This window comes from Cheilinus undulatus, linkage group 11 (genome assembly GCF_018320785.1).
Source record: "Cheilinus undulatus linkage group 11, ASM1832078v1, whole genome shotgun sequence".
In the NCBI taxonomy this organism is placed as follows: Eukaryota; Metazoa; Chordata; class Actinopteri; order Labriformes; family Labridae; genus Cheilinus; species Cheilinus undulatus.
In genome coordinates, this window is record NC_054875.1 from 16,834,413 (window position 1) to 16,906,501 (window position 72,089).

The following is a 72,089-nucleotide window of genomic DNA, read 5'->3' on the forward strand; positions in this document are numbered from 1 at the left end:
TAGAAAAACATAAATAATTAAAGTTTTGTTACATAACAGTTTTGCATAAGAAAGATAACCGACCTCAAAGTGTATACTGAACTTAGAGTATGCCTTCTTCCCAGCTGTTCTTGCTTCCTGGCACGCCAGACAGACTGTATGATATCCACTGCATGGATATACTTACCATTCATCTAGAAAATCTCCCATACAAAGCATTTGGGAAGGGCAGGACTTTTTGAAATGTTGTCAGAAGGTGATTGGATGAGCGTTCCGACTGTCACATTCAAGATCCAAGCAGCAACGAGAGGAAGTTGACATGCAGCACTAACTTGAGTTGTATACCCTATTGCTGCCAAAGTTCATGAACAGTGGTGCTTGTCAGTGGCTAAAATTCAAGCTGAAGCCAATTGAGAGATGTGCAAAAACATTTTCTCTGTCAAGAGAAGCTGTCGGTGTGGCCCTTTGCTCTCATTTAATAAAGAAATGTGGTCAAGGTCTGACTAAACTGCTGCTTTTCTACAGCTACAGCTGTGCTAAATGCTACACCAGTGGCAGCCATTGCTATCAGCTTTGCGTACAATTTCTCCTCAAATGATGCTGATTAGTCAGAACTGTTTTAGGGTCTGGTAAAAACATTGTAGATTGTGTGTGTTGAAATGTGTTGATACTGACTCTGATCGCCCTCGCTCCTCTCAGCCTGGGGTTGTTAAACATCAGGACCTGTGAAGAACTGTTAGCGCTCTACATACCTAAAACTTCTGCACAGCACTGTATATATATTGAATAAAAAAATTTTTTTTTTTTATTTTGAATAAATTGGAGCTTATGAACTCACCAGGAAGCTGCCATTTTTTGGTCCGAACAGGTAGTGTGACGCCATTTGGCCAGAGCACACAGCCGCAGTAACCAGCTGTGTCAGACTGACAGCATGTTTTGCTGCTTGCAGCTGCTGTGCATATCTGCTCCAACACACCGTCAAAGCTTTCATAATCATACCAAGCACAAGTTTGCTGCATGTTGGCTGTGTCTCCCTGCTGTCAAAGCCCTGTGGTTCCTCATAAGTTTTACCATCATAAACCTCCCTACAAGTGACTTGATTCAGTGTACAGTGGAGCTGTGCTGGGATCTTTTCAACATTTTTTAAATCTAAATTTTATTTTATTGCACATATTGAACAAAGAAAAGGAAAAAATAATACAGAATAAAACAAGAAACACAATACATGCAGAGCATGATAAGTCAGATAGTGAATAAATGTGCAGGAGAAGCCAAAGAAACCTGAGTGGCCTTATTGAGTGGCTCTCCTAAATGAAAAAATGAAAAGCATTATGTACAAATGAAGGGAGTTTCTCCAAAGAAACACTAAAGTGGGCTTTTACTTTCTCCGGAGGTGTTTCTGTACTGTGTCTATCTTTACCTGTGGGGTTATGTACGGTGTGGAAACAGAAAGCTTCACAAATAGCACAAGTCTAGATAACCACTTTATTAAACAGATGCATTTTACCTACGTAGATGTACTTGTTTGCTACAACAAGGTAAATATGGCTCTGTATTTATCATTTTCCTGTCTGATAACTGCTCACGGTATGCTGAATAAATAAAACAGAACTCAAAACTTTAAATTCTCTGTGCGTTAGACGTGTGAGATGCAGTCTCACTATGAAACATCCGATTAAATCGAGCACAGTGAAGAGCGCTCTGGCCAAGTGACGTCACACTACCAGTGCATACTAAAACATGGTGGCTGCCTGGTGAGTTTATCAGATTGAATTTACTCAAAATGCAAATATCTAGTTAAGTTTTTTTGTTCAGTACGTTGAATTTGTCTGATCATACAGGGTTCCTTTTCAGGCTTTCATGTCGAATACACAGCAACACAAACATTAATGCCATACGGACAAATTAAAATGTTGGTGGTGTGGACATGAGGCTTCTATCTGCAGTGGAGAAAAAGATTCAACACAGACCTGAACTTTTCTCCTCCTGCTTTAACGCTCCTCTCTGATCATGGCACATTCAAGCATCAATGCTGCCTGTATGGAAATACCGTCTATCTCTCTCTTTGTATCCCAATAGTTGGTTGCAGATTGTTAGTATATAATTTAATTACGATTCCCTGGATATATATTTTATCACCAAATTGATTAAACCTATGAGCTCAATATTAAAACATTAAAACATTTGATAGGTGTCACATTGCAGGTCATATTAAAGATTTACTGAATATTGATCATTTACAGATCATACACATCATAAAAACTCTTAAATCCTGTTAACTGATCATCAGGAGTGAGAAACTGGGGCACAGGAGTCAATAAATTGAGAACTTCTACAGGAGTTAAAAGACCTCAGCTGAAGAGAGTAAAAGTGTAACCTTATCTGTTCTTTTTATTTTATTCAGTAATGAGAGTTAAAACAGCTGAAGGAATCTTTCCCAAATGTTAACTTAAAGCAGCACATTCCTCTAATCTATATTTTAACAAACAATTAAAAATTAGTAATTTAACATTAAATTGATTTCCATCTTTCCTTTTTGATTTCAAAATATGGTGCTTTAAAGAAAGAAAGTGGTAAAAAAAAAGATCTGGAAATCAAACAGGAAGGAGTTGGATCCCCTGTTTCAGACCAAAAACAAGAACATTAAAACTCTGACATCTCTAACAGTAAAGTGTTATTTTTCTGTAATGTGCTGTTTGATTTGTGCAGGGAGATGTCCTTTAGGACACCTTATTGTGATCAGATTGATTAAATAAAGAATGTGTTTCCTATCAACGTGGATGTTCTAGATTTCTTTTTATATGCAAAGCAAAATGTGTCAGTTTGTGTTTTCTCCTGGTGGATGTTTGAAAGTTGGAATTATTTTAACCTCATCCATTTCATAGCATGCCAGAAATGACTTGAACTAGCTTTACTGAGAATGGCTTGTAATTTTCAAAAACCACTGTCCACTGAGGAATCAGTGGTTTGTTTTTTGTTCTAAATCGTAAAACATCAATGATCCAGTTCATTCTTTTCATAGGGCGGCCTCCAAAATGTCAGCAGCCCCAGGGTCCTAAGTGACAACTATGCCCACCTTATATTGTTGCTTGACAAACTGGATCGTGACTTGATCTCATCTTTTTTCCCCACTTTGTGAACTGTGTCCACCTCCTACTCCATCTTTGTTGCCCACATTGGAGCAATCTTTCTGAGCAGGTTAATCACCTCTTGTATTTTCATTTATCTTTCTTTCATGCCTTTAACTTTCAGGTTCCACTGCCTGCTGTACCTTTCCCTGTACCCTGCTCTTTCTTTTGGGAAAGTATTTCCTTTTTCCAGTCTCACAACCTCTTCTTCCAGCTCAGACACTCTACCCTTGCATTTTTTAACTGCTGCTGCATTGAAGTCCAGCTGCTGTAGCCAGGCTGCAAATTATGGTGTTGGTTCTTGTCTTGGTTCTATGTCTTCAAGCTTTCTTTCTTGTCATATCTGATGGCTAGAGTTTGTACAGCGACATTATGGATTCAAAAAAAGATTCCTTTAGGTCTTTCCCACTTCCTCACATGACGACCTTTTGTTGGAGTGTTAAAGGAGAATCATCAAGTTCTTCAATGTTTTGTTTGTCGATCCGGTGCTAGTGAATTCCATGGCATAGTCGTGTCGAACAAATTTTCAGATGCAGCTTCTTTACTAGTTGCTCTTAGCTTTGTTATTTGTCAGCATTTTTGGCTATTTTTAAGTTGTATTTTATCAATTTTATTACTTCACAAAACAAATAAAAGGGAAAAACAAACCTTAAATAGGACTTTTGAGAAACTTAGTGTGCAATCTGAAAAGTCTATTCACTCAGTCCATCATCTTACCCCCACTCAGGAAAATTAAGTGCTGGTTATTTACCAAATCAAGTGTACAGAATAAGGTTGTAATAGATCTGAATGTTTTTTATTGGTTTATTTTATTTTTAATTTATTTTAAATTAATTTTGTACTGCTGGTTTTCTTAGCTTAGTGATACTTTTATTTTGCAAAAATACTTCATCTGAGTTTTTACTGGTATAAATGTTAGTTGTAGTTTTCTTTATTATAGGATACTTGTTAGCAGCAAAACCCAAAAAGGCAAGAAAAAGCAAACAACACACCATTTCAAAAATATATTCAAATAGACTACTCTTCTCTTTTTATTTAATTTATTCAAATTTGATATTGGATACAACGCATGGCCTAAAATTACCATATTGTGAAGCCTTCTCAGGTCAAATCAGGTCATTTTACACTCCCCAGGCGTAGGTGTATGTCAGCCAGTATGATGCTGTCAGAAACTATAACTAAAGATATTTTAACTCCACAGACACAATAGCGTTTTAGTTTTCATGTTTATGCAAAGCCTCATTTTAATTTTAATTTCAGTTAAATAAAAATATTTTTTTTAAATTTTAGGTTTAATTCTTTTTTTTTTACTTTTAGTTAACTAGAGCAGTTATCACACGGTGTGGCAAGATTATATGTGCTATGGGAAATTGCAAAAACAACATGTTGATACAAAAAAATATACAACCAGAGATTAGGAATGCACAGTATAATTTGCATATTGTCAGTGTTGGCGGATATTAGCTTAAAAAGCAACTTATCAATAAAAGCAGATATAAAAAATTGTATTCACAACGGATGTATCGTCTGTCAATATCAGCCAATATTTGTGGTTTATATTGGCCTATATCTTATAAAAATATCAGCCAACATCAGCTTTAAATTCTGGCCTATATTGACTGTTAGTATAGTGCAATATCAACTGAAAATAATAGAATAAAAAGGGGTATAAATATTGGCCCATATTGGCTGTCAAAATTGGCCAATTTTAGCCATAAATGTCAGCTTATATTATCCTTGAATATCAGCCTATATCAGCAGTAAAAAATGTTTTATTGGCTGTAAATATCAGCCTATATCAGTTATCAATATTGGCCTATAATGGCTTAACTATTGGCCTACAACTGCTTAAAATATTGTTTTTTTCTTGGTCCAAGTAAGTGAAATTTCATTCAGGACCAACAGACCTACATCAGCCGAAGTAGGGGGACAGAAGCTTTACATCTTAACTATATATATTATATTGGTATTGGCTAAAATGAATCTTTAAGATATTGGCATATTGGATATCGGCAAAAATCATATATCGTGCATCCCTAATAAAGATACAGTGACACATATTGAAGTGGCTGTTTTGCTTGTATATGAATATGGTGGGTCATGAGATTTTGGCTTGATCTTAGGTGTGCCTTGGAAAAAACAGTTTAAAAATCACTAGAGTAACCTTGGCACAGAAAACTCTCTATTCACTCCATGATTCAAGTAGAAAAAAGTTTGCATTTACAGCTGGGTGATGTGGTTGGACAAGGCCTTGATTGGTTAAAAGGTCCGCTCTCGTGTTGTTCTCTCAGTACCTATTGGCCAACAGGAGCTGACTCTTTGGCCATGCTGTCAAAATGCATAAAGAAATGCTAAAAGCTGTAATCGGCAATTTAAGGGGCACTGTCAGATGACCATAAGTGAAATGTGTACTATGCACTATGAGTTCTTCTGTCATCTGTAAATGGATTGCAAATATATATATATATATATATATATATATATATATAAAGGGAGAAAAAATATAGAGTGAAAATTATCACTATTGAATACCATTATTACATAATGAAAAACCTGACATCCATAATGTCTATGCCCATAATAAAAATAAAAGTAAATCATATTTTTGTGTTTTTGACAGAGTTCATAGAAATCAAGATATGGCGACGAAAAAGTCATAATTTGGAAAAAATACTGAATTAAAAATGTGTTCCTTCACACAACTGCTAGTTAAAATTACTGTAGTAAATCAAAGGTGCAAAGCCATATCAGAAACACATTGGGTCCCTTTTTCTATGCGTGTGTGTGGGCGCATGTGTATGTGCGACACTAAGCAGATCTATTATGGATTAGGTGTAAATGAACTGTATATCAAAAAGTACTATGTCAACAAGACTTGAAGAAAATACACAACACAGAAATCTTTTTATATGGTGCAAAAGGTGTAAACCTAAACACCTCTCCTCCACTAACTAAACTGATGAGCCCTTTGATTGGACAAAACAAGGATCTTGACCTGACAACAGTATTCTGATTAAAATGAAAAGTATTCCAATAAAAGCAGTTGAGTTACTACAGCTGGCAGTGATTCTGTATTTGGCAGCGATAAACAGTGGTTTGGCCAAATGTGACACACAGCGGGTGAGACTTTTTTCAAATCTGTGAGTAGATTGATGTTTTACCCCCTCACAGAAAGCAGCTGCTTTTGACAACATGGGCACTCAAACAGATATTGCAATTGAAGAGGAAATCCAACACATAACAAGCAACAGCTAATACCTAGAATTTAATTTCAAAAATACTAAATGACGATCAAAATGATCAACTAAATATTATCACGAATAAAAAAGCACATTTTTCCTTTATGCTTTTTTTATTGTACCAGTGTAGCAAAAATCATTAAACAATGCTATGGTGTGTGAGAAATAGTTCTTATTGTTAACTGCTGAGCTCATTAAACATGTAAAATTTGAGGTTCAGTCCTCAGAACCAAATTAATTTAAAGTTAAGCTGCTGAGGAAGTTATGGCTTGAATGAATCGTAAAATAAAAAGTTGAGACAGAAAAATCTTGCCTGAAGACTGTTTTGCCATGATGCAGGAATCTCAATGATAAGGAACTGAATAAAACATTGGGGTCTATATAGAAGAACGTTCTAAATGTGAACACTTTTGTGTTATTGTCTTAACCTGACATACAGCAGTTTACAACAGGGCTTAGTAGAATTAATAATTTCATATTTTAAGTGTTTTTGTTTTTTTTTTATTTCAGTAAAAAATGGCTTCTAAAGTTCCAATGATTTTGATGACAAAATCAAAATTGTTAAAGGCTTGTGATATTGTAGAATCCCATTCCATTTTCCATATTCTATAAATATATTTTTTGAGGAAAATATATTCCTAACAGTTAGTGAGGACCCATTCTCTGTTTGTTGGTCAAAGAAAGAAATACACAGTGTTTTCTATGTAACACAGCATTGTCCATGTGAAACAATGATATGACTTAGAAAAAAGTTTTATTTATTGATATGTTATTTCCTTCTAAGTCAAGTAATATAGCAGGCAGTGTTTAAACCTGAAACCCTGGACTGTGATCCCAGAGCAGCTCCTGCATTCATACTTTACCTGCCTCTTTAGATGGCTTTTTAATCAGCATGTATGTTAGTAAGCGCTGAGTACAGCTGAAATGCATAAAAATACTTCATATAGTCTTTTTCTATCACATTACTAGTATTATCTGAGTCAGGGTGACCAAAATATAATGTTATTGACCTGGACCTGTGACAGATCAGAACTAAGGCTGTTTCCAAGGTTCATAGAATATAAAAATTACACTCATAGTCTGTCACCAGTGTTTCCTTCTAACAGTCACACTTGGCTTTGTAATGCTGTAAACCACTCTTTATAATATAATATAAAATAGCAAAAAAAGTTAATCCCTGCTGAATGACAGACAGGCTGGCAGGTAGACTGATTCCTTCTGGTATTCCTAACCATCATATTAGTCCATCTTATATTAATCCCTCTTTCCACACTGTGAAAACAAGGCACTTAGTTCTATTCTCCATCCAAGTTTAACATTTTGTCTTTTGCAGGATGCACTTGAGCAGTGACATTATCTCATTCTCAAAAAGTTATAAAAATCCAACTGGAAAAACCCCTAAAAAAACGGACATGTAACTGCCTTTAAAGTGATGTGATACATATCATCTCATCAGTTAGGTCCTCCTCATATTTCACAGCTGTGCACTGCTCTTCATCACTGTATTCACAGATACTTCTGTCTTTAAGACAAGCGATAGCTGTGTCTGAGGTCACATTCTCTTTTCCTCCATTGCTGCCATTTCCCATATTGCTATTCAAAAGGTTACTGGCGGCACTGTCCATCTCATCAATGGTCATCTTACAGGCATCTGCAATTTCATGTTTGGTCACTGAAACAAACTTGGGGTCCCGGGCATATTTTCCAAGACCTTCAGAGATCAGCACCTAGGAATGAAAACAAGTGAAAATATCAGGCAATGCATGTTTGCATTAAAATCACAACAAATGGCAAGTGCTGAAAGCTAAAACACAGCTGTGCTCTTTGAAACCTATTATGTTTTAAATTTCAATCTATGGTTTATAGAATTTAAGTGTTATAGCAGGTGTATTGATTGCATTTTACACTGTATACTTCGAGGCCCAAGTGGGGACAAGCGTTGGATCTTAGCAAGAGCTCTAAACTCTCATATAGCACAGCACATAATATACTGAAACTATACTTACATTAAATCTATCCATTCAACTCTAATGGAAACAATAGCTTCCATATGTTAGATGAATTTTTGGTGTTGGCATATTGGCAATGGTGACCGCTTTCAACATTTACAGATAAGATCAATTGATCAAAACAAGTATAGGGGGGAATTTGAGATTAAAAACAACTCTTGCTCTCCTCAAAAACATTTAAAACTCTTTTGTGACTCACAGAGAATTCTGGGTAGTCTCCATGGACATATCAGTTGAATTTTTGAATAAACTTAGCACAAAAAGAAAATATATCAGTGTTTGGTAGATGATTTCTTTGTTGTAACAATGCTTCTTGTCAATAAATGTTATATTGTTGGAAGCCAGTTTATTTCCCTCTTAAATAGTGCCACATTTGTGAAGAACATGCAAATAGGGGGATGAACAGCAGAGTATGTGGGTTGCACCCATTAAAAATTTTCCAGATCTTCTCTGCCAATACCAAACAGATAATTTTGCTGTTGCTACTAATGTGAAGGCACTCACTCTTGCTGCTCACTGAGGCTGGCCACACACGACAGGGTTTTGAGCCTGATTTGAGGAAAGATTTGCCTTCTCCGACTATCATGGACAATCAAGTGTCTACGCAAACGACAATTTGAATAATCCTGGTGTGTGGTGTCAAAACAATTATTTCACTGCTCCAGATCACGTCATAGCCTCCCAGATCCCAAATATCAAACATATTTGATATTTACAATTCTAGGTCGTAGTGCTTCTAACAGAATACCCACAACAACCAGTGAGAGTGTCACAAGCCGGATCAAACATACGTTCCTCAATTTTACTCAGTACTATTAAAAATGGGAGCTTTGGTTTGGGATTTCTCCCACTGTGTTTTAGTTTGTTTTCCTTTTCCAGTTGTTGTTCAATATTCTAATGGTTATCTCTTTGGGGGTAATTTTAAGACACCTAGGTCTGTGATTGCATACCACCTTACCCTTCCCTGACAACTGAGAACTGACTGACAACTTCTGTTTTGAGCTTCTGGTACCCCCAGGTGCTGACACTCAGGTGCCTGATTGGCAATTTCAATGCAGAGAGATATTGGAGATGAGATTCTGCAACTAGTGGTAAGCCCACACAATCCCCACAGTCTCCACAGTCTGGGACTGAACTCTATCCTCCAAGATGACAATGCTCAACCCAACAAGGGTTTATCAGAGACTACTTCCTGAATTTGGGAGTGCAGAGGATGGAATAGCTAGCCAGCAGTCCTGACCTCAACTCCATTGAACACTTGTGGGATCAGCTTGGGTGTGCTGTTCATGCAAGAGTGACCAACACAACCACGTTGGTTGACTTGCAACAAATGCTGGTTGAAGAATGGGATGCCATCTCACAGCAGTGTGTGACCAGGCTAGTGACCAGCATGAGGAGGAAGTGCCAGGCTGTTGTGGCTGTGTATGGTTCTTCCCCACGCTACTGAGGATCTGGTTTGTTACATGAATAAATAGTTAAATTGCCAATTGTCTTGTTTCCTCAGACTTAAATCATCTAATCCACCAAGCAAATGTCAAGGGCAGAAAAGTAGTTTGGCACTGGCAAAGAAGATTTGACAATTTTTTTTGTGGGTGCAACCCCCATAGTCATCTCTGCTGCTCATCCCACAAATGCATGTTCCTTACAAATGTGGCACCAAGAGAAATAAACAGGCTTTCCAACTAAATAAGATTTATTGACAAGAGGAATTGTTACAATAGAAGAAAAAAATCATCTACCAAACATTAACTTATTTTCTTTTTGTGCTACATTTATATAGACTGGGGTCCTAATGTTTTGGAGTTTTTGGACATTAAAAAATTGTTTATGTACTCACAGCCTCCACTAGACTGTCAGCGCTGCCCTTCTTCTGCAGGCACTGCAAGCAGCTCTTTGCAGGAAACTGGACACTTGATGGAGAGTGGCTGTGACTAGGAGAGCCATTCTGGCCATCCGTATACCACAAACTCCTCTTCACTGTTCCGGGGGTGCTGCCAATGCTGCCAGAACTGCGCCAGTCCACCTTGGCCCAAGCAAAAACATATACAAAGTTGCTTATTTTCAAACTCTTTTTAGCATCTTAATCAGTGACTTTTGACAAATCATACTTTGGTTGGATTGGCTCATTACTATCAGCTGTCAAATGATAAACAATACCATAAACAATACTATTACACACATAAATTTAATGGAATCAAATGAAATGGTCTGATGTGCCTTAAAATTTACTGACACAAGTCTTCTGGAATAAACAAGAGTTGTGCCCTTGTCCTAACAGACTTGGTAAGTTCTAACAAAACTATTTCACTTAACCTTAACCAGAAAAAAATCGCAGAGCAGTTTGATAAAGTTGGCACCTTGTAAAACATATGAGCCCTATTTATAGCATCACCTGGTGATGTCCAACCATGAAATTCCCTATTACAATAGGCCATACATGTTTTATTTTCAGTTGATCGAGACACATAACTGTTTCACACTCTAGCACTCTTCCTTTAAAATTACGTTTGTTTTCTGAAATTTTCATCCAAGGTATTAATCTTAAACAAACTGTGCTGCATGAGTTTTCTTTGTCTTAGTGAACCAAACCTGTATGAGAGGTGTGTAGCAGTGTGAGCAGTCAGTGCTGATGGGTGGGGCCGAAAGTGGGGCCCAGGAGTGCAGTGACCTTGCCGGGGACAGGTGGGGAATTCTTTTGGCATCAAAACCGGCCACTGCCTTTACCTGAGATTAAAGTTCAGAGTTTATGATGATGACTAGACACCATGTTTTTGAGGTAAGAAGCAGAAACAAAAAAGGGCCCTTACAGCCCCCATTCCTGGCTTTGAATATGTGTGTATAAGTGTATTTGCATGTGGGTGTTATAAATGAATACATAGTCATTACTTCACTTTGCTCATAAATGGATAAAGTTATTTTTGTACCTGCTGCTGTGCCAGGTGAAGTGGAAGAGCTGCACAGGATGGAGACTCATCCTGGCTGCTTAATCTGCGAAGACACTCAAAACTGAACGTTGGTCTGTTGGAGGCTGAAAGGACCCACAAAGATAAAAAATAGTCACTCCTTAGACTCCATTTCTGCTACATGTATTCAAAAACAAAGCTATTTTTCCCTATAATGATAGAATAACACAGAACTGGGACAGAATAATTTACCATAATGGGTATTCACTAGAAATTCAATAAAGCAAATCTAAAGACAGTAACTCAGTTTTGTTTGTTCCTTTCTGTATGGGTAAACCCAGTTTATTGATATGTTCAAAACATATTTGAAACAAAGTAGACCAGAAAGGAGCCCAAAAATGATTATCACAGAGTGATAATGCATTAATTATGACTGACTCTTACTTCATCTCAAAGACTCGACAAAATATCAAAAATAAATTGTAGTTTTAATGTTGCTGCATACTACCTTGAGGTGATGGTAAAAGCCACCTTCTAGATGAGCGTCTGCTACCTTGGAAGATTGGCTGCTTGTCATCATCATCATCATTCTGATGGTCACCACTAAAAACATCGTGGTCAGAGTCTCTTTCTATACTATGGGGGTCCGTGTAGGACAACCTGCATTACAGTAATAAAATAAAACATATTTGCAACAGCCTTTTTAGAAATTAAGTGACAAAGACAAGGGAATTCTTCTATAGAGTTTGTACTGATCAAAGTTGCTATGATCAAAATAAAAATTTCAAGGGGATAAATTTTGAGTTGGTACCGATACCTTGTGAAACTGTCCTCAGGAAACTCCTCCTCACTGAAGTACTCTCCTGATCCTTCATTACTTTCCCTGCCACCAGAATTGTCTTGGAGAGCTGTGGGACAGAGTCCAGTACCACTTTCTGATCTGGCATTGCTATGGAAATAAAGTCAAAACATGAAGAAACTGATCAATAAAGTATTTTTACAATAATAGAAACAAGAAATTATATGTCATAAATGTGTTTAATCATTTACAGTTCTTAGTTGCATTACCCTGACACAGCTTTTTAAAGGGTACAATATGTGACCTTTTTAACATTAACACAGCAGATGCAAATACATTCAAACTAATTATATCCATGAGTAAGGTCATTCTTTAAAAAGTGTCAAACCCACTGGGATTGCTGTTTTCAGCTTTGTGTTCCTGTGGAATGGCAGGGCCCTTCATTCAGCTTGTTAACAGTTCAATAAGGCTAAAAAAATCTTTCATTCCTGTACATTCCTCCTTGTACAACCATTATGGACCACTACATAGGGTAAGAAAAACCGCATTAAGGCACTGAGGGTTAGACCAGGCATAATGCCAGGGTTTCGTCACAACAGGAAAACCGTTCAAGGAGAACCATCAGTCATTCCAAACTAAAACAAAAAAACAAAAAAAGAACACAATAATAATAATAATAATAATAATAATTATATATATATATATATATATATATATTTTTTTTTTTTTAATAAAAATACTTCAAAGAAATAAGAAACTAATCTACTTTGGGCTGTATGAATGGAGGTCAAAAGCTGCTCTCAGTTGGAACATTAAGGGACAGCTTTATTTTAATCTGAGAAAGTAGTGGTTAAGTATATAATCTGCAGGACAATTATCATGAAAGTCAAATGTATCACTTTATCAATGTGTTAGTCCCACCTATTAAAGTCAAGCAGAACTTATTTGGACTTCAGGGTACAAGACACTAGGACTGGTCACATCTCTCTCAGCTAGTCTAATAACTCCAACCTCTGATTTGTTCAAAGCTCCTCTACGAGATAAGGTTGTAATTAACACAATTCCCCATGTCCAGAACCATCACTGACAAAAGTAAGCAAGCTAATGTTAACTGGTGCTAAGTCTACATTCCTCCAAATGCAGAACTAGTTAGCCATGTGGTAGCTGGTAGTGCCCACTGTCTAGCTCTAAGGACAGGGGTGGTGTTAGCAACTCACCTTGCAGAGCTGGAATTCCGAGGTTTGTCTTGCACACCTTTGTTGATGGTGATTACTGAAATCCCTTTTGTAGTTGACGACGGATGGCACTGCCTCCGTAAACACTCCTGCTGCCTTCCACTGGTCATGGAGAGAAGTGAGGGCAAGTTGGCATTGTTGAGGTTGGCATTAGAGGGTACTGGTGATTGTTGACAAAAGGAAATGCAATGCTCATGACTACACAGATGGGGACTATGACAATTATTATATTGGACTGGTGACAAATTAGTTGCTGTGTCTTCTCTGTCATTTTCATTGGCTCTCCTGTCTGCTTCATGGGAGGCACTGACTGAAAAGGGTAAAATCAGTAGTGGACGTTGAGTGACAGTGGTTGGGATAAAGTAGCTGGGATGATCCGCGCTGACACAGTTGACATGGTTTCCGAAAAGACCGCCATTACGCTGCAGAAAAAAACAGACAAATAAAAGCTGTCATGGAAAAATAAAATGAATTACCTGTTCTTAAATTTTTGTACAAGGAAATAAAGAAACCCATTATCAAACCCTATTCTATCATTCCCTTAAATATAACATGATAATTAATTTTGAAATATTTCATTTACAGGCATCTTCTCAGATAAACTTAAACTCCCCTTTCAGGGCTTAACTATGGACTGTTAGTATGTCTATTTTAGACATACTTACAATTTCATCCATACAAGTCATGGTGGTCGATGAGTTTTGGTTGCAAGGCATTTTCTTCTTTTACCTTTCCTTAAGGTTTCAACAAGTGTGCATTCTTGTTGCTACCACGTCAGCAGAGTATATGATGTCAAAAAAACAACCTAAGAATCTAGGTTTTCAAATCTGAGAATCTTCAAGGCATACCCTGTAGATTTCCTCCTCTTCCTCAGCATTTGGATCTACAAGCCCCTCCTCTTGCAGGTCGCATGATGTGGCTCGGCGGATCTCTGGTCCAATATCATGCAGCGTGCGCAGGCCAGCCTGTAAATGGAAATGACAATACTACAAACCAAACACATTTTTTTCTTCATTCTGATCTGTCTGGAAGATACTGGAATGCAGATATGTCTTAAAGTATTTAGACAGTAACACAATTTTTGTAATTTTGCTTAATTTCACCACCACAATGTATTCAAAATAAAACAGTCAAGGTGTGACTTGAGGCGAGACTTATCACTTTGATTTAAGGGGTTTCGCAAAAATATGGAATACCAATTAGGAATTACAGCCATTTAATTCAGACTACCTCGATTTTTAGGAATTGATAAGTATTTGAAAAAACAATTATAGATGAGAGTACTTTTTAAAACTTCAATGAATATGCTTTACAGTCAATGCCTGAAGTTTGGTGTCAAAGGACATCACCAAATTCTATGTCTCCTTCCTAAAGATGCTTTGCCATGCCTTTACTACAGCCGCCTTCAGTTGCTGCATGTTTGTGAATATTTCTTTCTTTAGTTTTTCTTTAATAACTAAAAAGCTTTCTCTTTGGGGCTGAGTTTAGGTGACTTAGTCAATTAAGACTATTCTATTTATTCACCTTTCGAAACATTTAGGTTGCTTTCACAGTATCTTTTGGGTCATTATTTTCTATAGTGTAAGGTGCCCTCCTGTCAGTTTTGCAGCAATTGGTTTAATGTGAGAAGAGAGTACAGCTCATTATGCTTCAAAATTAATTTATCCAACACTGTCATTAATAGGCATCGGTGAGCCCATCCCATTGGCAACCATACTGTATATGCCCATGCCATAACTCTGCCAAAGCATACCTTATTATCTGCTTGGAAGATCATGTGGTAGGCTTTGGATCATGAACTTCCACATATGTTTCTCTTCCCATCATTCTGGTATCAGATTATGTTGGATTTATCTGTTCAAAGAATCCGATTCTAGGCCTGGGGAAGTTTTTTTTTAGATGTTCCCTGGTAAATTTTGATCTGTTCATCCTGTTCTTAAATGCAGTTTGCACCGTGTTGTAAAGCCTTTGTATTTACGTTCATGAATACACCTCTTGACTATACACATTAGCAATGATATGGCAACTGCCTCCAAAGTGTTTTTGACTTGTCTAGATGCTGTGATAGGGTTTTTCTTCACCAAGAGAAGGATTCTGCAATCAGGCAGAGTAGTTATCTTCTGGCCTTCCAGGTCTTTCATTTCTCTGAGCCTACGTCACATTCTTTCTTTTCAAGAATGCACCAAAGTCTTAATTTGGCCACTCATGCTCTGTCTTTGATGAATGCATTTCATTTATTCAGAATTATTTTGGCCTCCTTCACTTGATACCTCTTTCGACTTAATTTCGGTAGCTACAAACAGCTACAAATTACCAAATCACTAAATCATCATCAGACCTTTAAATTTGCTTGATTTGGCTTGAAATGATGAGGTAACAGACCACACCTGACCATTTAACTGCTTTCCAGTTAATTGTCCAAATACTTGTCAACTAATGATAATGGAGCCACTCTGAATAAAATGTCTGTAATTCCTAAATAGTTAATGGTATATTTTTGTGAAACCCCTTACATTAAAAGTATATTTCAGTATTTTTTTAAGATGGATTGTATTAGGCACTTGAGAATAGTAGTGGCATTAGCCTAAGTAGCAGGACAGGTACAGTTGATTTGCTCCAAAAACAATACTGGCACAATTGTATGCTGTATTGAATATTTTTGAAGCGTTTTATTTTTCACCAAGGCCTCTGTGTTTTTGACCTATTTTGACCTGGCCATTGTGTTAAATCACAGGTCAGGATGCAGATCTAACGTGCAGCAGTTCCATGTGGTTCCTGATTTGACTTGGAAATAGTTAGTTAGCAGGTAGTGGGTTGGGCTGAATGCTTTTATTTTTAGGAGCATACCCTCTAAATTTACTTAAAAAACCCACTAAAGGTTGGTGCAGAGACCTTCTTGTCATGTCTTTGTTAAATCTGAACGACAAAGGGTTTCTTTTTTTTTGTTACTAAGCAAAATTTTACAGGGGACCTAAGAAAGGACTTGAAGACAAAACAGACAAAACAAAGACTTTATGCCGGCCTAACTCTTCCAGTAAACTGGATTTGATAAATTGAGTGTAGTAAATGTTAGGATGCCCATGAACACAAGCATAGTTTATAGTATATAACTGACCTGTAAAGCCATGGTGGTGTTCAGTCTCTCCCATGAGTGCCTTCCCAGAAGACCTAACTCTTTGCGCCTCTTGAACTTCCTGAAGTAGTCCTGTATCAGGAAGGTGGCATAGAACTTCCCCACTGTTACCTCGTCATCTAAGTGAACAGATTAGACACACAAAAGCCTCTAGGATAAATACCAAATGTCTACGAATTCTTTCCCAAGTTCTTTTTTAAAAAAGGCAACCTCTGACAAATCTTACAAACTTCTTACCCTCTGGAGAAGCTAGACATTTCACTACTCTCAGTTTAATTTTTTGTGTTTCCTATTTCTCTATTCAGCACTCTCATGTTTCTCACTTCCCTGTGTATTTTTTTACACTCAAACAATGTTTCATGTTACATTTTGCTTTCCTACAAACTTAAGTTTTGTTGTGTCCATCTTTGTCTTATTAGTCACACCTGTGTTTGATTGGCCTCTGTGTATTTTATGTCAGTGTGCCTTCTTATCCTTATCAGTTTGTTGTTCTCTGAGTTTCCAACAAGTAAAATCATTACAATTAAGTGAACAGATTTAAGTCAATTAACAGACATACAGTATAACTGGAGTTTCATGAAAGATGATACTCAGATGTGTCGATTAATGCTATGACTAACCTGGACATTTGGCACAATTTATCACAATTTAATGCATAAAATCTTTAGGAACTCTTGTAACAGAGCTTCATGTAATTTTCAAAGTATGTCAAATCTGTAAAATTGCAAATGTCTCAACAGAATGCATACTGAAACCCATGCAGTGTTTTTTTTTTTTTCAAACAGACAAAAAAGATTATATCTACACCTGCAGTTCTTATCTTGCTCCATTTCTGAAAACATGTGGTTAAGAAAAAAAAGTTTTCTCTCACACTGAAAGAAAGTATACACACAGTTGTTCATGTAAAATACTAAACCAATGACTTCTAATTATCACAGTAATTAACAACTGCATTAAACAGCCAGTTAATATTTCTATATTTTTAGATGAACCTATCCAGTTACTATATCACATAAATGCTAGATAATATTTATAATTAAAATAATTTAGATTCTATAATTTCAGAGATTTGGAGACAAGCAGAACTGTTTTTTATTTCTATATATTCCAGTCCTAGTATCCTAGGACAAAAACAAGACCCATAACATAAAGTAGGGAGGAGAAAGCACACGAAGGCAGTGAAGTAAGGCTTCAGAGGAGCAGAGTTGATCTGGTTGAGCGCTAACCTCTTGAGGATACTCACACACACTACATAAAGCCACATTTAGAAAGCTGTGACATATTGTCTGCCATGCAGGTATGCCATCGAAGCATAAGTTCGATCCAGTCAGCTACAAAGTTGCTTAAGTAGACAGGGGAAGGAGGCCTAATGTGAAAATGAAAGCTTATTTCCACTGAGTAGGAAATACAGGTTCCTTTGGTTGTGGCCTGCTTTTCTTAACAGAGGAACCCTGTATGATCAGAGAAGTTCATCTTGTTGGATAAATATTTTATTCTCTAAAATGCAAATTGAACTAAAAAAAAAACTCACAAGATATCCTAAATATCTGCATTTTGAGTAAGTTTGAGCTTATAAATTCACCAGGAGGCTGCCATGTTTTGGTCCACACTGGTAGTGTGATGTCACAATCTCATTTTCAGATTGTTTTCTTTGTTAAAGTCAAAACTTGCTTATCTTAATACTTTCATTAAAATACAGTGCTTTCAGAAAGTATTCAGACCCCCTTCACTTTTGTCAATTTTCAAATGTTGCAGCCTGATGCTACAATCATTTGAAATTATCTTTATTCTCATTAATCTACGCTCAGTACCCCATCATGTCAAAGTGAAACAAATTTTTAGAAATATGTGCAAATTTCAAACAGAAATATCCCAGTGGTATAACTATTCAGACCCTTTGCAAAACCACTTGAACTTAGCTCAGGTGCCTCCCATTTCTCTTGCCCATTGCTTATATGTTTCCACACCTTGACTGGAGTCTGTTCGTGGTAAATTCAATTGACTGGACATGATTTGGAAAGGCAAAAACCTCTGTATAGAAGGCCTCACAGCTGACAATGCATGTCAGAGTAAAATCCAAGCCATGAGGTCAAAGGAAATGCTTGAAGAGCTCAGAGACACAATTGTTACAAGGTAGTTAAAAATGTCTGGGGAAGGCTCCAAAAAGGCTACAAAAGTCTTCTGCTGCAATGAAGGTTCCCAAGAGCATAGTGGACTGATGTACTCTGGCCTGTTGAAAACAAGATTGAACTGTTTGGCATCAAATTTAAATGTTTCGTCTGCAGGAAACCAGACACTGCTCATCACCTACCATCCCAACAGTGAAACATGGTGGTGGCAGCATCATGGTGTGGGGGTGTTTTTCAGCAGCAGGGCTGGGAGACTGGTCAGGCTTAAAGAAAAGCTGAATGAAGAAAAAGTATAGAATATCCTAATTGAAAACCTGTTCTGCAGAGCTCAGGACCTCAGACTGGACCGAAGTTTCACTTTCCAACATGACAACGACCCTAAGCTCACAGCCAAGACAACACAAGAGTGCCTTAGGGAAAACTCTGTGAACGTCTTAGGGGCCCAGCCAAAGCCCTGACTTAAACCAAATTTAACATCTCTGGAGAGACCCGAAAATAGCTGTCCACCAATGGTCCCCATCCAATCTGACCTGAATGGCAAAAAAAAAAAAAAAAAAAAATCCAGGTGTTCAAAGCTTGACTCAATGCTGTAATCGCTGTCAACTAAATACTGAGTAAAGGGTCTGAATACTTACATTAATGTGATATTTCTGTTATGATATTTCTGTGTTTTATCTTTATAAATTTGCAAAATTTATCAAATTCTTTTTTCACATTGTCATTATTAGTGCTGAGATTATCGAGAGAAAAAATGAACTCAAATGATTGTAGCACCAGGTTGCAACATTTTAAAATTGACAAAAATGAAAGGGGTCTGAAAACTTTATGAATGCAATGCACATACTATGGAAAGAACATGAGACATTTTCATTCACTGAGTCTCTAATACAGATTTTTAAATGTAAACAAATGTGAAATAATTTTAAGCCTTTGAGTGTGTAGCATATCTTTCAAAACACCTTTTTCCCCTTTGGAGACCAATAAGGTATCCATCTGTTTTCTACACCGCTTATCCTATTTGGGGTTGCAAGGGGCTGGAGCATATCCAAGCTGTCATTGGGCGACAGGCAGGGTACACAGTGGACTGGTTGCCAGTGAGTAACAGGGCTGGTATGCGGAGACAAACAATCAGGCGCTCTCACACTCACACCTACAGCCTATTTAGAGTCACCAATTAACCTAACAAGCATGTTTTTGATGGGGGGAGGAAGCCGAAGTACCCAGAGAGAACCCACGCATGCATGGAGAGAACATGCGAACTCTGCACAGAAAGGCCCTGGGAGCAAACCAGGAACCTTCTTGCTGTGAGGCAACAGCGCTAAACCCTGCCATGGAGCCCCCCAATAAGGTACATACATTTTTAAATTTTAAATGTAAAGAAAACAAACATTTCACTAAACATATTAAAACATCATTCTCCCTCTTTCTTTTTAATGCATCATCCTGGCTTGGGTAGATCATTGTAAAATCAGTTTCTATAACTGTGGTAGATTCTCATGGCAGGTTTTAGGGAAGAGGTAACAGTAGTATCATGCCACCATACTAAAACAGAACTGCTGCAGAAAGCTTAGGAGAGCGGAAAGAGAAGGGAAGACAGCCAACAATAACTAATGATGCTACTGGATGCAGATGAAGCTCTGGAAGGAGAAGCTTGGTAGAAAAGATAAAAAAGAAGGGAGTTAGAAAACTAATATGCTAATACATGCAGTTGAATTACATTGGGAAAGTTGTTAAACATAGAAAGTTAAAGCACTAAAAACATAGAAGTGCACTGAAAAAATGAGATGGACACAGCAGAAGCTGTACACAGTGGGACAAGGGTATATTAAACATGGTCATTCAAACTCAATGACTCAGTCGTCCTTTGACACAAAATGCTTTACACTATACATGACATGGACCCACTGACACCACATTACACAGTGAGGCAGAGAGAGGAAGTAAACAGGTAAGAGTTAACATATTACAGTAAGAACTTGTGTGAAGAAGTGTGTTCCAAGACCTGGGAATGGTTTGGAAAGGGCTTGTTTACTTCATGATGACAGTTACATCAGAGAAACATAAAATAAAGTCTCCCTTTTACATTAAAATCTCATATTGGAAGGCATCGCTAAGTGAAAGGTTTCTGGGTTAGGTTTAGAATTAAGGAATGCATTTAATCAACTGACTTAAATATCAGTGATCAAATGAATAATTGCAGTTATTTGTCCAGTGTTTTTTTTAAGGGAGCAAGGGCAGAACTGTTGAGACGCTACCAATTATATTTTTTTCAAACATCAAAAATGAGATTCCAATAGTTTAAACCTTGCAATAATATTAATTAATTCAGAAAAGGATGAGTTTTACTTGATTAATGTGTGCTGTTATTGAAATATATTAATAATTAGACATTTTGCCCCTTGTAAAATGGATATTACTTTGGCACTTGTGATTCACTGTTCCCCATGAAGGCCTATGTGTGGGATAACCACTGACCGCCTGCAGGAGGTACCACTTGGTCAAGCAGTTTCATGCTAGTCCTCTTCCAGATCTTCTTTATCACAGCTCTAAGCTCCTCATTGGCTTGCTCCAGATTACCTTGGGGATAGCAGAGATGGTTACTTTAAAACCTAGTGACTAAAAGTATTATTTTGATCTTTTTCAATCTAACAGACACACAAAGACATATGGCTTTCATTTTCATTCTTTCCAGTGCTTCTACATAAAGTGCATGGGGTTGCATTATATATGCGCCTCTTTCAGCTGGGTATATAGACTTGGTTACTGTCTTGGGTTTTTGGCTTAAACAATAAACCCCCTGTCTAATTTTGTTACATTCAACTTTTCAAAGTTTTCAAGATCTGTAAACCTCTAAATTACCCCTCTACCTCTAATACCACAACCTATGACGACACCAAAAGTGGAAACCAACAAACTAGTGACAATCTGTACAAAAAAGACCAATACATTTGCAGATATTGATGCTGATAGTCAGACTCACCCTCAGTCTTAATCTTTAGAGCTGTGCGAACTAGAGCAAACAAGGTGGCATTAAACATGACTGTCCCATCACTGTTCAAGGGCATGTTCATTGCCACAAGACGCTGCAACAGATTTCAAGGTACACATTAACAAAACAACATTTAAAAAAAAGGGGTTGTGGATTTTTAATATGTTCTTAAGTCGTAGAAACATACCTTACAGGCCACCCTGTGAGGGCAGAGTTTACCAAAGCCCAGCGGTGGCTGGATCCTCCTCAGCAGAGTAACCACATCAAGGTGCTTTATCCTGCCCCTGACAATACAGTGCTTTTAAATAAAAACAACCCTACAACTGAGCAAAGTCTTCACAGCCACTAGAGTTCATGAAGAATACCAGATAATCAGTTGGATCACTGCCTTTGAAGACATGTCTCCTTTGAAGACATGTCTCTTTGGACGTGTCCCTACAGTCCCTCAAGTGTCCACTTGAGGCTAATGGCAGAAGTGGAGAAGACATTAGAATGCTGCTTTTCTGCAGATGATCATGCTAACAGCATGGTTTGAAAAGGATTTTGGTTGGAATAAGTCAAGTTGAATGAGCCTCCACTGTGTAAGGGGTATTTTTTTTCAAGAACGCATTCATTTTTAGTTCAGATAAAGATCTGAGTTATGCATAATTGGAGGAATGGCTAATATTTCTGCAAGCCAGCATGGTGTAGCTGCTTAATGAAAGTCTAAAGAACATCCTCAACTCCAATTTGTTGGAATAAAAAACATTCTATAATTGATTGAAAATGAAGGATTTATTAAAAAACAAAAGGCATAGCTAATTCTTTAATAATTATTTCACAAATAAAAGAGATATCATACGAAATTAAATGTTGACAATAAATGGTAAGTGCTCTGAGACATACAATATAGATAAAAACAAATACCAGTTTGCATTTCTAACACTAATGTCAAAGAAAAAGTAAAACTTCTCCTAGCATTGAAGGATGATCAACCTTTTGATTATGATAATCTAGATGCTGCCACTGCTGCTCACCCAGACTGTAGCAGAAAGACAGTGCCAAATTTTCAGTTTCAACTGTGTAAGTTTTCACGTAGCTGATTTAGCTAGTGAAATGCCAGAGAGGACTGCAATACACTGGGGAGATAATCTCATTATGTTGAATTTTGGAATTAAAGGGACAAGAACATCATCATAGGAAATGCAAGTTCAAATGATTTTATGGTATTATTTCCTTTGAAACATCTGCCAATGTGCTGTTTGCCTATGCCCAGTTTGTTGTCAGATTGTGAGCATATTGAGGAGCAGGAGAAGTTATTATGCCTGCTATTCCTGTTATCTGGCTGTAGAGAAGAGTATGGGCGGTAAACTAGGCTTTAGAAGAAGAACAGAGTGGTCACATTCAAAGACAGACATACAGAAGGCTAAGTGCCACATTAAAGTATCTCAAATAGAGAGGTATGCCAATGGAACGGCTGTAGTGAAGAAATTAAAATCTAAAACATTCTGTAGGTTTGAAGAAATTTCAAATAACAACATATATTACAGACACTGAATGTAAAACAAAGGGTTAATTTGTAACAAACTGTAAAACTATTGACTAGTGTAATGTATAAAATCCTGATATCTAATTTTAGGATTTTTTTGGTCATTTCATATTCTCTGGTGATATGAATACCTTGGCCTTTAACTATTTGAGTTTATTTTTGTATGGAGAGGGTAAAACTAGATCAGTTCTTTATTTCAGAAAGTGTGTCAAATTTTTTTCAGAGTCAGATTTGATATAAAATAATAATATTATTATAATCAATAATAATATTAATAATAATAATAATAATAATAATAATAATAATAATAATAATCTAAAGTTCCTTTGTAAGGTACTGAGTACTCACTTGGCTTCTGGATCATATTCAGACCAGATCCTTTTAAACTCATCCAGGTGGTGTGGTCCCAGAATGGACCAATCACGAGTCAGGTAGTCAAAGTTATCCATGATCACAGCTACAAATAAGTTGATGATCTGTAACCAGAGCATGCAACATTTTTAGTACCACCCATGATACATTAACAGGCTGCCCAAACATTAATGGTACTGAACAGTGAAATGTCTGAGAATTACCAGAAAAGCACATAGCATATAGAAGGTGATGAAGTAGATAATGGCAAAGCCACTACCACAGGTTCTTTCCTCTCCAGGGTTGTAGTCTGACTCTGAATCACACAACTTTCCTGGGAGACAGGCTAGCATGATCTCCTGCCAGGCCTCCCCAGTAGCACACCTAGCACAGGTACGAAAGAGTATTAATTAGAAACACTGAAGAGGGGATTTTTTTTCACATTTATGCATGTATGATTTATGATCGTTTTTCTTAACAGACAATCAAACACCTGAAGAGCAAAAGGACAGACTGGGGAAACGTTTGAAAGTTGTTGTTGCGGTTTATCTGTGTTCCATCCACCATGGCAATTTTTCCAAACACCTACAGGTACAAAAAGTAATGTGATTACTCAAATTAACAAATCATTCTTTAACTTTGGAAGTGACGTTTTAAAAAGGGATGAGTAATTGTTACAAAATAAATCTTATACCAACAGCATACAGATGCATCTTAAAGAATCTGAGTATCATGAAAAAGTTCATTTTTCCAAATTAATTCAAAAAGTTAAACTTTCAAGTATTCTAGATTTAGCAAATACAAAGTGAAATAATTCAAAGGGCGTTTTTGTTTCAATCTTGATGATTACAGCTCACAAAAACAATAAAAATATCCACTATCTCATAATTTATAATATTGTGGAAAGGTCACATTTTTTGTCAGTTATTTCAGTCCTGAAAAAAGCTTTAACAGCTAATTAACTCAAAACACCTGCAAATGTTTACTGGGCCTTTATTCTCTCACTGTGGTTCAATCTACACAACTATAGTCCTAGAAAAGGTTTCTGACATTAAAGTTGTCCAAGAGACAATCACTGACATAACAAGGAGGTTAAGTCATTGCTAAAAAGGAAGGCTGTTCTCAGAGTCCTGTATCAAAGGATCATGGAAAGGTGGTGGTGTGTGGGGGGTATTGATTAAATTTTGCATTTGATTTGGAAATCAAGGTCACACAGTCTGGAGGAAGATCTGAGAGGCCCAAAAGACATGGTTTTAAGCCCAATGTGAAGTTTCCACAGTGAAGGTTTGAGGTACCATGTCATCTGCTGTTGTTAGTCCAGTCTGTTTTATCAAGTCCAGGGTCTATGCAGCAGTCCATGAGATTTTGAAACACTACATGCTGCATTTGCTAAGAAGCTTTACAAAGATACTGTTTTTCTTATCCAGCAGGACCTGGACTTGGCACCTACCCACACTACCACAACTACCAAAAACTGCTTTGTTGACCATTTGCTGTGCTTGATTGACCAGCCAACTTGCTTGACCTGAACTGTAATTTATGAAACACTATGTCTTAGTTAGTCTCTTTCAGTTATGGGTTAGGGTTTTTTTTAAGTAAATACCACATTACCTGCATTCCAATTACAGCATAGATAAAGAACAGCATGGCTATCAGGAGTGCAACATAGGGAAGAGCCTGCATGTAAAAAGAGGTAGAAGCTTACTTAGAACACTTGGCAACCTAACAACAGAACACCCTGCCATCAGTCAGATCTTAAAAACACCAGTGGCATCCTAATCAAATTGTAGAGCAGGTCAACCTATTTCAAAATAACACTTTACATTTTTGTCATTTTATTCATCAGGCTGCAGAATCTATAAAGCTGTAAAGCCAAAACAGAGGGTACTGCTTTTTCAAACAAACATTTTTTTTTGTGATTTATACCAAAAAAAAAAACAAAACAGAAATATGTCTGCAGATCCTGGGAGGAAATTTATTTTAAACTTTCAGAATAAAACTTATTCTGAAAAAATTCTGAAAGATCTTAATTGGTTGCATAAGTTTCCACTCTCACCTGAAAAGATTTGATGAAGGTCCACAGTAAAGTCCTGATGCCCTCCCCCCTGCTCAGCAGTTTCACCAACCGCATCACTCTGAACAGGCGAAAAAAGGTGATTGAGATTCGAGCACTGTCCTCTGTATTCTAAAGTGGGAGATATGGAGGTGGTTTGGTGATTTAGAAGAAAGAAAGAAAGGAAAACAGAGAGTGAGTTATTTTCCTTGTTGTTGCTGAGTTAGTGGTAATGTCAGTACCAGTTTTTCTTTCATGCAGCCATACATGCATTCTTTATATCAATAAATTAGTTTAGTATTGAACAAGTGAAATAACAGTTTATGAAAGTTCTGTGAAATCTTCCCATTTGTGATTATTTTGTAACTTTGCATAATGACAGTTAATATGATTGCTGTGTATCTATGTTCTTACAAAACCATGAAAGACTGAGTTGACCTGAACAAACATGTTTGATTCTAGATAGCTGATTCAAAGCAGGCATCAGGCAAAATCCATACAGACAAAAAGCAAACGATAGATTAACTGTAATCTGGCTTTCAAAAATGTATATGATCATCAAGATGAAGGTGAAATGTCTTTTGTTTTAGTATAATCGAACAAGACTTTTCACAAAAAAAGCAAACTCGATACAGTGCAAGGACATCAAACACTTAAACAAGATAATTTAGATGGAAACAGATGATAAAGACTAATGCAGCCAACAAGACTTCTACTAAAATCTTGAAATTTACCAAGTAAGCGAGACAGGAAGCATTGCAATGTTTAACATTAGTTGTATTTATTAGTAGAAAAAACTGCCAAAAAATACATCTTGATATTTGACTTTCATAATCACAAATAGGAAGGGGACTTGTATTAGATAAAGAGGGGTTTCATCTTACCCCTGGCTCCACTACCACCTTGAAAACAGGAACAGTTTCCAACTTGAAAGCCAAAAGCCTAAGATTAATTTGAGTAAAAAAAATAGCTGTTGAGCTCCAAACCATTTACAAATATCACTCAGCCTTTAACTTTAGTTTCAAAAGGTAATTACAAACATAAACAGCTTTACTATCTTGGGAAACCATAGTCAATATAGTTTCAAATCTCCAAACTGATTCTCAGCAACCACACCAGAGGTGATATGCAAACATTCAATGGCAAACAAAATTTTCCCTACGAAAGTCTACAGTTGCAAGAAAAAGTATGTGAAACCTTTGGGATTTCTTGGATTTCTGCATAAATTGGTCATAAAATGTGTTCTGATCTTCATCTAAGTCACAACAATAGACAAACACAGTCTGCTTAAACTAATACTGCACAAAAATGATATGTTTTCATGTTTTTATTGAACAAAACATGTAAACATTCTCAGTGCAGGGTGGAAAAAGTATGTGAACCCCTAGGCTAATGACTGGTTGACCCTCCTTTGGCAGCAATAACCTCAACAAAACAAAACAAAACAAAAAAACTATATATATACAAACACACACACATACACACTGTATTTATCTAAAATTAGTTGTATTTATTCCCTTTTTTTCCAAGATTACAGAATATGCTATTTAAACTACCAGGGATGGGTTGCAGTGCTGAATGTTTTTGATTGGCGGCCTGTTCAGTGACCCTACCAGCAACTCTCAGTTGAACATCATTCTAATGGTTGACAAAGGCAGATAAAGACAACTTTTAGAGAAAAGCCCAAACATCCACAACAAACTCAATCAAGTCCAGTTGCTCTATTTGGATCAAGTTTAGGATAAACATTAGCTGGATGACTGAGCACCCACAGAGACAAGGTCATAGTTATATATTATAAATTAGAGAGACTGTATCTGTTCCCTGACTCAAACCCTTCTTAACAATATGTCAAAGTATAAGTAAAAAAAGTGTAGATCATAAAAACAATATCTTAATTTAAAAAAATGTTTAAATCCTTGACATCAACTCTTTCTTTGAAATAGTCTGATGTCATTTAATCATATCAATTACTTCCTGAAACCTGGCTGTGTCAGGATGCCTGATTTGTGGGATCATCCCAGGACTAAAGCCCCTGTGGAAACACAGAAAACAGTGGGCCACAGGGACCATTTATTTCCTTGAATGCAAGTTCCTGATATCATACGTGACAGGACAGGGACTCCGGTAAGAGTAGAAGGGGAAGACTGTACAGATAACAAGTGGTGCACCTACAGAAAGAGTCTTGAAAGATGGAAAAGAAAATATATCAGTAATATGCCACCCTTTTTAAATGAAGATTTGTGGTTTTTATTATCCCAGCAGTATAAATGTCTTCACATGCCAATGCTAACACAGCACTGGTCTACTTGATGACTGCCATCAGTCAACAGCTAAGTGCCCACCTACATGGGGGATTTGTGATTGCAGGAAATTTCAGCTGGCCAACCTGGAAGACTATTTTGCCAAAACTATTAGCATAAAGGTAAAAACACATTGAACAATGTTTATACCTACGTATGACATCAGCTTAAAGCAGGATCTCTCCCTCAACCATGCGATGCCTTCCAAAGCTTTAATTCCAGTGCCAGTGAGTTTAAAGGGATACTTCAACATTTTGGCAAATTCGCCCATTGCCATAATTCCTATAGTCTTAGTAATAGTTTTGTTACCTTCAGTTGTCGGTGCAAGCTATTTTTAGATCGGCGCTGCCAAGTTCGGACCTGCTGTGCCAACTCAATGTAAGCAGACGGTATTTCGGCTTTCCCTCATCAAACTCATCAAATACACAATCCAACAACTCCAAAACGCTCTCATGGACAAGTTGTGACCTGCACATTCACCACGCTATGAAATAATAACGTATAATTATGTAACATTACGACACATGAAGCAAATACTCAGAACTGTTTCTTGAGTAAACCACTGGGCAGAGTGATGCAGTGCAGCAGACATGTCTGGAGTGAAGTTCCTGCTCTGCATTTAGCTTTAAAACATCTCCGTCTCGTAATGTTCCATGATTATTTCATAGCGTGGTGAATGTGCAGGTCACAACTTGTCCACGAGAGTGTTTTGGAGTTGTTGGATTGTGTATTTGATGAGTTTGATGAGGGAAAGCCGGAATACCGTCTGCTTACATTGAGTTGGCACAGCAGGTCCGAACTCGGCAGCGCTGATCTAAAAATAGCTTGCACCGACAACTGAAGGTAACGAACCAATTGCTAAGACTATAGGAATTACGGCAATGGGTGAATTTGTCAAAATGATGAAGTATCCCTTTAAGGAGCTTTTTGGTTTATACACAATAGGCACCATTCTAACAAAGTCATCTGTACTACAGAGAGACCTCTCTGAGCATAGCAGTTGGATTTCCCCTGGTACTGAATCCTGTATCTTATCTTTCCTCAACATTACAACATTTAAGACAGTGTCAACAAAGAGGTTAACTGTACTGAACTTGAAAGCATTTTCCCTCTGGACAGCTAAGCATACTAGAAAAATACCAATCAGTATTCAAACACTGGCCACTGATTATCAAAGAAATTAAAGCACTACTGAACATGCTACCACCCTGTTAAAATCGTATTTCACTGTCCTTTATTTCTTAACAGTTAAATGATTATTTACACGGGAAAGGAGCATCAGCGTTTTTTTACATAGAGCTGTTAGACTCAAAATACATTTAAATCTTTGAGTCAAACTGTAAAAGTCAGCTAAATGTTACATAATATATCATGAAACTAGTTTTTTCAAGTTGTTGGAGAGAGCAATAATTATTAATGAAAAGGGGGGGTTCATATTTTGAATGCAATTTCTATGCTGAAATAAGGCCTTCTTACCGGGGAGAGTCGCATATATATATATGTGTGTGATACATGACTACTTACATTGATCTCAGTGATGGCAATGTCAACCACGCTACCCACAACAATTAAGGCATCAAATGTGTTCCATGCATCAGCAAAATAGTTCTGCAAGCACAGGCAACACAAAGACACAGGAAAAATAAAAACATAGGGACAACAGTACGAGAAAGGAAAGGAAGGAGGAAGAGGAATAAAAAAGAAGTGAACAGTGAAAGATTGAAAACAGGAAATATTAAAATGTCCGAGAGTAGTGACTCTTCCATTGTTGAAAAAAATCTTTGAAAATTATCTTCCATTTCTTAAGCCAATTTGAACCTTTTCTGATGCAGTGGTGGGATAATTTAGATGGGGACAATAAGTTTAGAACCAAATATTTTTGAAGGTCTTGGTTGAATGAGGCAGCAGCTTATTGTATTGTACAATATCATGTACCAATGTTTAGCTATAGCAGCAGGTATGCACATTTTTTCAGCCAATCAATCAACTGGTGTAACAATGGTGTATGATGCTCATTAACCATTAAGTCCTCAACCAATTCAACAGACTTTCTGCAAAAGCAGAAGTTATCTAAGGGCAAACTAAAATACTAAGGAAGACTTTGGAAGAGGGATGCAGAGTGAGGAAAGTTTTCAAGGAGGGAAAAAGTGTCAGGTGCAGCAGAAGAGCAGGAAGAGGAATGTAGAAGTTCCCACACAAACTTCTTTCTACCTGGCTTAGTAGGATGTCGACTACACTGCCAATCACCACTAGTGCATCGAAGACGTTCCAGGCGTCCCCAACATAGCCCTGAATATGGCAGCATGCACAGCCAGCACCGGGAGAGTAAAAGGCAGGTGATGAGGGGGATGCGGGATAGTACAAGAGGTACGGAGGTGGTATTGGCAGAGGAAGATAAGAAATAAATTGGAAAGGGGTCACAGCCAGGGAGCAAAAAACGGGAGTTGAGAGGGGCAGGAAGACTGTATTTGAGGGTGAAACTTAAAGGAAATGAACATGCTTTAAGATAACAAAATGAACTTTTTCAGGGATTGAAATTAAGGGGAAATCCAAATCAAGAAAAAATAACTCCAAACAAGATAATGTATTAAAAATGATTGTAGTTTTACATAATTGTGCAAATATTTAGAAGATGAAGAAAAACAGAGGGTAAGAAGGGAATTAACTTACTCTGGGTTTAAAGGCAATGAGTTTAAAGATCATTTCCACGGTGAAAACCCCAGTGAAGACCATATTAAGGATGTCCATGGCATAATTGAACAAATGAGACTGACCGTAATGCTGAAAAGAGACATTATGAGACAAATGTGTGGGTATTTTTAATTTTGATCATTTCTAACCTCTAGATATATGCTATGGTATTCAGAAACATAGTGACATTCATGTCTAGGCTAAGACCTATGCATAGTGAGGGTAAAGCTGACATATCCTTAAACATGTTAATGTAAATTTTACTCAAAATCATACCTGTATAGCCAAACAAAGGGTGTTGAGAATGATCAGGACAAACATGACGTACTCAAAGCCTGTAGAGTTGACAACAAACCAGAACTTGTACTGGTAAGGGTTTTTGGGGATGTAGCGCCTCACAGGACGAGCTTTCAGAGCATATTCCACACACTGACGCTGAACAGGTGATGTGAGCAGGTGGAGGAAAAGGAAGAAACAGACAAACACAATCACTATTAGGTATATTATGCTTTTTTTCTGCTAAAAATGAAAGGTTTCTCTGGGTGGGGTTAACCATGGCCTTTAAGACAGATAAAACATACACAAATGCATTTCAATTAATTCTATTTTCTTCACTGCTTTACCATTTTGTCAGACAGATTTATCCTTCAGCCCTGAGCTTTAATAATACATAACATTATTCTTACACATGCATAACTAAACGGACTGTTCTGAGCTCAAAAAGGCAACCAAAACAAGCTAATAAAACAGAATTATTATTACAACAAAAACTAAATGACATTATTGAAACCAGATTTTAAGGAGAAAAAAACATTTTAGATGAAGACAGGCCAAATAAGAATAAAGAAAACCCATCTGTTGTTTGGTTTCATGTATTGTTTAGCACCATCCCTACATGATTGGGTACAGTGATGCTAAAATAAGTGATGCTTCCTGACTGCCAGAGGCAGTGCTCCAAAGATGGCAGAGAGGTGTAACCATGGGCTTGTTCTGGCCCCACGTGAAGCTGTCCTTGACAGATGCCTGGCTGGGGTGCAGTTTGTCAAAACTGAACAGTTCAGGGACAGTGGCCTGTTCAAGCCTGTTCAGACCATGTTAGTGTGCTCGAGCTGCAGGCTGTGCATCTGGCATTAAGACAGTTCTTGCCATTCCTCAAGGGGAAGCATGTCCTTGTGTGCCTGGACAATAGTACAGTGGTATATAACATCAACCATCAAAGGCACCAGGTCTGCATGCTTACTGCGAGTGACCCGGGACCTCCTGACTTGGGCAGCCCCACACCTAGCCAGCCTGAGGGGGATGTACTTGCCTGGAGAGTGAAACCAGGTTGCAGATTTCCTGTCATGGGGCAAGCATTCCCCAGAGGAGTGCCACCGTCACCCATAGGCGATGCTTACCATGAGGACTCTCTTCTCCACAAGGCAGAAGTGGATCTGTTCGCTTCAGAGGCCTTTGTGTTATTAAGAAGGCATATCAGGCATATGGTTGCCCACTGCCATCTGATGTGATTTGCCACTCTACAAGGGGTATATCCACATCACGGGCAGCCATGAGAGGGGTAGCAGTACATTTTGTATGTATTGGATTCCTAATGACCATGTTGGTATAGGTCATCCAGTGCTTGAAGCACCGCCTCTGGTGGTCGAGAAGGATGAAATAGAATGGAGGGTTACGTATGTAACCATGGTTCTATGCATCCTAGATGACCGTCAGAGCACTCTGTCACTCGGAATCCTTGTGATTTCACGAGAAGATTCTGTAGGAACTGTTTCCCTGATAACACCAGAATATATAGACTGTACCAGTCAGCAGGTGTCACACATGACCTTGTTGGTATAGCTACTCAACCTGCGCATGCATGATGTGTTATCCAGTGCTTGAAGCACTGGTTATGGCAGTCATCCAGGATTTATAGAACCATGGTAACATACGTAACCTTTGATTTTTTCTGGCTAATTTGGAAAATGTTTAAATAATCTATGGAAAAATTAACACTTGTCAAAATTGTGTTTGGGTTGAGAAAAAACTTTAATGACCAGAAGCTGATAAATCTTTGAGACTTCATCATAACAAGGATGTTGATGATGAATTACTCCAATTGCCCTGATGATCAGTTGGTGTGTGGTAGCTTCCAGTCGTCAGGGAAGTTAAATCTTGGTCTTGTTATTAAAAATAGATTATTGTTTTTGTTAGTCATTTAATCCATCAGTATTTCTTTGTAGTATTTAATTTGTTTTAGTTTTAAGTGTTTGTGCCCTTTTGTGTCTTCCTTCATTACCAGTCTTCCTGTTTGGTTTGAGATTTGTCACACCTTAAACACAACTACAAATAAGAGACTATGTATGTAGTCTCTGGGTAGGTTCAGGGCTAAGCAGACCCGCGAATGCCATATGCTGGGGTATAGATTACCTATAGAAGTATAAATCGAGCTAAAATCTAGTTCAGCTCGAGGTTTTTTCCTTGCCACTGCAACTTTGCTAAAAGTTGTCATGTCCTTTGCTTATGTGGATTAATGTCAGGTCTTTAGAAAAATAATAAAGGGTACAGTCTGGACTGGTATTTTAAGTGTCTGTAGGTAAATTTGGCACTTTATAAAGAAAGATCGATTTAATGAGCATTCACTTTTAAATGCCAACATTGATGAACATTAAAGTTAAACATTTAGAAAGTCCCTAGATGCCCCCTAGCCCTATAATTAATTTTGATTACCATTTTTGTTCATTAATACAACTATTTATTGTATTTTCTAATTAATAATGTTACTATTAACCAGACTACACAACTTTCATGTTTGTCTCACTCACAACCTTGAACAATGACATGATATGATACAGTGTAGCCACTGTAGCCTCCAGTCCTCCATGTTATGTTAGGAAAATGGTCATAGTTTGAGTATGTTTTATGAGTGTACTCTTGCCAGCTTCTAAACACAAGGCCAGTGCTGAAAACCATGTACAGTAATATGACACCAATACCTCGCAAGATCACCACTTCAAAAATAAAGAACTGTCTGCTAAATTTTTCAGAGTTTTTCAGATTTGTCAGAGCCATTTAAAATGTTCCACAAAAGCATGCAGGCCCTACCTGGTTCTTGTCAAGCTCACAGTTTTTGTATTCCTTCTCCCCCTGCTCCTGAAAGGTGACAATGACAAAACCAACAAAGATGTTCATCATGAAGAAAGCGATGACGATGATGTAGATAATAAAGAAGATGGAGATCTCGATGCGGTAGTTGTAGATGGGACCCATGTTCTCTCTGTTAGAATCGATAGCCTTGTACAATAGCCTGCAGGGACACAAAAAAATGTCGAAGAACAACACAAATTACTTCTTCTTTTCCATTTGTTGTTTTTTGAGGTATCTACCAAGCGTACTTTGAAGAAAAATGTGTAATGGGCCAAATGTGGCCCACAGTCCAATTTTTATTGGCCCGCAGCAAATTGTAGATAAAAATGTAATATGGCCCACATCTGAACATGGAGCTTGTGCTCGACCGTATTGTACTTCATATTTTAAGCACAAGACGATGCTACCATGATACCATGCTAATTCTGTAAACAAACATCTCAACCAGAAGAATCTACTAATGTGGTTTTGGTGACTAAACTGAGACAACACTGTACATGGTAAAAATATTGGCAATCAAAACAATGATATCTTGTTTTCTAACTCCCTGATAAGTTTCGACAGCAAATAGCAGGACCAATAATATTCCAGGGGTTGAGCCTGTAAACAAGGTCCCCTAAAATCTGATTGGCATCCCCAAAAACCTGGAAATTATTGTCTTTTTTGCCTTGTTAGACATTAAATCAGGCTTTTTAGTGTTAGTTCATGCAGGCCATGGCGTGAAGTTCTGCCCCGATCAGCTGACGGCCATCTGATTTGCTCAGAGAATGCTATTGGCCAGTCGCTATCATGCTACCTTATTCAAACTGGTCTTGCCTGGCCAGGCTCTGCTACTCTCTCTACAAGTTGCTCTTGCAACCCTCCTCTAACCCAGCTCCTCCTGTATTCTGCTTCGGACTTAATCGATGTCATATACCTTGCCTTGTGTATATTAAAGTCGTCCCAGCATACTCATTTATTTCTATATGTGGCTGTCAGTGGAAAAAGTTTGGACAAGCCTCAATTAAGGAAAAGGTCCTCAGTATGTGGATTACTGAAAAAGTGATTTCTACAGCTTGCAGAAGCTGTGCTGGCAGTGTCTATGCACCATTTAACTCATAGGAGTCACTGTAGTTCTGTTAAAAAGTGCAATGACTCAATGTGCATCTCAATGTGTCCAAGACAAAAGAGATGTTGACTAATTTCCATTCAAACCGACTCCACCAATATTCATTAATGACACTGCTGTAGAGACAGTGGCCCTCATTTATCAAACTTGCGTAGAAACCAGGGCAGATTTAACCCGACACGCCAGATGGATTTGTTTCACACATCCAACTGGTAAACCTCTCATCGACAGCGTTTGGGAAAGGGCAGAGCCTTTGAAAAAAAACTCGTGAGGGTGATTGGATGGACGTCCTGTCTGTCACATCTGATAAAACTGGCGCTTTAGCAGCATCCACACCAATGCCTTCCGCCATAATTGCACCAGCCTCTTATTGCTGCTTGCTAACATCATGACTTCACCACGCCTGAAAGTACTGCCCCTCGTTGCTGATTGGTCCTGTCACTTTCTAACTGGGTCCAAACAGTTCTGACAGGAGCTTTGCAAGATGGATTCAGTGGATCCAGTGAGAAACACGGAAACAGGCGTATCCATCTGCTTTGCAAGATCAACTTGTATACAACATTACCAGTATGCTTCCTGTTCAGATTATGCAATAATCATAATCTTATCAATGGGGTTTTAAGAAAACGTGGTCAGCTTTTAAGGTAACAATAAAAGTGTGTTTTGGCAATTAAAAGAAGCTGCATGTTAACAGGAGGACCAACAAAAACAACACGACTTACGTGGGCCATCCTTCAAAGGTGGAGACTGTAAAAAGAGCCATCATGGCCACGAGGACATTGTCGAAGTTGAAGTCACTGTTGTACCAGATCCTCTCCTTAACCATTGGCACTGCTGTGTCCCCATTGTTGTAGAGAATGTAGGTACCTCTGTCATAGATAAAATAGATCAAATATTAAACTTGATGAAGCACAGCCCCGATGTGTGATACAGTTGAGATCCTGCTGAAGGTAAATGGTACTTTTAGTCTGAAGTACAGTGCTGGAAATCATTAAGATTCACAAGGGAAACTCACTTGCACTCATCTGGGCTGGATTTTGCATCGTCTGTGCAGCGATAAAACTTTCCCTTTGTCAAAAAAAAACAAACAAAAAAACATTACAAACACATCAAAAGCACATTTTATAACCTTCTTATTTGATATTTTATAACTGAGGCTCTTTTAATTTTGTTCTTAACTGAAGTTCCTCTGTTTACTTCCACTGGCTGATTTTTTACTGTACCTTAAAGAGCTGTACTCCAATACAAGCAAACATGAACTGCAGCAGCGTGGTAACGATCATGATGTTGCCAATCGTCCTGATGGCCACAAACACACACTGGACCACATGCTGCAAAGGACACACAGTTTACTAGTATACTACAAGTAGAAACACGGCGCTGCACCTTTAGCAAAAGCTCTCTTTTAACTGAGGACACACTCTTCAAATACAGTGTTGTGTTCTCCTACTGATGTTCTAACCTTTAGTCCCTTGGCTCTATTAATGGCTCTAAGTGGACGAAGAACTCTCAAAACACGGAGAATCTTTACTACTGAGATAGCAGAAGACCTGTAAAAGAACAAAAAAAGAGTATTCAGCAGATGAAAACGACAACATGGAGCAGACATGGTCACACATAGATGCACAATGCAGTTTAAGTCCAGTTCAGATCAAAGATTAGCTAGGCAAGGAGCCCATTTTAGAATATGGTTGGTAAGGTTGCAGCTGTCTGAAGTGAGCTATCACAGATCAAAATAAGCCATTTGAAGATGTTGGCTCAGATTTAGTCCAGGAAATCATAGAAAGCTAGTGTTAGGATATTGCAAGCAAATAGATGTGAAATGGGACAGTGAATTCTTGTTTTGAAATGCTATAAACACTACAAACTTTAATTCACAGTAGACGATTTCATTACATAAAATCATGTGCTGAACTTTGAAAATAATAATCTATCTTTTTCCTTTTCACACGTAAACTTCAGCCCATAAACACATCTGTTCCCTTCATTAGCTGCACATATAAGCAGAACAGGCATAAAAAATATTAGCAGATATCTTAGCTCTAACAAGATTAAGCTAGCAAAAAATTTTTTGTTTATGTGTTGTGAAATTACCTGCCACCCTACAAAGGTGACAAAGGTGGAAAAGGTACACAACTATTGTACTCAAGTAAAATTCAGTTAATTCAGTTACTCTGGTTAAAATGTACTTATGTACAAGAAAAAGTACTGGACTATAAATCTACTCAGATAAAAGTAAGAAGTATTTAATTTAAAGTTTACTTTAAGTACTTAGTTGCTGTTGAGGAGTTGTACAGTTACACATGATCTTCCCTTTTTGGAAAGGACAAGTCAATAGATCTCACACCTCTAAAAACACACAGCTAAATTGACAGTGTTAATTAAACTTATATAGAGTTAAATTTTACAATTAAAAAAAAAAAAAAATATATATATATATATATATATATATATATTAGTCTACACTACATATAGTTAAACTAAACTTTTGAAAGTGTTAAATATTTTATGTATATTAATATGACAAAGCTTCAGTAATTCTTGAAAATCTTTTGCAAGGTGGGACTCCTCTAGCAAGAACAAAGTAGAGAGCCAACCTCATATCAAAGCAATGCATAATGATGAAGAACATGCACTATGTGTCTTTTAACTGCACCTAAAGTCACTAACCAAATCTCTAACTCAGTGGATAACTTCTCTCATGGTGCAACAGTGCCACACATCAAAAACAACAATCTACCAGAAACATGAACAAAAGAACCCAAGAAGGGATCACTGTGTTATGAGCAACATTTAAACACATCTAACCACATCTTAAACACTGCAAAAGTGCATGGTGGGGACCTTTGCCCACACAACCCCCTAGATTTGAAATTGCAGTAGGCAAAGCTTGGATCAATAGACTTTTTACAGTATTGAACTAACACTGGTGGATAAACACTGTAAAATTACTCCAGCACTGAAGGCCATATTCACTCAGAATAAAATTAAATTACACTTTGGGAGTTAAAATAAACTCTGAAACGTTTAATCTTGAGATACTGTCAAACTCTCCATTGTTGGCTGTGTACAACTGGTGTTTTTGGATGTAATGTGTATGTTATGTATTATCGTGACAAAAACACAACAGAGAAAAAACAGTGAATGTGCATACTGTCCGTCTTGTAACAAAACATATTGGACAGTAACTGAAGCAATAAATCACTTGAAATGAGTGACTATGAAAGTCACTGCTACAGGAACAATGCATCATCCCTTCCTGTTGCAGCAACATGAGCAGCCCATTGCAAGCAGTTGCAAGTTTCAACTCATCTCATCGCAAATCTTTGGTCTGAACTAGGCTTTAGACATTCAAGGATCTTTGAACAATACATACTGAATCCCAAAGGAGACCAGAGACACACCAACAACCAGCAGGTCTAAAAGGTTGAAGTAGTTTCTACAGAATGCTCCTTTATGAAAGAATGCTCCAAACGCTGTCATCTGAACAGAGCAGAAAAAAACAGTGCAGACATAAGAAAAGATTTGCCATCAACCACATGTCCCCCTTTTAGGCTGAAACCTATCTTTTATACTCTTTCTATTTAAATCCAGAACCTCAAACGATTGCCAAGGGAAAAAAAAAAATAAAAAAAATATATATATATGTGTAGCTAAGACTTTGGCTGTTTTTTATTTTCTTCTAGTCTGTCCTTTATATTTACATGAATTTTAATTTTAAAGATGAATGTTAAGGATGCACGCTCCACATAATTTGACATTTCATTGTTGGCAGTCCTGCACCAAGCTGTGGTGTTACATCATGATGTAACTTAGAGATACAAACATATTTGGTGCAAGACAACATGACAAGCAGGTTACGATATGACTTAAACATCTATATATTATAATAACAAGAGGCTTGGCACATGCAGAAAACTTCAGTATTGGATTTTGAAGAGGTGGCAAAATAATTTTCACTGTTTATAAATGTATTAGAAAGGATATGTATAGAATCCTATTTTGATGGTCAAAAATTTGCTGCCAAAAATTTGTGGCATAAAGTGATCTGGGACATGGCTGACTAAATTTGCCTGTTATAAGGCACCAATCTGGGTGCTGAATAAAGAGCAGGTCTCAAAGAGGTTGGATTAAACCCTTTGATTTAAGTAAGTGTGTATTGGCTGTAACACATATCAAACCAAAAAGAGAGTGGCAAATGCACACTGGCACATTGGTACACAGTTTGCGAGTTTTCTTGTTATTCATAAAAAGTGGGCACTGAACATGAAAATAACTGAGCTAGGTGGAAACGTGGAAACAAAAAGAACATAGATATTTTAGGGAGGGTATATAATAAAGCCCAGAGTCTGCTTAGCTAAGGATCTTGGAAGGCCAGCAGGGTGACATGAGTGTGCATAGTTACAAAGCTCTACCCGGCACACCATAGCACAAAAGCAATTTACCTTCAGCAGGATCTCAACTGTAAAGATTGCCGTGAAAGCATAGTCAAAATAACCAAGAATCTGCAAGAAAGAATACACAATTTAAATGCATTAATTAGCCATAGGATAACAGCACAGTAAGCTTCAAAATACAGCTATAGTTAAACCAATATAAAAAGAGTACTTCATACCAGGATCATGAAACAGAGAAATCTTAATGAAACAAGGCCATTATTTTTATCATCTGCATATTAACTATGTCTAATGTGACCTGTGAAAATGCTTTTGGAAAAAGAGCTGAGTGTCCGCTATGATGAGAAAACAAAAGCTTGTGGAGCAGTTTAAGAGGTGGGAGTTTGCATACGATATTGCGAGCAGAGAAGTTGCGTATTGGGTCTTCAGCAGCCAGAGAGACAGAGCTTAACATGATGAAGATCAAGATAAGGTTGGTAAAGATCTGATGGTGGATCAGCTTGTGGCAGAATACACGAAACCTAAAGCAAATACCAAAGAAAGAGAAATGAAGACAAAAAGGGAGAGTAAGCAGAAGAGCCACAAATGTACTGTATTGATGCAAGTTTGGTTTGTGATGCATTTAAACACAGTCTTTTTCCCCTCTTATCAATATTTTTAACAGCTTTTGCAATTTTTGCTTTACTGTGCAGGTAAGCTGCCTGGTACCTGTGATTTGTTGTAAATAACACCAAACAGCATGTCCAAGACTCACGGATTAGTGCTGCTGAAGAGAAAAAAGGCGCTGCCAGCTGGGATAGGTGGAGTCTTCTCTTTGATGGTGAGATCAGAAAGCCTCTGAGGGCGAGGTCTTCTCAGGACTTCTTGGAGACTTTCATTATAGTTGGCCTTATCACACACTAGGAAACAGAATTTCAAATATGATTTTAGAACAATGGTTCAGTTGCATTACCATGGTTGTTTCCTGGACCCTAGGTTAGGAACCAAGGCTGTTTTGGATCAACTGATAAAACGAAGCAACATGACATGAGGAAGACTGCAGGAAGTTAACAGTTGAAGCAACTTTAAGGTCTGTCTAGAAAACACAGGGAAAAATGTTTTTGTGGAGACAGTATCAACCTTGTCAGATATTTCTTGATAATATAAATGAGCTGCTCAAAATCTGATTTTCAAATAAATGTTGTTTGTTGGCACGATGTCACATGGATTGTGAACATGTAATAAACTGATCCTCTGTCAAAGTGGAAATCTATGAATTTTTGTGTTCTATGAAATCTATGACGTGTTTATTTAAAAAGGCTACAAAAAACATTTTCTGGCATTTTTCAAAACGTTCATTAAAAATTTTCAACTGTAAAATATTTTAGTGTTGGTTTGAATGAGATCTAAAATATTTCTGAGCTAATGCAATAAAAATAACTGTAGTTTTCTCTCATGGTTACTGGATTCCACTTCTTGTCAGTAGTCTCTCTTGTTCCTGCTTCTTTCCCACTCACAGGAAAGAAGAAAACACAACAGCTCCCTAAAAGTGATGCCAGAGCATTTGGGGCCTCCTTTCTTGACTGGCTTTAATATAGGTAACAACCATAGCCTATTCCAGTTAACAGACATGAGGCAAACTTTAAAAATAACTAAATAAATAAAATGTTTTTTCAAAGAGGTTTTCTGTTGTGGTCACTATTATCACACTGATATATGTTCTTGTCCTCTCTAGCTTGGAAGTATTTCTAATTAGCTGTTTGATGCTACAATAAAGTTTAACCTCTGGGACTGACAGCTCTGTTGACAATTTCAGCATACTCAGGATTACTGCACAAAATCCACTCAATCCACTACACCAATATCAATGAAGTGTCTGTTTCAAACAAAAAGTAGTCTTTTCTGCTGTGGTCTGTACAGTAATGGGGAATCTTTCTTATTTGATCCACAAGTTAAATATCTATTTTGGTTAGCAGAAAAGGATGGGAGGTTAAATTATGGTAAAGTATGTACACTGCAACTCTGGTTCTGAATAATGCCACCAGACCATGCGTCAGATCCAATTGTGGGGTATTTGGACTCCACTTTTTTTTTGACCACATCTGATAAACATCCATCTGTTTATACAGTCAATGATCTTGCCTAAAGTCAAGGCTAGATATTGTGATACAAGTGGACAAGTGTTTGATTTGCTTGGTGAAAAACCTCAGAGCTTCATCTCCAGGAAGTTAAATGATGCATGATGTTTATGTACCAAACCCTGAGTTCAACCTCTCACTTTAGAAAACTGGCTTTTACCTGAAAAGTCAATGGTAGGATACAGTTCCTTTTCTTCCTCAAGTGGAATCTCTGCAGACATCTACACACAAAAATCAAGATCAACATTCAGAAGTGTAATGCATACATAATGCACTAAAAGGCAAATAGTCTTGAGGAAGTATATTCTATTGATAATATAAATAAAACAACTTATTTTACCTCAGTGTCCCCTTCCATGTCCTTAAATACTTCAAACCCTTTTTCTGTGTCTACATCCCTGTAAGAGACATCCAGGACACCGAATGATCAGAAGGCAGTGTTTCTGCCAAAAGAAGTGCTTACAATAAAAATGAAAAATAGCTGAGTAACAGTTAAACAAATATTAAAACATGCAACATTAAGATATCCTAAATGGTACTTGGCACTGTTCTTCCTCTTCTTGGCCTCCTTTTTCTCCTTCTGTGCTGTGTTGAGGCTCTCTGCATCTGCCAGGTTGTCAACAGCAATGGCCAAGAAGACATTTAGCAAGATGTCTGTTCATGTAAGTTAAAAAAAAAAATGCTGATCGTACAAAGCAATGTGGACTAGGGATGTAACAGTATTGGTAATATCACAGTGACAAAGGCGTTTTAATACTGTCATGGACATGTGATGGTTTTAAACGATAGGTCTCCAGAGGAAAAAGTGTTGTTTTTTTTAGTGGAGCAGAGTGAAGCAAAGTGGGAACTACAGTTACCATTGGCCCTTGTGTACCCATCATCCTTTGCACTTCTCTCACTGCCTTAATCTAAAAGTGCGAAAATAGTGGTTGCTACTAGTGACAACTGAGAACCGAGAACTGAGTGACAAAGTTTTAGAGATTGTGGAGCTTCAGCAACTTTTAAATCTGGCAAGTAGAAGCATGTTGGTTTCCTGGTGTCAAGAAAGGAGAAAAGTTGACAGACAAGCAAAAACAGTATGCAGACACTGCTAGACTGCAGTGACACACTTAATGGGGAATAAGAGTTATATAGGAACAAATCATCACCCCGAAAAGATTCACGAATATTTGTGGAGCAGAACCTGGCCAGGCAAAAAGACTCTTAAGGAAGCATTCATAATCCCACAAGGTGCATCAGTAAATACATGGCCAAAAAACCTACAGCTGTCTTCAGTGATGGATAACGAAGGTCTTTAAAGGTTAGTAAACATGCTGAAGCCAAAGTAGAAGTATTTATTTTTAAGCCTACTGCAAATCTACAGCACTTTCTTCCACATATTGTTATTTTAAAAAGTGAAATTGTTGTTTAATAAATGCCACCATCACTTCTTTCCCCAAGTCTTCATCTTCTGTTTTTTTGATATCACAATATATAATATACTGTGGACTTGACACCAAGGTATTATCGTACTCTGAGATTATGATACTGTTACATCCTTGTGTGAGGATTTCTGTTTGCGTGTGGCTGGTAGGATACAGTTTCCACAGATGAAAAGGATGATGAAGTAAATACAGACAACCATTCCAGAAGAGGCTGGACCACCGTATGCCATGATTCCATCGTACATCACAGTATTCCAGTCTTCTCCTGTCAAAATCTATGAAAGAAAAACACAACAGTGAAAGCCTCATTAATCATGTGTAGGAACATTTTCAAAACAACAGTGTGTGTGCCTGTATGCATGTGTGCGTAGATTTTACCATGCAAGTCAACACTTTTATGACCAACTGTTCGCAGAAAATTAACAAGAATGTAAAATTCAGCAGACTTAATTTTCAAAATGCCAAAATGATCATGCCCAAAACACAATGTAGATTTCAGGATGTTATGTTTTCGTAAGGCCTTAATTTTTCGGTTTTTATAGAATTGGAAAAAACAAAACTTAAAGATTTTTTAAAAATTGTTTTTGAATGAAGTAAAAACAAAATACACACCTGAAAAACTGTGAGCAGGGCCTGAGGGAAGTTATCAAATGTGCTCCTTTTGGTTACAGTCTCATCAAAGTTGAACTTGCCTCCAAAAAGTTGCATGCCAAGCAAGGAGAAAATGATAATGAAAAGGAAGAGCAGCAGCAAGAGAGAGGCAATGGACTTCATGGAGTTGAGCAGAGAGGCCACCAAATTACTCAGAGATGCCCAGTGACTTGAAAAGAAAAGACATTAAACATATTATTGCAAAGAAAGTAAAACACAAAGTCATGCACATACTAGTCCTGTAGACTTATTTTGTGATATCTTGGAAAAGTAAAAAACACAAAGAAAAATTTTGAATCTAGATTTGAATGGGTTGTGATGCTCATGTGATACACCCCAAGTCATTCTGCTCCTTATTGGACATCGTGTTTAACAGCGTACAAACAGTATATCAGTACTTTTTTGGTGCATCTGGTTCTTAAGTGTTTCCTTCACATTTTCACATCAAATAGAAAAAGGAAAAACAACAAGCTACTTCCATTATCCATTATTATTGCAAAATGTTTTATTTCATGTACCAGTGGAAAGGCTCATAGAAAGAAGAGTGTCTGAAACATTTATGTGATTTCAACTTATGCTGTTTTGACGCTCACCGTGTAACCTTGAAGATCCTAAGGAGACGGACACAGCGAAAGACTGAGATACCCAGCGGAGACATGATTGCCAACTCCACCAGGATTGTCTCTAGGATTCCTCCACACACCACGAAACAGTCAAAGCGGTTAAACAAAGACACAAAGTAGGCCTGCAGCCCCAAACTATACATCTTCACCAGCATCTCCAAGGTGAACATTGCCAACAGAACTTTGTTTGCAACGTCTGAAAAGGAGAAGACTCTGGTTAGAATTCTATAAAAAATCTCAAAATTGTACAAGTTACAAAAATGGGCCAGTATATACAGGTGCATCTAAAAAAAATGAATATCATGAGAAGTTTTTTTTTCCTGTAATTTTATTCAAGAAGTAAAACTTCCATATATTCTAGATTCACCATTGCAAATTGGAATATTCTAAGACATTCTTTGTTTTAATCTTGATGATTACTGCTCACAAAAATCCACTTTATTAACATTTTAGAATATCACATATACACCAGTCCGATAAAGTATTTATATTAAAGAAATGCTGACCTGGAAGTTTTTGTTATTTTATGTATTCAGTAACTGGTTGGAGTTATTTTGCACAAATGACTGCATTTATGCGAGATGGCATGGAGCCGATCAGTTTGTGGCTCTGCTTGGGTGTTAACTAGACCAGTTTGCTTTGATAGCAGCCTTTAGCTCATCTGTATTGAAGCTTGTGAAGCTCCCCTAAGTTCTTGAACCTGCTTTGTTTGACAGTCCTCTGAAAGCTGAACTCATCCCTGTTGTTTGTGCTCCTTTTCTTACAATACTTTTCTCTTCAAGTCAACTCTCTATAATTATGCTTTGATATAGCACACTGAGAACACCCTGCCCTTTAAGCAGTGACCTTATGTGGCGTACCCTCCTTGTGGATGGTGTCAGTGATTGTCTTCTGAACATTTGTCAATTTGTCTTCCCCATAATTTTGGTTGAGTGTACCAAACCATAGTGAGTGAATAAATGCTCAGGAAACCTTTGCAGATTGGACCTTTTCCAAAGTACTCTAATATTTTGAGGTAGTGGATTTTTGATTTTCATTAACTTTATGCTATGATGATCAAGATTAAACCAAAAAAAGTCTTGAAATGTTTCACTTGGTTTGAGATGAATATAGAATATAGGGTAATTCAACTTTCTGAAGTAAAATCACAAGAAAGAATAAACTTTACAAATTAAATTTTTGAAGATGCACCTGTAAGTGTTATCATAACAAAATAGAGAAACAGAGATACCCTGTACTTCAGTCAGCCATTCTGGTTGGTTGTAGTGCTCAGAAGCGATGGTGAGAGTGTTGAGGAACACTAAGATTATAACCAGCCAATAAAATGTCACAGATTTTACTGCTGCACGACACTTCCGGCGGATGAAGCGGTTCCAACGTCGGCACTTACGACTGAGCAAACAACAATTTTCACTTCAGTAACAATGGTTAGGACGTGCACAAGCATGTACAAGAGTTTACAGTTTCAAAGTGAAGCTTGATTAGCCTCCAAAAAACTTTGTTAATGAGAAAAAAATTGCCAAATTGTTCCTGACTATGGAATTTCTATTCTTTTTAGATTATTTCTGGGGCTTTTTGTCTTTAATAGAAAGGATAGCTGAAGAGAAAAAGGATAGGGGAGGATAGGGGATACCTTCAAATCTGGAGCAAGTTTCTCCTCTGGGAAATTTTCGTAGTTGAAGCACCGGGCCAAAACTTTAATTCGGACATTTTGGCCACATGTGCTATATACAGGAATTGGCATTTGTGACATGTCATAACATATGCGGGCCATTTCATAGCCACGTGTTTTGCCACACTTTCAAAACTGGAGGGCAGCAACAGTCAAAAAGGTGGAAGTGATGACTGTGTGGATTTACGTGGTATGTGACAGAGATGGTGGGAGAAGAGACCAAAAAAATGAAATGAAGCCTGGAAGTTATTTCTGTCGATAATCTGGAGTACAACAATTCACACCTGACACGCATCTTAATCAAAGTACATGACTCGCATCCTCCTAAATTAGTGGTCTATCTAAGCTGCAAGAATTCCGGTCTCTTTCTCTGAAGCAGTCGCTGCTGCCTGGACAGGACTGTGCTCTCACTTTCAGCCCACCTCCACCCCAGTATCCACCTGTTGGCTCCAACTGGGGGTTTTAGCTGTGTTCCTATCACTCCTCAAATTCTGTGTGTAAAAATCTGTGAGGAAGTGATTAAGTCAGAGCCTGACGCCAAACATGTTATGTCGCATAATAAATGCTTAAACAAACTACAACGTGAGATCACTGGCCGAAATTCAGATATGAGGCATCCAAGATGAGATCACTAAAATACATGAATGAAAAATGCATCTGTCATACAATGCCATATACCTTTATTCATTTGCTCACTATGTAAATATTGAAACACTCACCACAGTGATCCACAGCAGGGTAATCTTTCCTCCATTCCATTGTGATTTTCAGTGTTCAGTGACTCGGTTTCAGTTGAGGGCATGCTTGCTGTGGTTTAACAAATACAAAAGAACGTGTCAAGGGAGCAAATATAATGCAGAATTAACAGAAGTTTAGGAATTTTGTCCCCACAGGACAAAAACTTACAAAAAAAATTCTAAATAACAACAGTCTTTCTATAACACTGATGCACTTTTGGTTTCAAGGTAATGTTATATGCTAAAGGCAGATTCCTTCCTTAAAATTTATGCAAAAATGTAAATAAGATTTTAGAATCGATATTTTTTACAACACTGCTGCAAAAAGCAAACTACAAAACATTTATATGTCGATTGATTAATCTTTAGAATTGATATATAATATATACATATTACAGAATTATTTTCTCTCAGATATGTGGACTGATAAAATCCATTTTTAGACTGACTCTTGGATCTTGGGGTTGGCTTTTGTAAAACCAACTGTCCTCTACACTATGAAAATACAAATATTGTTACAGATAATGAAGTTTATTGCAGTTAGTATGTCTGTATGCAGCAAAATATAATGTATTATTGTGATGAGGTTACAAGATACATTAAATCCAAAAACATATGTATAATACACACACTTAATGCTACCAATGTAAGTGAAAAATGAACTGCATTCACATTGGTAATGATTTTATGTTTTTCTAATCTTCAGAAGATGTTGCAGGGGTGTTTTTTTTTGGGGGGGGGGGGGGGGGGTTTATACAACCCCAGATCCATAGCAGTAATGGCACTGTGTAAAATGTAAGTAAAAACAGAATATAATCATTTGTAAACTCGTGCAGTCATGTTTTATTCACAGTAAAAAATAAAAAACATATGATATAGTGGAACTGAGACATTTCACCATTTTATAAAAAATTGTTAGCTCATTTTGAATTTGATGGCAGAAACACCTCAAAAAGGAAGGGAGCCTTTTTTACCATTGTGTAGAGTCCCCGCTTTCTTTAACAACAGTCTGTAAATGTCTGGGAAGTGATGAGACCAGTTGCTAGAGAGGAATGTTGCCCCATTTTTTGTCTGATATAGTATTGTAGATTTGTTGCCCTGTCCCCACTTTTTTTTTTTTTTTTTAAGATTTATTTTTGGGCTTTTCATGCCCTTATTTTGACAGAGGAGGAGGACAGTGGATAGACTCGGAAATCGGATGAGAGTGGGGAGAGACATGCGGCAAAGGGCCACAGGCCGGATTCGAACCCAGACCGCCTGCGTACATGGGTCATGCCTTAGATCACAAGGCCATCTGTGCGCCCTGTCCCTATGTTTTTGAAATGTCTTGCAACCATCAAATTAAAAACGACCCAATATTTTTCATGAAATGTTAAAATGTCTCAGTTTTAATATCTGATACATTATTTAAATTCTTATGTGAATAAAATACGAGTTTTTAATATTTGAAAACCATTGCATTCGGTTATTATCTACATTTTACACAGCGACCAAACTTTAGAGGAACTGGGGTTGTAGATGTTTCTATAATAAACACACATTAATTGATATAATTCAGGAAAAATGGCATTTAATATCTTGGTGGAGGCGGGGGGTTAGGGGTGAACAACAAAGCAAGCACATCATACTCAGGCTTTTTTTTTGGGTGGGCAGGATTGATAAATTGTTTGGTTTACTTCAAATGTGAAAACTTGACACAGCACTGCAATTTTAATAACGTAGCATTTGATTTCAACAATATAATCAGGAAGATAGCCTTGTATGCAATAAAAATAAATGAAGATAACTTATTTTTGGATTAGGCAAAGTCAAATTTAATTGATTCAGTATGTGATGATAAACCTCTGTTCTGATTTGTTAAACCAGCCTTGAGACCATGACTTTTCCAGACATAAAAACCAAACATAAAATCTCTAGTTTCCTAAAACGCAGTGCCCTTCTTGTTCTTTTACAATGGGTAGGATCTTCTGAAATTAAATGTGCAAATATAAACAGGTTGAAGTGAGGGAGCTCCTTGATGTAATGCGTTTTTACTTAAGGCCTAACTGCATGGCTTTGTTTTCGTACATAAATGTAACATGATGGTTCAGAAACTTTCCATGAATATATTCCTTGAACCAAAGATGTATAAATCTGTAGCTCTGAGCATAACGTGATTTCTGCCAGATTTGCATCAGTTCCCCCTTTGAGTCTGCTCTGTGGATCAGACGCTCTCTGTTTTTGTCATTTGCACAGGTTCAGTGTGCATGAAATAAGTGCTTTTATTTTGTGGATGTAGCCTTCTGAACGAAGGCTCAACAGACCAGGATTACCCTCTAAACTTGCTTTGTGGTACATGCTCCTAGTCATTAATTAAAACATGTTATGGTTAAACCTATCACTGGTGTCATCTGGCAAAGAACTGTATCAACCCCTCAAAACTGCATGATGTGCATTGTTAAAGGGGTAATATGTCACGTGGCAGTAACATGGGAATGGAAATAAATTTTAAAAAGATGGTTTAGAAAGCAATCCTACATTACATCAACTATAGTTTTCCTTCATGTGTTCAAATGCAGCTTAATATGTTAGGTCTCTACTGATTTATCATGTCCCTTTAACTGAAAGCCACATTTTCATATTGCACTTTGAAGTTTGCTGTGAAAATGTTGCTGCTCAATTCACAGAGTTTTCACATCTTTCAACAATGGATATTTGCTGTCTTTAATCTGACTTGCGGTCACAAGTTCACTGCTTTGTAAACAATTGGATCCGAATGGTACAGTGTATAAAAACTGCTAACTACTTATAATGGGGATTCACACATGGATGAATGACAAAGGATAGGAAAACATACAAAGAACAGACAAAACACGTACACGCAGAGATGAACTGTTTCAATGAGCATGTGCAAAAAAGAAAAAAAAACTTCCCAGACACTCATACACATAAACACATTTACCCTGTGTCTCTGTGGACTGAGTGAACCAGCCAAATTTTCCTTTCTTCTTCTCAGTGAGGTCAGCCAGAGTGACCCCTTGATGTTACCAACATGCAGTTCACACAGCCAGAGAGCAGAGGGAGCGCTGAATCAGTTAACAGCAAAGTAAAACAGAAAATGTACAACAAGAGACAGCTGCAATGCAAACTACTCTGACATGGTGACAGTTACCATGTTCAGAAAGGTTAAAGAAAAACAATAAACAGGTGGAAAACAATAACTTCTTTACAGTATCAGACTGAAAACTTTATGAAAAGACTAGGTTGTCCCTCCAAGCTCAAAATAATCTGTTTTATTCATCTCTAGTATCCATAGTCAGCACATAAAACTACAAAAAAGCCCTTGAGAAAGAAACAGTTTGTACACACTGCAGAAATGCTGAGATTAAGATAAAACTAAGAGTGTCAGTTACAATTAAAACTATCTATTTTCTAACTTAACCTTTTAAAGCCTGACACCTCAAATAGTAGCCAGAGAATTCTCATATTTTGGAACTTAGATGTTATAAAACCTCCTACCGAGATCCACAAAAAAACTTACATAAAACTTCACAATTATATTTTACATCACATTTGATGCATTAGCAGCTCTGGCAGTTGAAAATCCCCTGGGGGGCATTTTATCAATTATCAGATTGTTTTCAAAAGGTTTTTAAGGGAATTAATGATTGTGTTGATTAGACTCCCAAAGGTTTGTATCAATACTATATGATACGATAGGCTTCAAGGGGTTAAGTATGCAGAAAATAGTAATAGATTCATTAAACATCAACTTCTACAGAATATTAACACAAACAGAAACACCAGTATTTTAGACACTGCTCCACAACAAGACCAGAAAGGACTAGTTGTGAGAAATTGTGGTTTTGGAAGTAGCCACAATTTCTAAAAAAAAAAACAGAATGGCTTCACTAAATTTCATTTTCTTAACTACAGACATTGTATTAAACTTAATATCATTTTGGAAAGCATACACAATAAACACAAATTTTTTGAAGACAAAAAAATTGAAGTCAGAAAGTCAGAAAAAGAGGGTAAGACACACAGACACTGGAAAAATGAAGGAGAGAGGGTTAAGCAATAAAATAGCAATACTTTTTACTTACAACAGTATCATTTCAATAATTATAAATATATGAATCTGAATATCAAAAACATAAAACATGTCTGTAACTGTTCTTTATCATTCTTTACACTGGAAATAATAAATACATGCCCCATCCATACTCTCTGCTCTTTATTTATTGGGATTTGAAAAACACCTGGCTTGAGGAACTCTCTGATCACTGCCTGGTCACTTAATCCAACCTTAAGAAAAAGTCCAAATTTGCTGAGCCTATAGGGAGGACTGAGAAGAAATAGAGTGATGAGCCAACGCTTGAGTTAGAGGTCTGTATTGGCTGCACTGATTGAAATGTTTCTGGAGCTGCAGCCATAGACAGACACTCACCAACACTACAACATGTGTGTTTAGTCTAGGACCTTCTGCTCAAACAGCAACAACAAACCCTGGTTTACACCAAAACTTAGGGCAAGTGGAAAGACTACAGATGTCAGGGCCAAGCAGGCCAGACAGGAGATGAGATTGAGAAGAAGGAGCTTAGCTGAGATGCTTCAACAGAGATTTCCAGCCAACCATCCATTGTTAGTTTTGAGGGGGTGTTAGTTTGTGCAGGACATTGCCAAATACCAACTACAGGACACTATTCCTCTGAAGGTAACAACAGACTGCACTTTACCAGCTTTACTGTAGGTAGACCATCACCTAACCAATTCACACCTATTAGCCCCAGATATGGACCCAGCTCACAGTGTAATCTGCAGCAAACCTGATCAAGACTTTGGAGACAATATGAGGACTTTAGGAGAAGTCACAGCAAAATATCTGCTAAGTACACCTTCAGATTCCTGGGATCCACAATCTCCCAGAACCTGAGGTGGACCTCTGACATAGATGCTATAAGGAAAAAGGAAAAAGGCTCAGCAGATGATGTACCTCCTGCCTCAGGTAGTTCACCTGACCAATCAATTCCACCATCATTCAGTCTGTTCTCTGCCTTTTCTAGGGCTGTACTCGACCAAAGAAAATCTTAGTTGACCGACAATTAATTGGTCGTGCAGGTAAAAAAAAAATAAAGAACCTCAAAAACAGCTAAACATGTGTCAGGTTCCTTGTTGCAAATTTCTGGTAATCTAAATGATCCTAAAAATTAACGTGACAAGCTTTATGAAGCATGATTGATTATTCTTATCTTCATTATGCTGTACTAAAATAACATCTGAGTCAGAGACGATCAGCATGCGCCTGCCTTTAACCACATAATTTCTGAGATCACGGCATGATAACTCTTTAGCATTATATAGGCTAAAAAAAAACTCAGAGAATTGTTTGTATTAATTTATAACGGTAGTTATTAACAATAGCACTTGCTCCAGTCCAGGCTGTGTAATCTGCCAGCATATATCAGACTGCATGCAGCGTTTTTTTACTGAGGTGAAGTGACAAATGTCTGTGGTCAGGACTTAATGACCAGGAGACATTGTCTTTTCTCTCTTCTGCTCTCTCAGCCGTAGCATTTCAGATGTTTTATTCAGATCTGCTACAAAACATGACAGATGTTGACTGAAATGGACAGTAAAGACTGAAGAGAAAATATTAGATCGTTTGTGACCTCCATCCAGAACTAGCTCATGTTTTATGTAAAGTCACACACTTAAACACAGCCACACAGCTGGCAGGAAAGGCTTCTTATTGCTGCATGCCACACATTTGCTGTCAGTGCTATATGTCATTGAAGATTTTTAACTGTTTTTAAGTCAGTTGTCCATTTGGATAAAAACAAGGGGGAGACAACCCTAAACTGTACTACAGAATCCCATATGAGAACGCCCCCCTCCCCTAAAAAAAAAAAACAGAAAGAATGAGCTTATTTCCTTGTAGCTTTGGCAGTGAGTTGTCAACATAAGCATGGTCGGCTTGACAGTCCTGCCCTAAAGTTAGGGAAGGTTTTTGTTGCCACTGTAACGGGGCTTAATACTGCTAGTGCTGTGCTCATGGTGATTAGTCTTTATTATAATATCAATGATTAACGCTGGCCTACTATAATAGGCAACAACAAAGAGCACGGTCTAGACCTGCCCTTTTTTTTTAAGTGTCTTGAGATAACTTCAGTTATGAACTGGTGCTACACAAACAAAATCGATCGATTGATTATGCTAAATGCTTTACTGTCCCTGTCCTACCCTGTCCTAAATGCCAAGCTAACTTGAAAGTGAGGGTAAAAGTATTGCTGGCGCCTATGATTTGTGTGCCCCATTAAAGGATATTACTTTTGGACCCATTTTATACTTACATAAAATAAAAAAACAGCAGACATGGCTCCAACATTGACTATATAGTCACAAATGAAAGACTAATATCATGCTTTAAAATGATACTGAGTACAGTAATTGCATCTGAGTGCTTAGGCTTGGTATGGGCACTGATACCCAGTACTGCTATTGGTAATGTGCATCCCTCAAAACTGGTCCAGAGTAAGAAAAAATGGGCGGCAACGTTATTGCAGACCCATCACATTCTGTACCCAAACAGTTTAAACTCTTCCCATGGTGACAGACCAGCGTCTGCCAAAACAACCAGACACAAGATCAGTCACATGTAATCATAGAAATATTACTAGCTTCCTTGTTTGACATAAATGTTTCCACGGAAACCAACCTGATGCCCTTTACGTTTTTTCTTGTCTCACAACACAGGTGCCTTACCCTGTTTACCAAGTACTCTGGTAGCACTGTTTTTGTATTGTTCCATTTACAGCTAGTGAACACATAATGAAGGACAAAGTTATTCACAAATGAGTGGCATTAGCATCAAAAGGCTGAAAAGGCACTGGAATAAAATCATACTCCATACTAAATGAGTTGTTAAATGGTCACACACGTAACGAGAAAAGCACTTAAAGAGCGCAGACCTCCGCCAAGGCAGCTCAGCCCTACCTCCCAATAGTATAGAATCCTTTAAAAAATTCCTGGATCCAGGCGGTGATCCAGATCACTCCCAAAAGCTAATCAGTTCTTCCCTATGCCATTTCTGACATTTACTGAAAATTTTACTAAAATCTGTCCATAACTTTTAGAGTTATGTTGCCAAAAAAACAAACAAACAAAAAAAACCTAACTAACTGACAAACCCAGCGGTCACATAACCTCCTTGGCAGAGGTAATAAAGCATGTCCTAACTACGTACACAAGAGCTAGCATCAGCCACAAAATAATTTTGATTACATTGATTCTTATTGCAGTATCCTGACAGCCTGCAACCAAAGCAGTCAAAAGCAGCACAAAGCAGCGCAACATTTTCCCAAGTGCCTCACTCCTATTTTCCTCTCTGTTGCTTGCATTGAGATGGTACAGGTAGATGAAAAGGCATGAGGAGTGTTGGAAATTTCCTTCATTTTCCTTTCACATAAATTAAACAAGCTTATTAAATTGCTTTACAAAGTGGAAATGGAAATGCATTAATATCCATAACTGTGTTTGAAATGCCATGTTCGATTTGTTCCAACATGGAGGCAAAACTGTTCAGTTCAGAGGTGTCAATACAAAGCACTGCACTTTCATTTGTATATGTTCCAAATAAATTGGCAAATGTCATGCTATTTACACAAGGGGCCTGAAATTCACAAGGCAGAGAATTTAAATTTTTGAAGATGGCGTGTAGACAGCAAATGGTGAAATGTCTGATGCTTGCATACTTTTAGCATCTTTTGTTAAAAAAAAAAAAAAAAAGACTAGTGGGATTACTTTGTTCTACCAAAGAGAGACAGAATGTGCCAAAGCATTTTTTTCCAAGTTGTTATCATGATGTCAGATGAATGTGAATCTGGTGATGTTGGTGAATGAATTCCATCCTCTTTAAGTAGTTTGGTACATTAACCTAGCCTGGAAAAGGCTATTTTTATTGGTGTGTTACTGGTATTCTAACAGTGACAGCTGAACCAATGAGATTTATTATAGATTAGATATTCCTTCCAAAACAGATAAAAGATAAAACATTATTGAGCTTGTCAAAGTGAAATTACAACAGGCTCATTTATAATGTTTAGCCCACTCATCTGTTTCCTTTGACAGTTGATGAGTTGAAGAGACCCACAGCATCATTTAAGGCAGAAGAACTTAAGCCTCAGTAGCTCTTAATTTCTTTACCTAAGACCAAAGAAAAAGCAGAAAAAAGTTAATGTATTAACTCACGGTTACGCTTTCCCTCCTCGTCTCCCTCCTCTTCATTCTCTGGGTCAATATCTTCAGCCTGTGTGATCCAGTCCAGGTAGCCTTTCAGGTCTTCCTCTAACTGCTGTTTCTCACGTAGCTTCTGGAAATCTCCCCGAGCCTTTGCCTTCTCTCGCTCTTTGGAAAACTCTCTGAAAAGTTCAGATCCCAGCAATAAAACCTGAGTCCGATCACTGTATCCAAAATCAGAACTACAGTAACATGATCTTTTATTATCAATATCAAAATAAACAAAATGTAGTGAATCATTTCTTTAACACTTGGCTCAAACTGGTTTTGTAGATCAAACAGGTCAAAAAAATCAACTAGTTACAAAAAGTACAATTTTTGTAAAAGAACATTCTTAACAAATAGAGCCAGACTAAAAACTTACCCACTCAAAACACCCAAAACAAGGTTGAGAACAAAAAAGGATCCAAAGATGACCAGACTGACAAAGTAGACCCAAGGCAGCTCAAAGCCCATTGCATCATTCATCTGCATACAGGGACAAGGAGAAGAAGATATAAGCTTTTATTTTTTATTTTTATTTAACCTTTATTTAACCAGATAAAAAACCCATTGAGACCAAAATCTCTTTCACAAGGGTGACCTGGCCAAGAGGTCAGCAGCACACGTCATAATAAAAGCAGCACACTTCATAATAAAAACCTTATTTAAATATCAACTTTGATAGTTTTGAAGATATTCTTCTTTCTTCATGAATTTAAAAGATGCTCAAAGAAGAAAATGCATGCTATTTATTACTATTTATTTGTTACAAAAAAAGAGGAAAGTCCTTTTTTGCCCTTGTTAACAGCCATGTCAAATAACATATCAAGAAATCTTCATAGCTCGCAATTCTTTTTATTCTATTTTGTTTCAACTTACATTCTGGTTTATCAGCTAGCTTCATGATGCTTTGATTCTCTAAGTATCAATTACTCGCTAATTGGCTTGAACCACTGATGGCCACAGCCATTTTTCAGAACATTTTTAGGTAAAATAGCTCAATCCTAAAAGAACCACCACTATACTATTTCAATATTACCTTCATACATAGATTTTTTTCTTTTAACACCACATTACCAGAGCTTGAATGGCTGAACTTGCACTATGGCGCATTTGAATTGTTTTTAGGTTCTAAATTAAGGCACTGGATTTACATGATTGGAATTTGCTCATTCATATACCAGTTTACATGGCTCCATAAAAAAACATCAAAATCTTAAAGTGAAAAATGTGGACTTATCCACCATAATGGGGCCTAATTTTTGCTTTTCTCCTCAAAATTATTTTGATTTGCGGAGAGATTACCCAGTAGAGAACATCTGTCCAGCCCTCCATGGTGATGCACTGGAACACAGTAAGCATGGCAAACAGAAAGTTGTCAAAGTTGGTGATGCCATTGTTGGGGCCTTGCCAACCTTCTCTACAAACTGTGCCATTGGGTGGGCAACGACGGCCATGACCTGATACTGAACATGGAGAGGATTCTTCTTCCCAAAGAGCACCTTGGGGGCACAGAATAAAAACAGTGCTGTTGTTTTACTTAAATGTATCTAAAAAAATAAAAATAAATTTCAACACTGAAACTATTATCTACTGTATGGCTCAGAACATTTCACAAGTGTCCGCTAGTGAGTATAGTGTTATAAAAAATGAGTTGTTTCTTTTGTAAAGTTGTGAAGTCAACAGAAAACACTGCTTGAATGCAGACAGATTTAAAATACACTTTAAAGCCTAACAAATCTCTCAGCAATTTGGCAAATACTTTCTATTCACTAGAGAAGTTTCTTTGAGGTACATTTAACATGTTAGAACTAAGTGGGTTACTGGTCAGTCAATGTCTTCATAATGGACTTTATAAGTGGATTCTGCACTACCATACCTGTTTTTAAAACATAGCATGTTGCATGCATTTTGCCAATGAAGAGCTCCAGGCCAATGACGGCATAGATGATAATGACGAATAGGACTAGCAGGGCAATGTGAAGCAGGGGAACCATGGCTTTAATAATGGAGTTTAGAACCACCTGCAAACCTGCAAACACACAGAAGTCAGGTTGTTAGGCAACAAAACCTCACAGACAACGAAATACATGTGTACCTGGGGTTTTGGAATTTCCTCTTGTGGGACTAATAAAGGAATATCTTATCTTTCACCACTCAGTATGCCACGCATATAAGACAAGCAGCAAGAGAACACTTAAATTTGTCTTAAACATTTCTGCTAAATATTTTTTAGAAAATGGTCTGGCTGGTTAGCACATCAGATATTGGTATGTGGTCAGACATAGAAAAAATGTTACAGTTAGGAGCCTTTAAACTCTGTTTATCTTTGTATAGATTTTTTAGTAATCTTTTACAATATCACATACAAACACAGGCAGCAGAACAAATAAAATAAAATAAATATACCCATATACTTAAAAATGAACTTAAAGAAGTACTTCCACGTATCATAATAGCATCCACTTTTGTAATAGTATAGTAATAGTATTCAGAGGTGGGAAGAGTAACTGTCTACTGTACTGGAGTAAAATAAAGTTACTCTGGGTAAATTTTAAGAAAAGTAAATGTATTGGTCTATGAATTTACTCAAGTTAAAAATATTCAATTCAAAGTTTACTCTAAATTAAAAAAAAACACTAAAAAACATCAGGAAGCTGAGCTTTTTAGAAAAAGTATAAGCCCCAGGGCCCAACTTTACTTTAATGCAGCCCTGGCGCTAGTAGCTGCTGAGGAGTTGTACGGTAAAACATAATCTCTTCTTATCGGCAAGAACAACAACAGAATTCAGGTGAAATGACACCTATATAATCTATATAATCATATAAATAATTATATAATGAAAAAAAAAACAAAAAAGAGAAGATTCATTCTCTTGCTACATGCTACTTTGTTGTCAATAGAGTTGGAATAAGTACAAAAGTATTGTACTCAAGTAAAAGTACAGTTACTCTGGATAAACCTCACTCAAGTAGAAGTAAAAGTATTGATTTCAAAATGTACTCAAAAAAGTGTAAAGTTTGGTGGAAGGGAGATTATGGTGTGGGGCTGTTTTTCAGGAGCTGGCCTTGGCCCCCTGGTTCCAGTGAAAGGAACTCTGAATGCTTCAGCATACCAAGAGATTTTGGACAATTCCATGCTCCCAACTTTGTGGTAACAGTTTGGGGATGGCCCCTTCCTGTTCCAACATGACTGTGCACCAGTGCACAAAGCAAGGTCCACAAAGACATGGATGAGAGAGTTTGGTGTGGATGAACTTGACTGGCCTGCACAGAGTCCTGACCTCAACCCGACAGAACACCTTTGGGATGAATTAGAGCGGAGACTGAGAGCCAGGCCTTCTCGTCCAACATCAGTGTGTGACCTCACAAATGCGCTTCTGGAAGAATGGTCAAAAATTCCCATAAACACACTCCTAAACCTTGTGGAAAGCCTTACCAGAGGAGTTGAAGCTGTTATAGCTGCAAAGGAGGACCGATGTCATATTAGACCCAATGGACTGAGAATGGGATGTCACTGAAGTTCATATGAAAGTCAAGGCAGGTGAGCGAATACTTTTGGCAATATAGTGTATGTTTTTGAGTTCTTGGAGGGTAACCACCATATAATAATCATAGATTGAATCTTCTTTGTTTATGTGCTTGCCTTACACTTTTTTATCCATGGGGGATAGTAATGTGAGGGCTGAGAAGGAAATATAATACTGTGAAATCGAATTGAATCGAATCGCCCTGCCAGCATTACGTTTTCATTAAGCCAGATGGGAAAAAAAGGTCTACACTGTGTGACTGAGCTCAGATAGTTGATAAAAATCTAATTCAAATGGTTCTTCTCAATAACCTTTAAATTGGCTCAAGATCAATAAGATGGAATCCCAGTAGTTAACCACCCAAGAGCTTATCAGTAATTAAGAAAAGAGAAATAGAAATCATCTGTTAAGTAAATCTCAATAATTTAAGATTTAACTCACTGGGAACTCCAGAGACAAGGCGAAGGGGTCGTAGAACACGAAAGGCTCGGAGGGCCTTGACATCAAAGCCCCCAGGTTTGCCTCCAGACTGGCCACCAGAGTCAGCGTCTTTGGTTATCATCTCCAGAATCACACTAAACAACCTAGAGGGGGAAAGAGGAAAAGAGGCACAAGGTGAAAAAGTAATAGGACGGAGGAATGAGAAAAAAAAAACAAACAGATAAAATGAAGAAAACAGTGACAGAAATAGTATGAACACAGAGCTACAAAGATGAAAAAAGAGACAATGCACTTTGATCAAAGCAATGTATTTGTCTCTTTACACATGTACCTTTGTGAATGTGTTTGTTTAAATGTATGATTTATATTCTTAATGTCTGTGTATGTTTACTTTTAGTTTGTCACATATCAGTGCAGTTTGAACACCTACCAGGGCCGCGTGGTATATGAATGAGCCATCACTCTCAGACCATATGCTGTGTATATGTGTATTTGTATTTCTGTGAGTGTGTGTTTAAAAACTACCATGCATGCTGTAAATAATAAGCTGTGATCAGTGTGAATGCTGGACACATTAATGCTGCGTTAAAACAATTTGTGTGGCTATGTGTTTGTGAATTAGAGGGACAGTATGAACAACTGTATGAATTTAATGAAAGTATATGTAAATAATGGTATTACTGTGTCCAAGTGGTTGTTTTTGCTGTGACTCGGCATATTTGCCCATATAGTTGTGCTGACTGTGAACTCACCCCACAATGACGATGACAAAGTCAAGCATGTTCCAGCCATTTCTGATGTAGGAGTTTTGATGCATGACCAGGCCATAGGCAATAATCTTCAAAAATGTCTCTATTGTAAAAATGATCAGGAAGGCATATTCTACTGTTTCCTGTAGGGTGGAAAGAAGGTACAAAGAATGACATGGAAAAAGGGGGAGGGGGGTTAAAGAAAAAGGAAAAAGAGAGTTAAAAAACAGTATTTCAGTCAGTTCCTCCAAATGGCATGTTTTGGTCCAGTTGAAGTAGTTTGCCATTGTTGGCCTCAGTCTGAAACAAGAAGGGGCAAAAGGATGAAAATGTGAATATATCAGATTTGAAAACTTCCTGCCAGGACAGAATGTGGGAATTTCATTAAAGGCTTTGTTTCGGGTTTCTGCGAATGAGATTCAAACAGAGACAAGGATGATTGTAATGTAAGTCTTCCAACATGTGCTGAGAGGAGTTCACTGCTGCATCAGTGTCAAGTTGGGAATGATATCCAGAATCCAGTGTGGGACCTTGAGCGAGGTCCTTAACACCAGGAAGACCTGTCCCAAATGTACGTCCCTTTGGAAAAAAGTGTCTGCTAAATTAAATTGTAAATTTTAAATAAATAAAAATTATAAATTAAGCAGGCCATTTATGGAAGTATCTGGGCAATGGACACATGAAATCAGAGCCCTTGTGCCTTTGAAATATCAAGACAGATATGGTAACCATTTAAACACGTTGAACCAGGTGTTTCAGTGGATGATCAGACAAAAGAGATCACAATTTTATCAGCTATGCTTGATTGTCAGTTGTTCTCCAGGGAATGCAGTGCATAAAGACATAAACATTATCAGTAACCATTTACACATCAAAGTAAAAAAAAATGTCAAGACTCCAACCCAGAAACAAACAAAACCTGTTACATGTACTGTGACAACTTGGCTGCTCTATTGTTTTCACCACATCATACATCAAAATGTATGAAAATATATGGGCTTTTTTTGATAGCTCAAATAGGAGCGAGCTCCCGTTTCTCACAAAAGGAGACAGCTTTTAGAACCATTTTATAGTTAGTGAAATGATGCATGGGCTTTTGTTTGTGTAAGAGGTGGGCTGGTAAGAGAGTGAGTTCCAACATCAGGTTGTCACTGAAGACATTTTGTTGATGCATAGTATGGACAGAAGCAGTCACTTGGTATCCAAAGGCCAAAAAACAAATCACAAATGCAAACAAGGCCTATAAGTCAACCATTCATCTCATCATTGTTGTCAACATCTATCCACTCTTAAAAACGGGAACATAGTTGATGTTTCTCAGTGGTGTAATTATCCTGCAACCTGTTATCAGAGCTAAGTGGTACTAAAATATTGTCTTAAACATTTTCTGGTAGTATTCCCAGAGAAAAACAGTAGGATTAATACTCTTAATCAAGGAAGAAATTATTGCTCACCTTGCCTGTTTTGTCACGATGACATAACTTAGGCACCAAGGTTCCCACCTCTCTCCCAACATGGATCACTGCCCCTAAGCAAAAATTTTACTAGTTCTGGGGGAGACCAGCAGGATCCATTCAGAATCATGTAAAAATGAAGTGTGTTTGTATTTTATGTAAATTTTTCAAATATCTGAGATCTTCTGTATGAAGCCCCTCCTTCAGCATGTATTTAGGCCACCAAATCAATGTACTTCTGATTATTTTATAACATTTCATTCGTTTTTCATTCGGTCTGAGGTAAAAGCTCCCGAATTCCAGTTGTGCTTTGAAGACCATCTTTTTTAATTGCAAGGATGCAACTAGATATACTCAGATGATACTTGTTTTTATTTCATCAAATAATCTGAATCATGTCTCTCCTATCACAGTATGGATACAAGAAAAAGCCCATTTATCCTTAAAACTACTCCTTTTATCTTTTAAGTGTTCTAGATCTGCTTCTGTTATTAATTTACCCTTCCCCAAATACTTTGACAAAGGCTAGTACTAGATCCTGAGGCACAATTGACCTATCTGTCTGTGTAACGAAGACCTTTAGAGAAACTTATCCCTGGTTCTGAAGAAAATGGGCTGAAGATGAAAAGTCACAACTGGATTTTGTACTGCAGACTGCAGAGAGCTATGAAGCCTCAGGTAAAGTGATTCTTCTGCTTTGCAAAGACTGATTTTTTTTTCTACAATGGCCAAGGCTTTGTTTCACTCCTAATTGTTAAGTGTATAAGCTGATTGGTTTTCTATTACTGTACTTGGATGGTAAACTGTTAAGGACATGAAGTTCCATGACTCAGAGCTTTTTCTTTCTGTTAACAGCCTTTAAAACATATATGAACGAACACCTGGTGTGTTCATGTGATCTTTCCTTGTGAACATGTAGATGGTATATGGTAGGAGTGTAACAGTTTTTGTATTCATCCTGAACTGTCATGGTTTAGAGGTCATGGATACTTGCCAGTCTTGGTAACAAAGAAGAGGAAGTAGCTGGCATATCAAAGGACAAAAAGAAGAAAAGGTTGCTCCCAGCTTCCATCATGCTGCAAGAGACATTTACATGAGCCAGTCTCGAGTCCACTGAGTCAGGATTTTGAACGGCCAGCTTCTTTAAAACTAAAAACCCTTCATAAATATGATACATTTCTCTAAATAGCACAAATTTTAGTTTGCATTTAGTCAGAGGTGTCAAGTAACAAAGTACAAATACTTCATTACTTTACTTAAGTAGAAATTTAGGGTATCTATACTTTACTGGAGTAATTATTTTTCAGCCTACTTGTTACTTCTACTTCTTATATTTTCATGCAATTATCTGTGCTTTCTACTCCACATTTTAAAAATAAAATCGTTACTCCTATTTCATTTCAGCTTGTTTTCATTCCGGCTTGTTATCGTTTAAAAAAAAAACACAAATAAAAAACCCAAAAAACTATCCAGATAAATCGTGCCATCTGGATAGAGTGAATTTGATTGTGGTTGGATGAGAAGTATAAACATAATACCATTCTGACACCCTATTGGTTTGTACGCGATCCATCGCACCTGCACACGACACAAATCACGTCACACTCCAGCAAGGAAATAGCAGACGTATGTAGCCTAGTACAAAGATGTCCGTGGCAGAGACTAAAGAGAACTCGAGCGAAATGTCCCAACCAAGCACCAGCATGGAGGTTGGTAGCTGGGAAGACCAATACTTATAATACTTATAATACTTAATACTAGTCATCATATCTTCTGCTCCATGAAACACATGTTAATGCTCAGTAGTACACATACATGGTTCTTGAATGTATTTGCATTATATTAAAATGCGTTCATTTTTAATGAGCATAAATATGGCTGAAACAGGTGCATCCCAAATTTTTCAACATTAACATTTTAATATAACATTATAGTCATTATGGCCTTCAAAAATGTTTTTTGGGGGAGGTGGGGTAGGGCGTTATGGTAGAATGGAATGCAATGGTGGAATGGAATGGAAAGTATAACGGAATGGAATGGTAGAATGGTACAATAGAATGGAAAGTATAATGAATGGAATGGAAAGTATAATGAATGGAATGGAAAGTATAATGAATGGAATGGAAAGTATAATGAATGGAATGGAAAGTATAATGAATGGAATGGTAGAATGGAATTGTAGAATAGATTTGGCCCCTGTGGTGCAACTTAAAGGTACAGTGTGTAAAATTGGGACTATCAACATCTAACAGTCAATTCTGGAGTGTGATGCTCATTTCTCTGGTGATAACTGTGGGAACCAATGAAGTTTAAAAATCAATACATGCTTAACTGTTATTTGGTTCCTTCTATGGTGCCTTAGAAACAGGCAAAATGCAAAAATCCAAGATGGCAGCTTCCTTGGAGGGGACCCTCCCTATGTATGAATAAAAGGCTTATTCTGAGTTAATTTAAAACATAAATTTAAAAAATGTGTCATCAGATGTCAACACTAATTTAGATCAATCTACTTATAAATTTTATGTTTCATTTTAACCAAGCTTGTTTTGCTAAATGCTAATAGGCTAAATATTACACACTGCACCTTTAAGCATTTGTCCTTAATGGAATTTTTCCCCCCTTACATTACTTTTACTTTTATATTTTAAGTAGTTTTGAAAACAATACTTTTATACTTTTACTTGAGTAAAAAGCTTGAGTTGATAGTTCAACTTCTACAGAAGTCTTTTTAAACCCTAGTATCTATACTTCTACCTGAGTAATGAATGTGAATACTTTTGACACCTCTGCATTTAGTTTAGTTTGTCTGTTTGAGCCCAATAACACTTACGTTTACTTTGCTTTTCTGTATTGCATGTCCAGTAGTTAATATTACCCTAATTTCCTCTCTCTGACATTTGATTGGTGCAAAAATTAATAAAATTTCTCATTCCATATTAGTCTAATAATTGTATTACAGTTTATATAAGAGTTGATACTTTGGGTATCTGTGAGGGATATGAGGGAAGCAGAAGGTCATATGCCAGGGTAGAGCCAATACACAATCTGGTTCTGTACGAGCAGAGTTAGAGTTTGCTACAGTTCTCTGGGCCTGAAAGTGGGTGACCAGGGGTAACCGTCTTCACTCTCTCCCTCTCTGTTTTTCCCTCTCTCTCCCCCTCTACACCCACTCACTCAATAACAGGAGAGAAGAGATGTCAGAGTATTCAGATTCTGGTGGGTGGAAAAAAAAGTCTCTTCTGATTTTTTTCCAAAACAACAGCGAAAGTAAGAAGTTAAACCCTGGAGTGACTGGAGAATATTTATTAATGGCATTGTGTACACTTCTTTATCACAGTCAAAGACACCAGCGTTTATAGCGAGCCATGAAATGATCAAATTGACACCCCCCCCCCCCAAAAAGCCCCTGGATTGCTGTGTGCAAAAAAATGTTGACATTTAATAAGAACAGTTTCAAAACTGATTTTACAACCAAAGTCGTGTGTTGTTTTGTGCTTATGTTTTTTTTTTCCTTGTTTGTGCCATAGCATGTGTGCCTGTGGGCCTGTGTGTGCAGGCTTATGTGAGTGTACTTCTATTGATCTTTGATCAGGGAGTGAGCTGGTCTGCCACTAGCATCAGGCCTGACCTAACTGATAGATCAATTGGGAACATTTCACACACAAAATACATATACCGTGCCAGTGCTGGTTGCTTCTATGTCCCCACTCTTTGTGACAATAACAGAAGCTGATTTAACCTTCAGTGCCATGTAATGCTATCAGGACTGTTTGTGTGTGCTTAGACAAAACCTTCATTGTAAATGTAAAAAAATCCTAGCAGGGCCTTGATTTACATATGGCTTAAGCAGAGATCAGAAGTGCACTGCATCTTTTGGCCCAGTGGCCGAGGATGTTAGTGAGTAGCTGCCCCTCTGTTGCTGTATCTCATGCGTGTACTGTGCTGCTTACTTTTGAGGTACCACGATTATTCTCTGCCATCCATGCAAGTTTAATTGCCCAAGCTCACCTCAGGAACTCAGAACAAAGAACTGACCATATATGAACATGGCAAACAGGCTCTTGTCACAGTGTTACATGTGTTCTGAATCTGTAAAATGTTTTTTTGTCATCCATTGTTAAGACTTTATCCAGAATAAATGAAAAGTGAGAAGACCCTTCTCCACTGATTTTGGTATAGGCCCAGTGAATGCTCCTTTTAAAGGATGCCAAATAAATATTGCTTTCTGTTCCCTTTTGGCAAGAAGAATTTTACAAAATGGAAAGACTCTGTACCCCAACCATGTGGCCAGTGGATAAAAGACATTATGTGTCTTTAGCACCATATTAACGGTGTTGTTAAACTAATCATCTAAAAGGGAGTTTCTTGCAGGTTTTCCTTATAATTTATAACAAAACAATTAAATAATAATAATCAAAATATGACAACAGCAGTAGTTAAGATCTTATATTTAATAAGCATTATGATGATATATTAATAACAACTAAATAAATGCGGTTTCTGAAGAAACTGTGCTGTGTTTGCTTCATGTGGAATTGACTAGCACTTTACTGGTAATGCTGCATCTGTAAAAGTTCAATAATTTTTTATAAATTTAATAAAGATACTAAATATAGTGGAAGAGCATGCTCCAAACTGACAATGCAGTCATGAAAAGTTAAATACATTTAGTAATCTATGGAAGATGTTGAAATATGGTAAAAAATAAAGTGGTGCACACTATTAATGCCTCTCCTGAGAAGGGCTATCCTGACATGCCAGATACTTTGTTTCACTAATCAATAGCATGATATGTGTCTTACATCGTCTGGGCAACAATGTTTGTAAAAGCTAGTTGACATGTCAGCAAACAGAGCAGCCCAAAAAAAAAACAAACAAACAAACAAACAAAGATTAAAAAAAAAACAAGCATAGCCCTAACTTTGTCTTGATTCAATCTGTTTACAATCCTTGGCTTGTGATAATTAAAATACTCAACTCAACTAACTTGTGATTCCATAGTAAATTATTTCAATTTTCTTATCCTTTTGAAACTAAAACAAAAGTCAAACCATAAAATATCATGAGAATAGCATGTGTAATATTTCCAAAAAGAAAGCCCATCATATGTCAACCAGTCACTCCATGCTTTCTTTTATTACATTTACTTTCCTTGCTTTATATCAAACTCTAAAGTGCAAAATTAAGGCGATATGTTGCCACAAACCCACTGTCTCTGTGATCATCTGACAAGAATTTGTCTTCTTTGTCACGAGAGCCACATGTCCTGCCCCGTCTAGAATATTTATGCTGTCTAGGGCAGTGACATCAGCACCTTCTTGAAAAGCGCAGGCTGATGTGAGGGATATGTAGGCTAATCTCAGATAAGCCAATTCTGTGTCCACTTTTTAATCATTGCTGGAAGCTTTTCTTTCATCTTAGGACTTTGTCTAAACTGTTACTTGCATTTACATTTACATTATTATTGATCACAGAACAAAAGCTTATTTTTAAAATCCTTCAGAAAAAAAAGAAATACTTTATCTGTTTAACTGGTTAATTTCCTTGTTTGTCATACATAAAAAGAACATGTGATTTTGTCTTTATAAATGTTTGGCTGTACAACTCTTCAACAGTTGTAAACTTAGTGATGGTCAGCGCTTGGGGATTAGAGGATTGGACAGGATTTTTTTCCAAATTCCCTACGCTGTCGCTGAATAATATGGTAATTAGTGATGCGCAATATTGGATTTTTGATATGCTGATATTTACAAAATAATTTCAGCCAATACTGATATCAATACTGATATTTAAATGTAGTTCAGACCTAAAACTTCAGTCCTTACAACACACATTAGAGTTTACGTAATGATGAAGAATGGAGAAATAAAAAAAACTTTGGCTAATGTAGAGCTGTTGATCCAGCCTACAAATTCACAAGCTTATTTGTTGGTATAGTCAGTGTTTACAGCTGATATAGGCAGGTTTTTACAGCAAAAATCAGTTGTAGATATCAGCAGTAGTTTTCATATCTGCTGATATCAATAATTCACTTTTTTAGCCAATATCTGCCAATACCAGTATCAAACTGATAATACCGTGCATCCCTAATGGCAACAGATAATTAAAAATGATAAAGCCTTTTTCCACTGGCCACTGGAAAGTTTAACTTCTATCTCTAAACTTGAAACATTTTCCGACTTTTTCAGCACATTGTCAGGTGTGAAGCATTTGGAGCCCTAGAACATTTGAGACACCTCACCATATAATTGGGAAAATGTCTTAGAAAAAATTTCAAGTAATATTAAGGCAAATGACTTGATTTGCAGCTGCAGAGGAGTGAGCAATAATTTAGCACACCAAATCAAGCAGTCATCTTGGTGAACAGAACAAAGATTAAACTTAGGTTTGATATCATTCAGCCAGGCCAATTTTACTATTTTGAAGATGGCATGATGAGAATTTCTCCCAGTGATTCAGCTGTCTCTTTTTCTTTAAAAGTCTCTGTAGAAAGGTGTCACCTCTGCTAAACCAACTTTCTTAAAAAAAAAAAAAAAAACACACACACACACACACACACAGTTTTTCTGTAAATTAAATGTTTTAAATAATTGTGTTCCTTTAAATGACTGAATGAAATTGTGTGAGGGAGAGGGTGTCATGGTGAATCTGTTCAAGTGTGAGAGTCTTTGAAACCATGTGCATGTACATGTGAATGGATGCATGTAGGCAAATCACCCAGGCCACCAAGAGCAGGCTAATCAGTTCCCATTAGCCTGTGTTTCCATTGGTCTTAATAAGATTAATGAGGGCCAGAAGGCTAAGGATGTCGTGTTCATTGTTCAAATACAGGAGTGCAGACAAAAAAAAAATAACAGGGAAGAAAACTATCTGTGTCAAAAATGCCTTTCTTTGTAATGGAGTTTTGTTGAAAATCCTAAATCTACAGCATCAGTCATCTAATTTCAAGCCATCCACAACCATCAAAGTGTTTTATTTATTCTGAGCCCTACTGAAAATTCTCTATTTTAAAAGGTGAGAAAGGAATTTTTATATCACACACACAGAAAACGCTCTGTCTCTCTCCAGTGTTTCCCAAACATTCATTTATTTGTGGCGGACCGCCACAAATAGATTTTGGCACTACCAGTTCTCCCCTGCTCTGTGAATGTAGCGTGACGTTAAACTGACTATACCGCAAATATTCCAGTGTAAATTATGTTGAAGTTTTGAGCCGCCAGCATGCATTTCTCGCTGGAGTTTCACTTCTCCCATTGTCCCTGAATGCATCTCTAACTGCAGAGAGCTGCCTTTTTCTCCTCCGCCCATCCAGAAAACTCTGCACATGCGCATTTTTGTATCAGCGGCCAGAGAAGCAGGGGACAAGAAGGTAAACAGAGCAGTGTGATGAGTTAGCAGCTAGTTAGACACCTTTTAAGACGGATAATAAGAAACAGTGGTGGATTTGCAGTGTTGAGCAGTCGTTCAACTTTGAAAAGGAGGAGGTCAATACGAGATTTGCCGGGGTGTGAACATTTTGCTGAAAACTCCCTGCCAGAGTCGTACATGTCAGAGAGAAGACGGCCCAGCAGCAGACAAATGTGATCCACTTCTCCACAAAAATGGAGCCTTATCTCAGCCTAACAGTTCAAAACACTGACAACAAAGAGTTAAAACGTTTCTGCCTCCAGACAAGCTTTTTCCTCCCATGATCACACAGAAGAGTTTCTTGAATAAGGTCTAAAGCGCTCTCATGTTATGAACTTGTCAGAAACTGGTCCAGCGTTCATCAGCACAGATAATGGACTAATACAATCACAGCTGTGAGCCTGAATGGTGGACTAGACTGCAGGGTTTTGGCCTCTGGCTGCATGTAAGATTGGTGAGATTTGTGTAGGTTTGCTTCACCCTTAATGAAGGAAATAATCATTTTATAATCATCATAGTAGACATAACACAGAAAACATTTCAGGACTTTCCATACACTGTAAAATACTGAGTATTTCATGATTTATCTATTTTTGATTTATTGGTAAAAGATTGACAGTCTATTTTAATCACCAAACTAGTGTCATTTGGGGCCAAATTAATTACAGCTGCTGAGAGGCCATTTCAAAATATCGCGATATATATCGTGTATCAGGATATAGCAAAAATATACCCCGCCTGGCAATCCACCACCACAAATAGATTCTGGTCCTGTGGGAAACACTGCTCTCTCTCTCTCTCCCCCGAAGCCTATGTATACTATTCAGACCTTTCCCTCTAGCCCGATGGTTAGGAGTTCAATCTGCATTAGTACTGATTCATAACAAATGTTTCACTTTACAAAAAGCACAGTTATAGACCCGCTTGGAGAACGACAGCCTGTGTGCAGACAGCAGAATCTAACCACAAGGCCATCTGCGCCCCCATAACTATCTATTCCACTTTCCAGCATTGTGAAGTGCCACTGAATTTTATCTCAGCACCCTTAAAATATCCCAATATACAAAAATCTGACAGTTTTAAAAGCACAATTAAAGCACTAACTCCTAAAGCTTGTACACATGCACAATGAATAGCTACAGTGCAAACATAAGCAAAAAATTATATGCAACAGTGCACCAGGTCACATGAGCTGCATGACCACCACTGATTTTCTCTAATCTACAACAGATACTTGTCTCACCCCTTTTTCCTGTATTTTTGTTCACTTTTATTCCATAATTTATGCTGCAGTTGTTACTTTTTATCTGTTAACCTAAGTAAAACAAATCTATTTAAATGATATGTGAATTTAATTTCATTGATGGGAAACACTGGTGCAATACAAACAAAGAAATAATTAATCCAAGCTCCTATGCATCTCATTTCAGGTTTCCTTAGCCATTAGTGGCTTCACACCTCACACCAACCTGTTTGTTTAGCCCTTTTTTTGTGCAATGTGGGCTAGCCTGCATTGCACATCAAACTGAAATTGTTTGAGTTTTGTACACAAGACAAGGGATGTTTTTGTAATTTAAATCTCTTCTTGCTGTCACCTAAAATTTAGCTGGAATATATAAATGCTATAAGAGGAGGTAATCTTAAGGTGCATCCAAGTCTCTGTCCATGCATTTCTCACTTTAGTCTTTTCATTGCATCTTAGGCCCTGTCCACATGGAGATGAATTCAGGAGTATACACAAATATTTTATGTCATATCAGCGTTTCATCCACACGGAAACGGCGTTTTGGGTGACTGTAAACGATACTTTTTGAAAATGGGTCCCAGAGTGCACAAATCCGCCACTCCTGTGGCATGCTGCACCAGCTATAACCTACATGTTATGGTGTAAAGTCTGCACTAAACCCTGCATTGAAATTAGGAGTTGTGACTTAAGTTGTGTCACTTTTGGTTACACCACCCAGGTCCATCTTAACTAATGGAGCAACACATCCAAACTAACCAAAATAGTGCCACAGATATAAAATTTTCATTTTATTTGACCAATCAGTAAAAAGCATTTATTTAATGCTGTGTTGATTACAGTGCTGTCTGTTGTGCTGGATTGTCTGTGAACAGACCAAAGGCTGAAAATAACTCTAACTGTAGCTAATCCACAAAATATGATGAAAAGGTCTGCAAAGTATGTGACTGTATTGTGATCAGGTCACAACCTAAGCCTACATCCTAAACCTACAGCTAGTATAAAATATCACAACATAAAATGGTCAAAACATCAATAATATGGGATCATTTTAAAGTATTTCACTGATTGACAGTGGAAAATATCTCTACTAATGACAAATGAAATCATGGGTCCATATATTTCTGAGGGTTGCAATAAAGCACATAGAATGCACTGCTGACACCAACAGATGGTTAAACTCTTAGCTCCTGCTCCCAGTCATCCCACATTTTAAAACTATCCCCAAGATAATCATGTTTTTGAAAATAAAAGTAATTCTGCAGAGTGCACTATTGTAAACTTAAAGGCCTTTCTGCAGGCTTTTTTTTTGCAAACTTTTAAAGTAAACACAAAAATCACTGCATCCTGTTATGTGATTATAAAATTACACAGCCTGACATCATGATGACATTGTGATAAGATTCATTGTCCAGCACTGGTTGAAACTATCTCTGCTGGTGCAACACCTTAGATATAAGTACAGCCTAAGCTCCATCACAAGTCACAACTTATATTCAAACTAGACTACATTTGAATTTACGCATAGGTGGTGCAACACAGCTGGGAGTGACAAAAAGAAGTCTAAATTATACAAGTAATCCCAAAATGGCAGACTTCCTGTTGGGATTTAACCACAACTTCCAGAGACTTTTTCCCTTTTTCTCAGAAAAACTGCTTGTGGCAGTGTACAAATGTTTTAACTGGGCATGTTTCATGACGTTTCTAGCCTTAAAAAGGCGAGTGTAATGTAATAATATGATCATTATAATAATCAGATGTATTATGATTAGGTCCTGTTTCAGTTTTGGTGCTCAGCCAATGACTAGCATGGAGCAGCACTGAACCAGCCAAGCATCTTCATGTATGTCTATATGTGGTGTATGTCTGGACTATAGCACAGCCACAGTGTGCCAGGGCTGTGATGTTTTTTCAGACACAGAACTGTCAGGAGCTCACAGATCACCTGAATGCCATAGGCAACACTGGCAACATCAAATTCACAGATGAAAAGGAAACAGACAAATCTACAGCTTTCTTAGTTTTGAAAATGCACCTCCAAAAATACATGGGAAACCAACACAGACCAATATCCGCTAGTAATCCTCTTGAACTGAATATAACTGATCATTCAATATGGAGGGCTTAAAAAAGAGCTGAAAACGCTTTTTTGTATTTTTTAAAACTTCAAATTCAGTTTGTTTCCATGCATAATCTGCATGTGCTTGCTTCCAGCCTTTACAACCACTATGTGGGATCAGGGAGGGTGAACACTGACATGGTCATGTGACTCTCATGTTATTCTTGATTGATGGAAATAGTAGTGTTACGACTCTCCTAGTGTTGATACCACAACTCACTTTGGTAATCAGCCGAAATGATGTCAACCCGTCTCAGTCCATTCTAACCCACACAATCAGACAGAAAACCGCCCAATCTGGCGACACTGCCCTCATCTCTCTTCCCTCCCTTTGGAAACCTTTAATCCCTGACTGCAAGAAAGATGATGTAACCTGCTTGTCTGTTCTAAGAATCTCTCTCTCTGCCTTTCTCTGATACAAATAAGAACACATAATGCTTGAGTTAAACTCAGTCTACATAAAAATACACATAACTGAGTGCATCTATGCAGTCTGTTTAAGTTACAGACATTCACAACCATTTAAACAGCATTTATACATTGATTGCAAACAGAGACAAATTT

The 72,089-nt window shown here is 37.4% G+C and overlaps 1 protein-coding gene across 1 annotated transcript; it reads right to left on the reverse strand.

The window, feature by feature from the left end:
- Positions 1-6,125: 6,125 nt before the first annotated feature.
- Positions 6,126-59,430, reverse strand: LOC121517267 (voltage-dependent L-type calcium channel subunit alpha-1D-like). Its single transcript, XM_041798914.1, has 45 exons — positions 59,306-59,430; positions 58,554-58,696; positions 56,450-56,615; positions 55,889-56,090; positions 54,966-55,069; positions 54,554-54,723; positions 49,266-49,340; positions 46,307-46,394; positions 45,147-45,328; positions 43,886-44,111; positions 43,254-43,461; positions 42,796-42,916; positions 41,757-41,871; positions 41,558-41,615; positions 41,378-41,438; positions 39,855-39,999; positions 39,492-39,621; positions 39,149-39,208; positions 38,080-38,186; positions 36,166-36,253; positions 35,927-36,034; positions 35,719-35,771; positions 35,426-35,572; positions 33,554-33,755; positions 30,746-30,904; positions 30,449-30,559; positions 29,990-30,067; positions 29,303-29,386; positions 25,479-25,607; positions 25,034-25,099; positions 23,916-24,007; positions 23,647-23,806; positions 23,420-23,547; positions 21,731-21,827; positions 21,535-21,637; positions 21,030-21,131; positions 16,408-16,544; positions 14,141-14,257; positions 13,275-13,714; positions 12,076-12,207; positions 11,767-11,918; positions 11,280-11,383; positions 10,945-11,079; positions 10,193-10,378; positions 6,126-8,073 (listed from the first exon to the last, which is right to left on the reverse strand). The coding sequence occupies exons 1-45, from the start codon at positions 59,368-59,370 to the stop codon at positions 7,771-7,773; spliced, it is 6,039 nt and encodes a 2,012-aa protein (XP_041654848.1). The 5' UTR covers positions 59,371-59,430; the 3' UTR covers positions 6,126-7,770.
- Between the last annotated feature and the right edge of the window lie 12,659 nt (positions 59,431-72,089).

Bases quoted from the DNA above. Each gene is read 5' to 3' on its own strand.
- LOC121517267 (XM_041798914.1), bottom strand. From the start codon at position 59,370: ATGCATCAAAACTCCTACATCAGAAATGGCTGGAACATGCTTGACTTT. The intron at 42,917-43,253 runs GTGTGTATTTTG...TTTCTTTCATAG, and splicing joins CCCTGCTCACAGTTTTTCAG to ATTTTGACAGGAGAAGACTG. The intron at 21,638-21,730 runs GTATGTTTCTAC...AATCTGTTGCAG, and splicing joins CTCACAGGGTGGCCTGTAAG to CGTCTTGTGGCAATGAACAT.